Source organism: Hibiscus syriacus, unplaced genomic scaffold, assembly GCF_006381635.1.
Source record: "Hibiscus syriacus cultivar Baekdansim isolate YM2019G1 unplaced genomic scaffold, ASM638163v2 tig00014213_pilon, whole genome shotgun sequence".
Lineage (NCBI taxonomy): Eukaryota > Viridiplantae > Streptophyta > Magnoliopsida > Malvales > Malvaceae > Hibiscus > Hibiscus syriacus.
Window position 1 is genome coordinate 1,245,835 of NW_024062320.1, and position 69,449 is coordinate 1,315,283.

Consider the following 69,449-nt stretch of genomic DNA (forward strand, 5'->3'; position numbering starts at 1 on the left):
AGAGCATACACAACTTAACCCTTTAATTACATGCCAACTGCTATTTAAATAACAAAATGACCTACTGATTAAGTTGCTTCTGATCTGATGGTTGCAGGAGTAATATTGTCAAGCTGCTTCACCTGTCTCGTCTAATTCCTCGGATCCTACGTGTGAAACACTCACACGCTAAGTCATCGACTTAGTGAGGCAATAATAATAACAAGGCAATGTAATGTAATGAAAATGTCAGGATCATATGAGATGAGATGCAAACATGTACTTAATCAATGTAGTATACTTCATCAATATCCATACCTGTAAGCGTATGACTGTAACATTCATGAATCTGTATTTAATAAGTTTATTGGCCCATGATAGCATATTGAGAACCTAAGGTATCTGAGTAATGTGAGGTTGTGCACTATGTTGTCACCACAGCTCGTATAAATGCACCGAAGTGCCCCGTAGAATTGCACCGTAGTGCCATATAATGATGTCCATAAGGACCACATAGAATTCCTTAAGAATCATATACATATACTATGGATCAAGTATGTGTCTTTCAAGACTTCACACAGGTTCCAAAGAATATACATATGTCCTAAAGAACCGAATAGAATTGCACCGTAGTGCCATGTAATAATGTCCATAAGGACCGCATAGAATTCCTTAAGAATCATATACATATCTAGGGATCAAGTATGTGTCTTTCAAGACTTCACACAGGTTCCAAAGAATACATATGTCCTAAAGAACCGAATAGACCCTCTACTCTTGGCATGCCAACTATACCTATAGTTCTCATCTACATAACATGGGCTTATACATTTCCCGTAGTTCATATCGCGTAGACATAGTATTTCCATACCTTTATCACATAGGCATATCATTTACATACCTTTATCACATAGCTCATATAACTTTTTCTGCATATTCATGTCATGTAATACATATAATATGAATTCATGTCATGTAATACATTTAATATAAATTCATGTCATGTATCATCATAATATGGAATGTGATCATATGTCAAAATATGGAATCTAGACTTATCACAAGTCTAGAACTGAATATACTACTATATTCATGCTATGCATATGCACTCACCTATACTTCTTTGCCTTTTCCTCGATCGATTCTACTTGTAGATTGTTCCCGAACTCGAGTAGGCTCGGTATCTACATAAACATAATTTTCAAGATGATCATCAGATGTCTATGTCTTGAAATTAAGCTTTAATAGCTTACTAATTTAAAGAATTTATAGCTTAGTCTTGCTTTCTTTTCTTTCTTTTTTTCTCATGGGGGAATCGGTTCCCCCCTGGGGGTATCGATTCCCCTCAAGCATTCTGGAATTTCATATACGATGATGGGTATCGGTTCCCCCCTGGGGGTATCGATTCCCTCTAGCATTCTGGAAATTCATTTCGTTGAAGGGGTATCGGTTCCCCTTGAATGGGTACCGATTCCCCTAACCCAGAAATCCTATTTTGAGCCCGGAAATCATCTCATTTCAGCTCAAACATACATATTTCAATCCCTTTAATACTCTTAGCTCTCATACACTTACTTAACTAATTATTATCCATTCAATACCTCTAAAACTAAGAAAACTACTCATCCATATAGAATTGAAGAATCTTACTCCAATTTCAACTTGTTCTAATTTCAATTCTATTACTTCATACTTCTTAATTAGCTTATTGACAAGTCAAAAATCTGATTCAAACATCAAAAACTCATCCATATCAAAATTTCATCTAAAAACTCATTTTCCAAATCTATCTCTAAAACACTTATCTTGTTGTTTTAATGTCATATAAGCTTTCCTTTAGCTTATATAACATCCAAACTTTCATTTCCAATCTTAAAAATCAAAGAAACTACCAAGGTTCAGATTCTTACCTTTACTTGCAACCTCCACGTTGAGAGAAGGAAGAGAAGAAAATAAGGAAGAAGGAAGAAGAAATGGGAGGGTTCTGGAACCTAATGTCACACGTGGGTTCTCATATAACCCCATAACATTTTATTTTAATTAAAAATTCCTTACAAATGACCATTTGGTCCTTACCTCTCTCTCATATTTACTAACCATACTTTTAAACTATATAATTATTCTACTTTAATCACCAAATGTTGAAACTTTGCAAATTAATCACTCACCCGACATGGAGGATGTTACAAATCTCTCCCCCTTAAGAAAATTCGTCCTCGAATTTTCATTGCACGAACAAATGAGGGTATTGATGTCGCATATCTTCTTCACGCTCCCATGTTGCTTCTTCTACTTTGTGATTTCTCCACAACACTTTGACCAAAGGAATAATCTTGTTCCTCAATTGCTTAACTTCATGTGCTAAAATTTGAATCGGTTCTTCCTCATAAGTCAAGTCAGGACGAACCTCAATCTCTTCTGGTGTCACGATATGAGAAGGGTCAGATCTATATCTTCGAAGCATTGAAACGTGAAAAACATCATGTATCTTTTCAATTTCAGGTGGTAAAGCTAGCTGATATGCTACCGGTCCTACTCTCTTTACAATCTCATATGGTCCAATAAACCGAGGACTCAATTTTCCTTTTCGACCAAATCTCAACACCTTCTTCCATGGAGACACTTTTAAAAACACATTATCTCCAACTTGAAATTCAATTTCTTTCCTTTTAAGATCAGAATAGGACTTTTGCCGATCAGAGGCCACTTTGAGGTTATGCTGAATTTCTCGAACTTTCTGTTCTACCTCTTGAATTAAATCCGGACCAAGAACACTTCGGTCTTTGAGTTCATACCAATTTAATGGAGTACGACATTTTCTTCCATATAATGCTTCATAGGGGCCATCTTTATACTCGACTGATAACTATTGTTGTAAGCGAACTCTGCCAGCGGTAAATACTTTTCCCATGATCCTTTAAATTCCATTACGCATGCTCTCAGCATATCTTCCAATATCTGAATAGTTCTCTCTGATTGCCCATCAGTCTGAGGATGAAAAGCCGTACTAAAGTTTAAACGAGTCCCCAACGCTCCATGCAAAGATTTCCAGAATCTAGAAGTGAATCGAGGGTCTCGATCAGAGACTATGGAAACAGGTACTCCATGCAATCTAATAACTTCTCTAATATACAGTTCTGCATACTTTTCCATAGAGAAATCCGTTCTAACAGGGAGGAAATGCGCTGACTTAGTTAATCGATCAACAATTACCCAGATTGATTCTCTTTTGTTCGGAGTCAAGGGTAACCCCGAAACAAAATCCATCGTAACATTTTCCCATTTCCATTGAGGAATGAAAAGCGGTTGCAATAATCCTGATGGAACTTGATGCTCGGCTTTGACTTGTTGACATATCAAACACTTAGACACAAATTCTGTGATGCTTCGCTTCATCCCTGACCACCAAAATCGATCCTTCAAATCCATATACATCTTGGTTCCACCCGGGTGCATCGTCAATGGACTACAATGAGCCTCTGTCAATATTTCTTTCTTCAAATCCTCATTGTCGGGTATTACAATTCTTCCTTTACAATATAGATTTCCATCTGACTTAATCTCAAAGTCTTTAATCTCTTTGTTCTTTACTTGTTCAATTCTTTTCAAACACCTTTCATCTTTACTTTGCAATTCTCCTATTCGTTCCACCCATGCTGGTTTAAGGGTTAATTCCGCACAAAGACCACCGTCTCCCGTTAAAGATAATCTTGCATCCATAGCTCGTAAAGCTGCAAACGTCTTTCTACTCAGAGCATCTGCTACCACATTAGCCTTTCCGGGATGATAGTCAATTATCACATCATAATCCTTTAAGAACTCTACCCATCTACGTTGCCTCAAATTCAATTCTTTTTGAGTCATCAGGTACTTCAGGCTCTTATGATCCGTATATAAGTAACAACGCTCCCCATAAAGATAATGACGCCAAATCCTGAGAGCGAATACTACAGCAACCATTTCTAAATCATGAGTGGGGTAATTCCTTTCATGTGGTTTCAACTGTCTCGATGCGTATGCTACCACTTTTCCTTCTTGCATTAATACACACCCCAACCCGTTATGGGATGCGTCACTGTATACTACAAAATTCTTGCCTGATTCTGGTTGAACCAATATCGGAGTTTCCGTCAGAATTCTCTTTAAAGCTTCGAAGCTTTCTTTACATTCAGAAGTCCAAACAAATGGTACGTTCTTTCTCATTAGCTTTGTTAGAGGCAGCACAATCATCGAAAAATTCTTAACGAATCTTCGATAGTAACCGGCAAGTCCCAGAAAACTCCGAACTTCAGACACATTCTTAGGAACTTCCCAATCCATTATAGCTTTAACTTTCTGAGGGTCGACTCTAATCCCAACTGTCGAGATCACATGCCCCAGGAAAATTACTTCCTTTAACCAGAACTCACATTTGGACAATTTGGCATACAACGTTTTATCTCTTAAAATTTGCAAGACGATCCTCATATGTGTGCTATGCTCTTCATGGGATTTCGAGTACACCAGTATGTCATCAATAAAGACAACAAAAAGCTGGTCCAGATAGGGCTGAAAAATCCTGTTCATGAGATCCATGAAAGCAGCAGGTGCATTCGTTACTCCGAATGGCATTACTATGAATTCATAATGACCATATCTCGTTCTGAAATCTGTCTTCGGAATATCTTTCTACTGGATCTTCAATTGATGATAACCCGAACGTAGATCAATCTTCGAAAATACCGAAGCTCCTTTTAGTTGATCAAACAAGTCATCAATGCGCGGAAGGGGATACTTGTTCTTGATGGTCACTTTATTGAGCTGTCGATAGTCAATGCAAAGACGCATTGATCCATCCTTCTTTTTAACAAATAACACCGGAGCTCCCCAAGGCGATACACTTGGTCGGATAAATCCCTTCTCTAGCAACTCTTGTAATTGATTCTTTAACTCTTGCAATTCTTTCGGAGCCATTCGATAAGGTGCCATTGCAATCGGAGCTGTTCCAGGCATTATTTCAATTTGGAATTCTACCTCTCTATCCGGAGGTAATCCTGGCAATTCAGCAGGAAAAATATCAGGGAACTCTCGAACTATTGGAATTTCCTCTAACCTTTTCTCTTGAGCTCTGGAATCAATCACATTTGCAAGAAAACCCTGACATCCTTGTAGCAATAATTTCTTGGCAGACATCATTGATATTACATTTGCTAAAGGATTAAACTTTTCACTGCTCACACTTATCTCTATTCCTTCTGGACTTTTCAGAGTTACCTTTTTCAATCTGCAACTAACATCTCCATAATAACGGAATAACCAATCCATTCCCAGAATCACTTCAAACTCGTCGAAGGGTAATTCCATCAGATTAGCGGGGAATTCAATTCCCTGAACCTTTATGGGACACCCCTTACAGACTTTATTCACCCGGGCACTATGGCCTAACGGAGTCGTTACTATAATCTCATTACTCGTAGCTTCTAAGGGAATCCCCAAATCCTTTACTAACTTACTTGTAATATAAGAATAATTAGAACCCGGATCAATCAGTACCAATACTAATTTATCATACAACTGAAAAGTACCTGCTATAATATCAGGGTCATCACGGTCTTCACTTGTCTTTAGGTTGTATACTCGAGCAGTGGATCGAACTTCAGGTTGAGCAGAGAATTCAGACGGGTTCCTTCCTCTGCCTCTTCCTCGTCCTCTTTGTGAGGAAGAACCAGCTCTTCCAGATGGTGCTGGCTCACCAACAATCACTGGACAATCCCGGACAAAATGTCCGGCATCTCCACATCGAAAACAAGTCCCAGCTGCCATACGACAAGCTCCATAATGGTTTTTCCCACAATGCTGACACTGTCTCCCTTGACCCGGAGTAGATCTCCCAGCACCAGATTCCACTGACTGCGTCTGTCTAGGTCTTGCCTGACTTGCTCCCCTAGCAGACGATGCAACTGATTCTGATCTAGTTTGTGATCGAAATCCCGAGTCTCTTCCCCTTTTTGTTGGTACTGAGCTAGAAGAAGTAGTCGTCCTCTTTGATGTCTGAACTCTTGAGTCCCCAAATCGTTCATTCTGAGCCCTTTCAAGAGCTTTTGCACGATTGATCACCTCCTGGAACGAGGACAAGTTTAATACTATCAACATTTCTTTAAGTCTAGGGCGCAAGCCCTCCACGAACCATTCACAAGCATCTTTCTCAGTAGGCACAAGCTCAGCTGCAAACCTGCTCAGCTTATTAAACTCACATTCGTACTCATATACAGAGCGGCTCATCTGCTTCAAATTCATAAACTCCTGCTTCATTTGTCGGATAAACTGATCTCCAATATACTTGTTTTTAAATTCTTCTAAAAACAAAGACCAAGTCAACTGGTCGGTTGACATCCTCATGGTGACGTTCGTCCACCATATCCTCGCCTGACCCCTCAATAAAGACACAGCTCCATCTAATTTCTCCACTTCGGAACAGTGGAGACCATCTAACATGATTTTCAAATCGTTCAACCAAAGATCCGCTGACACTGGACCTTCCTCAGCTTCTCCCTTAAATTCGGGAGCTCCTAAACTTCTTAACTCTTTTGCTACATTCATTCTTGGAGTTAGTGGAGCAGGAGGTTGAAGACGCGTCAGAATAGCGTCTAACGTTCTGAAGAACGTATCTTGATCTTGTACAAGCACTCCTTGAGATGCCTGTTCTTCACCTTGCCTGGCCAGGGCAGGTGAATTACTGCTTTCAGCATGCCTATCTTCTCCCGCTTCACTTCGGGAGCTATTATGTCCGGACATCTAATAAGAATAACCACATTATTCTATTAGCAAAACAGCATACTCATACTATACCAGATCAGAAGTTCTCGCTATTTATTGGCATGTATTCCATTTAAAGACTCCATAGACTCTGGTTTATGCCTAGAATCGGCTAAACCATGGCTCTGATACCATTAAATGTAACACCCCCAACCCATACCCGACCCGGATATGAGTCAGAGATACTACATTGACTTTAAAACACAACTCTTAATAAATAATTGTAAAATATTTGAACTTGTATTAAGAAAATACAATAATATACATACTGTAATATAAGTTTACCAAAATATTCAGAGCATACACAACTTAACCCTTTAATTACATGCCAACTGCTATTTACATAACAAAATGACCTACTGATTAAGTTGCTTCTGATCTGATGGTTGCAGGAGTAATACTGTCAAGCTGCTTCACCTATCTCGTCTAATTCCTCGGATCCTACGTGTGAAACACTCACACGCTAAGTCATCGACTTAGTGAGGCAATAATAATAACAAGGCAATGTAATGTAATGAAAATGTCAGGATCATATGAGATGAGATGCAAACATGTACTTAATCAATGTAGTATACTTCATCAATATCCATACCTGTAAGCGTATGACTGTAACATTCATGAATCTGTATTTAATAAGTTTATTGGCCCATGATAGCATATTGAGAACCTAAGGTATCTGAGTAATGTGAGGTTGTGCACTATGTTGTCACCACAGCTCGTATAAATGCACCGAAGTGCCCCGTAGAATTGCACCGTAGTGCCATATAATGATGTCCATAAGGACCACATAGAATTCCTTAAGAATCATATACATATACTATGGATCAAGTATGTGTCTTTCAAGACTTCACACAGGTTCCAAAGAATATACATATGTCCTAAAGAACCGAATAGAATTGCACCGTAGTGCCATATAATAATGTCCATAAGGACCGCATAGAATTCCTTAAGAATCATATACATATACTAGGGATCAAGTATGTGTCTTTCAAGACTTCACACAGGTTCCAAAGAATATACATATGTCCTAAAGAACCGAATAGACCCTCTACTCTTGGCATGCCAACTATACCTATAGTTCTCATCTACATAACATGGGCTTATACATTTCCCGTAGTTCATATCGCGTAGACATAGTATTTCCATACCTTTATCACATAGGCATATCATTTACATACCTTTATCACATAGCTCATATAACTTTTTCTGCATATTCATGTCATGTAATACATATAATATGAATTCATGTCATGTAATACATTTAATATAAATTCATGTCATGTATCATCATAATATGGAATGTGATCATATGTCAAAATATGGAATCTAGACTTATCACAAGTCTAGAACTGAATATACTACTATATTCATGCTATGCATATGCACTCACCTATACTTCTTTGCCTTTTCCTCGATCGATTCTACTTGTAGATTGTTCCCGAACTCGAGTAGGCTCGGTATCTACATAAACATAATTTTCAAGATGATCATCAGATGTCTATGTCTTGAAATTAAGCTTTAATAGCTTACTAATTTAAAGAATTTATAGCTTAGTCTTGCTTTCTTTTCTTTCTTTTTTTCTCATGGGGGAATCGGTTCCCCCCCTGGGGGTATCGATTCCCCTCAAGCATTCTGGAATTTCATATACGATGATGGGGTATCGGTTCCCCCCTGGGGGTATCGATTCCCCTCTAGCATTCTGGAAATTCATTTCGTTGAAGGGGTATCGGTTCCCCTTGAATGGGTACCGATTCCCCTAACCCAGAAATCCTATTTTGAGCCCGGAAATCATCTCATTTCAGCTCAAACATACATATTTCAATCCCTTTAATACTCTTAGCTCTCATACACTTACTTAAACTAATTATTATCCATTCAATACCTCTAAAACTAAGAAAACTACTCATCCATATAGAATTGAAGAATCTTACTCCAATTTCAACTTGTTCTAATTTCAATTCTATTACTTCATACTTCTTAATTAGCTTATTGACAAGTCAAAAATCTGATTCAAACATCAAAAACTCATCCATATCAAAATTTCATCTAAAAACTCATTTTCCAAATCTATCTCTAAAACACTTATCTTGTTGTTTTAATGTCATATAAGCTTTCCTTTAGCTTATATAACATCCAAACTTTCATTTCCAATCTTAAAAATCAAAGAAACTACCAAGGTTCAGATTCTTACCTTTACTTGCAAGCTCCACGTTGAGAGAAGGAAGAGAAGAAAATAAGGAAGAAGGAAGAAGAAATGGGAGGGTTCTGGAACCTAATGTCACACGTGGGTTCTCATATAACCCCATAACATTTTATTTTAATTAAAAATTCCTTACAAATGACCATTTGGTCCTTACCTCCATCTCATATTTACTAACCATACTTTTAAACTATATAATTATTCTACTTTAATCACCAAATGTTGAAACTTTGCAAATTAATCACTCACCCGACATGGAGGATGTTACAAGTAGCGGGTAGTAATCAACTCAGTTCTTCAACCCCAATTTATAGTGCTCACAATGTACAACGTTGTTATCAACCTCAAAATTTAATGGTTCCACCATAATTTCATCACCAAGAAAATTTTGTTTCACCACATTCCAATACCAAACACAATCTAAAAACCCACAAAATTTTCCTAATCCAAATCTCAATCAACTTTCAGTACCAAATTTTGGTTTTCGTATTGACCAGTTAGACGATTATGAGCCAACAGAAAAAATTGTGAGTACTAGTCAGTATTTTAAATTTGATCTTGGTCAATACCCGGACTTTGATCTTGGTCAATGCTCTGATTTTGATGATGTTTCAAAAGAAGAAATAGACCCAGCGTGTAATGATTTTGATATTGTTCAATACCCGAATTTTGATGATGAAACAGCCACTGCCGAGGAAGATGTTGTTGATGATAATGAGGAGGAAGTTACGACTGTGAATGAACATGTTGAACATCCATTCTGTAATTCATATAACCCTGAAGAAGAAAAAGAATAAGTCCTAGAAGAAAATAAAAAGAAGAAAATGCCACTGGAGTATAACTGGAATATGCCATAATTACTTCAGATACCGGAAGAAGAGTTGGTAAAGATAGCAGTTGATTGTTACACAAAAGTTATTCTTATCAAGAAAGACGATTGTTTTGATACAAAGGAAGACTTGAAGATAGCTTTGTATACGAAATGTGTGGAAGATGGCTATCAACTAAAAGTTAACAAATCAAGCAAAGATCGTTTCGAAACAAAGTGTATGATTGAGAAAAACTGTACGTGGTGTATGATTACAAAGAGGATAAAAGATTGCGAAATGTTTCAAGTTAAGATTTTTATTGATAAACATACATGTTCAAGAACCCAAGTTTTTCCTCACCATAGACAGGCAAACAAAAAGGTGTTGGGTGGTTTTCTGACTGAGTTAATGTTTATGAATGGCAGAGTATATCGGGGACATGAAATTATTACTGACATGAATGCTCGGTTCAAGATTAATATCTCATATTCTCAAGCTTTATGCCTTGGAATTGTTGAGGGGGTCTCCAGAAGCATCGTTTGCCTAACTGCTGACTTATTGTCACAAGTTAAAGCTGAAAAATCATGGGTCGGTAACTCATATCAAAACAGATAGAGATGGACGCTTTGAGTTGCTGTTTATCGCCATTGGTGCTGCGGTTAGTAAATCAATATAATTTTTTTGACTCATTTTTGTTAGTTACATTCATTTCACATTTAAATGATTATATTTCTTGTGTATATGATTTTGTAGATTTGTTCGTTTATTACTTGCATGCGCCCAGTTATTATAGTTGACGGAGCACATTTGAAAGGTTGATACCTTGGAGTAAACTTATTAGCAGTAGCCATGGATGCTAATAATGGGATACTGCCAATAGCTTACGGGGTTGGCAAATCTGAAACCTTTGACTCATAGACATGGTTTATGGGGCATCTTAGGGATTGCATAGGTCCTATTAGCAATCTGACAATCATATCCGATAGGGCAAACTCAATTGACAACGCTGTTAGAAGGTGTTTCCCAGATGCTTTTCATAGACTTTGTGGTGTTCATTTGTACAGAATATTGGAACGTCGTGTTAGAAGGTGTTTCCCAGATGCTTTTCATAAACTTATCATATATTTTACTAAGTATTATTTATTTAAATTTATAAGAATATTGGAACGTCGTGTTACACCATGGACTGAAAAAAAGATCACTAAACGTGTTGTGAAGTCAACGTCATGGAGAGTTGAACCATGTTCAAACACTTTGTTCGAAGTATTGGATAATAACTTAAATGGGCTTGTCGATCTAAATGCAAAAATGTGTAGTTGTATGAAATGGAAAACATCTGGTTATCCGTGTGGCCATGTTATAAAAGTTTCTCTTCATCTAAACTAAGATGATTCAAGCGCATACGCTATGGATTGCTACACTACAGAAGTATATCGACAGACTTATGCCGAGATTGTCTACCCTATTCCACATCCTTCTAAGTGGGACATACCGGATGACTTACAAACAATTTTGCCACCAGTCATGGACAACAGGTTACATGGCCGACCAAAAAATCATGATCGTATACCGTCTAAGGGTGAAGAGAAGAGGATATCGACATGTAGTCGGTGCAAGGAAAGTGGTCATACAAGCTTGACCTGTGGATCACCAGTGTCATCACAATCATCTTTTCCTCTACCAAAATATGGATCCTCATCAAAATCCAAAGCTCATATGGTGCCAAGCAAAAGGAAATCAAAATCGCAATCAAAATCAAAATCCCAATCACAACCGGCTTCACCTTTTGGGATTATTTAACTTAGGTGATTTTTAAATGCAAACATTGTATTATGTGTATTTTATGTTAGACATTCATTAGTAACTTGAGTTTGAACATTGCTATGATCTGTTCAGTTGTTATCACTTATCAGATTGTTGTCTATTATCTTTTTGAAGGTGTTTTCCTTGAATTCACAACGCAAAAGTCAAATTCACGTTGCGATTTTTTGTTGCGAATGTTGCGAAAGTTAAATTCGCAACGCGAAAGTCAAATTCACAACGCGAAAGTCAAATTCGCAACGCGAAAGTCAAATTGCGAAAATCAAAATCACAACGCGAATTTGACTTTCGCATTGCGAATTTGACTATCGCAACGCAAAAATCGCAATGCAAATTTAACTTTCGCGTTACGAATTTGACTATCGCAACGAGAAAATCGCAACGCGAATTTGCTTTCGCGTTGCGAAAGTGTACCTTCAACAGTCTTTTTGCCTTCAACATAATGCATATTGAATTTAAACAAATCAACTTTTACAAATCAATGAAATAAGTAAAAAATAATTCTTATTTACAAATCAACTTTTACAAATCAACAAGCAAAAAATAATTCTTATTTCCTCAACAAATCAATGTAAAATTCAATTAAACAAGGAAAAAAAGTGTACCCCAGACAGTTGTTTATGCACAAATACATCAATTTCACACAGCTCACGTCAGGAATAACCTGCAGAAACCAAACATTTGCTCAAACAACACTTTCTACACATCTAAAACCAACAAACAGCAAATTATTTAATTCTAGGTACTTAACCAAACATTTTCAAACCAACAAAGAGTATATATGTTAACAACACTTGCTCAAACTTACCAATTGTTTATGCAAACTTTCAGCACGTGGATGCAGGTAGGCAACGTCTCGCATATATCGCTCGAGCCATAAAATACTGAAACCATAAGCCTATTGCACCTCTATCTCTATCTATGGGAGGTAGAAGGTGTTTACTTCCTTTCGTCAAACGCTTCAAGCACATGCATACAAGAGGACCACAATCCCCTTTGGCTCCCTCCGTTTTTTGTGGCGTGGTATCGTCTCTGATCATTGTAACTTTGAACTTTTTTGGCTTTTTGTTTCCAGAATTAGTCTAATAATCAATCGCGTCCAAGTATTTCACCAAATGAGCGCTCCATCCCTTACAAATAATATCTCTCAAATCAGATAATGGTATGTAATTCAACATGTTGTCATATACCATTGTCTTCAGAGATGGGAGCTGAAGCTTGACGAGAAGCCAATGACGACGTTTCAAAACAGGGATAAACACTTGTAATCATAAATAATTGCGCACATCAAATAAAATTTATGAAAACCTTTAAAATATTCAAAAAAAATAAATACTAACCTTATCGACCTCCCATCACGCAGGATAAAGTTTAGTTTTTCCATTACCCAACGTATATGAAGCATCTCTCGGATCCTTCAAGTGAGCTACGTGAAAAGATTTCGGCATAATAGTCCATCGAGTATTTCTTATTTTCCTCAATTTCCTTATTATTAGAAGACGTGACACCTATGCATCAATATGTTGTTTTATAAAAAAATACATATATTAGTGAATTTATTAATAATTTTAAAAATAATTAATCAAAATGCAATATAAGAAGAATATAAGACTTACCACCCCTTCGAGATAGTCATTATCTTCAACCCCTAATAAAATACCCTACCAAGACCGATCAAGAAACAAATGAATAACATCGTCGAGTTTGCATAGGTCAGAATAACACCCCTTGCTCCGCTCATGTAGATAAAAATCAAATGCGGTCTTAGCCCAAAAGGGTATTATCCGTAATTGTGTCCGGTAGTATTCCCCTCTCCTGATGAGGAATGGTATTGGCCGGTAACACATACGAAAGCCAACTCACATCCATCATATCAGGCACGGGAGGGGGGTTATCAATATGTCGACATATGACGCCATGTGAATCGGGCTCTTAAACGGCGGGCGGGACCTCTTGAACGATGACAGGGGCCTCTTGAACGGTGGGAGTGGCCTCTTCGATGATGAGAGGGGCCTCTTGAACGATAGGAGGCACCTCTTGAACGATGATAGGTGCATCGGGCTTCTTCTTACGGAGTCTTGGCACTAGTGGGGTGAACGGAGACGTAATGGCACGTGCACGACGTTTGATGCGTGAACCCCGTCGTGCAAGAAAAACCCGACGTAAAGCATCTACCTTATCGGGCCGCTGAAAATAAATTAATGCATAAATCAGTAAATAAATAAATAAATAATGTCAAAAAAAGGTTATTTGCATTTTTCGTATAGTATTAAACAAATTTACCTCATTGCGTAGAGTATAAACCTCATTCTGCAACGATGAAACAATCTCGCGTAGAGTGGCAACCTCATCACGTAAAGTAGATACCTCACCACGTAAAGTAGATACCTCACCACGTAGCGCGCCATTTGTATCGTGTAAAAAAATCTACCTCACCACATAAAGACCGAACCTCGTCACTCCATGCACCATTATCTTCACGTAAAGTACCGACCTCATGACGCAAAGCACCGAACTCATCACGTAACTCCCCTAACTCATCCCGTGGAGGTGGAGAACAGGGAGATAAATGTCGTGGCCTCTTTGTCGGTCGCCTATCATGAGGTGATGGTGGAGAAGAGGCTCGATGATGTGATGGAATAGGTGATGGTGGAGGTGGAGAAGATGCTCGATCAGGTGATGGCTCTGGGTGTCGAGCTGTAGAATCGGCCCGATCAGGTGATGGCTTTCGAAGTGGGGGGTGCTCATCATCCTTCCCATCAAAAAACCGCTTACTAGCTTGCCACCAATCAGTGGCAAGCTCAGCCTCTGTGGGTGTCAGCCTCTGTAATGGATAGTTGGCCTCCTAACAATATAAAAGCTCAAACAAAGTTAAATGTGTACTAGTAATAGCTTGTTTATATATGGTATTATTTGTGTGTTAACTTACATCATTCATCGTCGTATATGGGAGTAACTCTTCCCAGTCCAACATGTGGATCCTCTTCCAGGTAATAGCCCTAGGAATATCATTTGATTTTTTATCGCATATGTCTGCATGCTGGGGAAAGCCTCAAATATCCAAATCTACAAACAATATAATACACAAACATTAGTAATTGTTAAATAATTAATTATAATTTTGGAAACATTATATAGAAATTCTTACCTTAAAGGCCCAATTAAAGCCTATCAAAGTGTATTTAGAACCATCTCCCCACAAACTTTTTCGATCCTCAAAGGCAGACGACAACTTCTTCCAAGTAGCTTTCCATATATATGAACCCCACATAAACAGGTTCCATGCATTTAGGTTCTCTACCAATAATATTAGGTCCTCAGAGATAGGTTGTCTGCCCTCTTTACCTAAAAAGCCGGCATGCAAAAGTAATAAATGGCATACTCGGACAACATCAAGGTCATCCATCCGAGTAAAACCATCTTTAACAAATAATCTCTTCAATTCGTCGTCGTGTAAACTCGGCTTCAACTTTGCCAGCTCAGGAAAAACCCGAGATAACCATGATGGGCGGGAGATATGACTAGTGTACCGGGTTACATCATCGTGTCCGAAGCGTAGACCAGTGATTAAGAAAAACTCCTTCCGCCCAAAACAAGTATACGCCGGAGGAAAATGAAATCATATCTCTTCATCACCACGTCGTATCCTCTCGGTAGATCGTTAGTCATGGTCTGAAGAAACAAATGTGTCAACATAGCATCTCCACCCGGATGTTGTACTTTCAGCCATGGCCCGAAGTAAGTATCCTCAAACAATTTTCTTTGTAGAGGTGTAAGCGTCGACGCAGTTTTAGTGGCTATGCTTAATTTATTCCTTAAGGTCAATGCAGCCGAAAAAATTTTCTACAAAAACAATAAACATACAAAGTTAGATATACCAAAAACTATAAATTATACACTATAAACAAACATGATATTAAACAGTGAAAACAAAGCCAAATATGTTTTAAACTAGCACGGTATTCACTCAAGTCATTATTCCATCATAGTTCACAAAACATCAGATAACATTCCAGAAGTAAGCACTTGTATAAACATTTAAAAGGACAACATATAGGTTTAGTGCAGGTTCAAGGACAACATAAAGAGTAGTAGTTTATTCTTGAAACTTAAATTCGCAACACTGTGAAGTTAGTATTTGTCTTTGTTTTTTGGTTGAAGTAATGCAATTCATTCAAGTTTCAATTTGCAGAATAAGAGTAGTTTCTGAAACTTAAAATTGCAACGCGAAAATGAAAATCGCAACGCGAAAATGAAAATCGCAACTCGAACATGAAAATCGCAACACAAATATCGCAACGCGAACATGAAAATCGCAACGCGAAAATAAAAATCGCAACGCGAAACTAAAATCGCGTTGCGATTTTCATTTTCGTGTTGCAAATTTAAGTTTCAAAAACTATTCTTCTGCAAATTGAAACTTGAATAAATTGCATTTCTTCAACAAAAAGACAAAACAAAGACAAATACTAACTTCATAGGGCAGTATTGGCAGCAACCGAATGAATTAACTAAGCAATCTAAGTGAAATGGTTATAGATTATATATTGAAATTACCAGTAAATTTATCATCAATATCAGAAAAATCTAATAATAATACAACAATTTCAAAATAAAAATAAGAGATTAAACTAACCCTTGGTGGTTGATTTTCCATTTATGACCGTGAATGGTTGTGAGGGTTGCTCTGAGAGATGGAGATAGAAGGATTTCGTCGGAGATGGGGACGGATGTCACCGTAGAGAGTGAGAGATAGAGATGAGACTGAGTTGTGATTTAGGGTTTTAGGTTATGATTTGCGATAATACTATTTACATTTGTGTTTCTCAATTAATATTGTGTTTCAAATTCGAAAATAAAATTCGCGTTGCGAAAATAAACGCGCTTTGCGAATTTGACTTCTGTGTTGCGATTTACAAATTCGCGTTGCGAAATAGGAAACTGGGTTGCGAAATAGGAGTTCGCATTGCGAATTTGTTGGTCATTTTCGCAAATCCAAAAAAAAGTTGGTTAAAATCGTATATTATAAGGCATTTTCGGTCACTGAGGTTATTTTCTCTAAAAGTCAAATTACATGGAATTGATGAAATACCCACAAAGAAATGAAGGCAAAAAAACAATTCACAATTGTTTTCAGCAAATAGAATTTTTTTGTAAACCACTTCAATAAATTAATTTTTTGGGTAAAATTCTACAACACAAGAAAAAATCATTAAAAGCATCGAAGAAAAGAACTACCCTTAATGGGTGAAATTATCTTGCAAAAGAAACTCCATGGTTTGGTTGTTTGATGTTTGTAATTTGACGATGCAGAAGACTCTGATGAGAGAATCAACTGGATTAGGATGGAAATAATGAGGTTTTATGGAAATGATGTAATTACGGAAATAATAAGGTCAAATATATCATTTCACATCTTATTTTGCAATTAGCTCTCCCAAACCACTGGATTTTCCAACATTTTCATTTTCAACTTATTTTGTACAATCAGCTCTTTCAAAAAGGTATTCATCAAACACTAAAAATGGAGGGTTTGACTACATATAAGCTATTTATGTTCAAATAAGCTAAAAGTTCTTCAAAAAAATTGTTTACCAAACACCCCGTAGTTTTTTTCAAGTTGCTCGTGAATTTTTTGAGTTGAGTATCAAGTAACTCGCTTCGGCTCTTTAAGAACTCGAATCAAATTCATTCAATTCAAGTTTTAATTGAGCTTTGACAAAATCAAATAGTGAAGTTTTGTTGAGACATAAGACTTAATCAAGTTTCTTGACTTCAATGCCGAAGAATTCACTAAGAATTTTGAGAGAAAATTGATTATATAATTTTTGCATTAGATTGAAAATTTTCTTCTTTCAAGTTTCCAGTGACTGATATATCATCAATATAAATAATTAATTTAATTGTATCACATATCTTCAAAGTATGACCTTCATTTTAAATTGATTCTCCAACTTTTAAATGTTTTAATTTCATCCCTAAACTATTACTATAATTCAAATTCATCCTCAAACTTTTGAATATTTCAATTTTATCCCCAAACTATGATCTTCATTCTAATTTGGTCCCCAAACTTTCTAAATATTCCAATTTCATCAAAAACTATATGTATACACTAATCACATCCCTTGTTAATAAAATCATTAGGCCAAGTTATATTATTATATGTTTGAAAAAAAAAACAAAATTTAGGTTAAACTATGGTTGAAACTATTTACTTATTTGGATGAAATTGGGGGACAAAATTGGAATATTCAAAATTTTGGGGACTGATTTAGAAGGAGGGTCATAGTTTAGGGATGAAATTAGAATGATCAAAAGTTTAAAGACTAATTTAGAATGAGAATTATAGTTTAAGGATTACTTTAAATTTTTTAAAAGTTTAAGGATCAATTTAAAATAATAATTATAATTTAAGGATATATGATGCAGTTAACTCTAAATAATGAGATAAATTTTCGCTTCTCCTCGTTTATAACAGAAAAGAGAATATTTGACCTTTTATGACATTTCAATAATTCTTTCAATTTATTAAACTATTTTTTTTTTGTGCATAATCATTGATCAAGTTATATATATATTAACAAATTATAATGAAACATAAGTTTTGAATTTATTTTATCTGTAAGTTTCCCATTCATCATTTGATTTTTTTTTTATAATATTTTATTATTTTTCTAAACGGGCAATATCCTATTCATGTCTCCTCATATTTTATATTATTAAAATAAGGTTTGAAACAAGTAAATATATTTAATTGGTTGGTCAAGTTATTCATCTTTATTTTCTTATAATAGTTTCAATTATGAATTTTAGATTTATTATTAGCATTATCCTTATTTTCTCTGAAGTATTTTCTTTTCTTCCTAACTTTTTAAACTTCTTCAATATTCAAAAAATGATAGAGGGCAATAACTGCTACTACAACGGGAGATAAAGAACTCAATACTCGAACTGTATATACCACAATCCATTCAATGCTAGACCTAAAACCCATGTACAAAGAGCCTACACTCAAGATTCATTAGTTAATTAAGTGATATTATATTATTTTATTGGATAAAGTATACAAATGATCCCTTGACTATAGCGTATTGTTTTTATTGAGTCCCTTAACTATTAAAAGTTACAAAATGGACTTCCGATTATAGGGTGTTGCTTTATTAAGTCCCTTGACTATTTTAAGTTACAAAATGATCACCCAACTATTCATTATGTTCCGAACTTGTCCTTTTCCGTTAAAAAATTGGCGATAGTCTGAGTTGAATGTTAGCTTGCTAACTGAAATATGATAAAATCTGACCTTATAATCTCAAATGACTAGCATATCTCAGTAAGCAGGTTAACGTCAAACTCAGACGATCGTTAATTTTTTAATGAAAAATCATGCGTTTTGAAATAAATATCGGGTGACCATTTTGTAACTTTTAATAATCGATAGAATTAACAAAATAACATCTTATAATCAGTGGATCATTTTATAATTTTTAATCATTAGATGACTTAACAAAATAATATGTTATAGTCGGGGTATCATTTGTTTAATTTATCTTATTTTGTTTTATGTGGATTTAAACCCCGATATTTAACTCGAAACTATAATATAATTCTACCTCCCCTTATCCTATTACATATGGGAATAAGGGTCAGTTAATTTTTTTAATAATATAACTCTACTTAATTAAAAATAAAATCCTACACGCTACCCATTCCACATTCCAGCTAGTACGGTGCCAGTTTTCATGTTGTTGTTTTTGACCCAAAATCAATCCCAGGTTTGGTACTTTATAGTACCCAACCCGACAACAGTGGTCAATTATCTTAGAAGGAAATTCCTGAAATGTTTTAATTAAGTGAATTTGAGATTTATAGAGGTCTTTATATATTTTGTGGAGGGATGATACTTTTACGCTTGTCGAGCATGAATGAGTATGATTAATGATGAATATCAATAATTAATTTATAAAATTAGTTGACCCCAACGGGTGAGGGGAATATAAGGTAGTAGGCTGCCCCCAACGGGTTGAGAGCAGCTTTCGTAGAAGAACTCTGGCAGTCAGAATTATGAATTGTCCACCGTGGGACTCGATCTCACGACCACAAGGTTAAGAGCCTTGCGCTCTCAATAATTAATTTATAAAACGTTAAATTATAAAGTACTAAACGTATAATTATAAACTAGTTAACATTTTCAATGTAACTTAATTAAAATATAAATATTTATAAAACATTAGTTTTTATAATATTATTTTAATCATAATTAGATCACATATTAATTTGGGAAATCTATAAACCCTAATTTATTTTCATAGCTTTGAAACCACTACAGTCGCCACCGGTATCATCTTTCACCACCAGCGAACAAAAAAGACTAAATCGATGACAAAAGATGATACCTGTGGTGACGGCAGCGGTGACTTCAAAGCTATAAAAATAAATTAGGGTTTATAAATTTCCCAAATTAATATTTGATCTAATTATAATTAAAATAAAATTATGAAAACTAATGTTTTATAAATATTATATTTTAATTAAATTACATTTAGATTTTTAACTAATTTATAATTATATGTTTAGTACTTTACAATTTAACGTTTTATAAATTAATTTATTGGTATTCATCATTAACCATGTTCAACCACTTTCGACCAACGTTGTAGAATTTTTCTTTGTAGATTTATTAAAGATTTGAAATATTGAAATTTAAAAATAAATTTAGGAAAATCATTTAATTTTTTATTTAAAAGCTAAAAGGGTCTAATATGTAAGAGGGTCAAAGCTTGTAAGCCCTCAAAAGCTTACATTTTAAGTTATACCTTTGTTTCTAAAGTTATTATGAAGATTATAACATTTTCGGTTGTCAATAGAAAATGATAATAATAATGTAACATTTTAGATTACATCAAATCTAAAATATTATGTTTTTTTATTACATTATCGGTTTCACCTATTTTTACCGTTTTTAACATTAAGTTGTAGTTTTTTAAACTTTCCCTTGATCAATCTGTATAACATAAAAGGAAACATAAATCAGCAGGTAATGACGGCTCAACCTGACGTCCATACAATTTACCATTAATATATATATTATTTTTTTTAAAAAAATTAAAAGTATGAATCAAGTTATTTTAGTGGTTAAAGAGGTATTGAGTTTGAGCACCAATGTTTATATAAATTTTTGAACTTTTTTTATCAAATAATTTAGAATCTTTAAAGCATATATTATCTTATAATCATCTAAATTTAATAAAAAATTATTATTTATTAATTTTTAATAGTCAACATTTTAAAAATTCGATCATAATTATTTTAAATGTCATTTAACCCTTTTGTATGATGAATTTGAAGTTAATTCGGTCCTCCATTATTTTATCCGTCGCACCTTTGATGATCACGTGAACAAATTTATATTTTCCAGCATGTTCTCATTTTTCATAGTCGGTGTCGTTTTCTTTCAAGCCAAACAACTAGGGCTGGTCAATTCAGCTAACATTACAGATCTGATCTTTGCCCATATTTGTTTAGATTTTCCACTCTGTTTTGACTTACTAAACCTCCTTGTCCATCTGTTCTTTGTTGTTGTTATTGGTGATTTTCACACCCAAAGTCAAGGCAGAATAGGACCGTTGGTGGCATTTTTGACCCTTTGTTGCAGGTGGGCATTTGGTCCTTGTTCAACCCCCTAGGTCGGTGTCTTTGTTTTTTGAGCACTTGGGAAATGGCGACCTTGTATCACTCCACGAGGTTAAGGCACTACTGCGGCAGCTTGAGCCAATAAACGGATTTTGCCTTTTTCCCATTTCTCCATGGCCAAAATCAAGTCTATTTTTCAAAATCGGATAAACTACGCATTTAGTATCTAAACTATCAGTTTTGATCAATTTTAGTATCTAAACTTTCATTTTTTTTTTCAAAATCATATCTAACGTTTAGTTTTTATTTTATTTTTACACCCCGGCTGACGTGACATAACTTCGGTGGACGGACGAGCAATCAAAATGGTGGATCACGAGAAAATGATTAGTTGATCAACATAGTCTAGTTTCAAAGACCATTGGATGGTGGTACATGGAGATTGGAGGATGAAAAAATCGAAGAGTTTATCGTCGATTTGGAGAGATTGATGCGTTTTTCGGTGAAATAGAGACTGGAATCGAATTCAAGAGGTTGAAAAGATGCGAACTAAAAAGTTTGGGCTTTATCAACCGACAAACACCGCGGACGGCGATTGTAGATACGATGCCCGACGAGTTTATCCATTAAGTTTTTAACGGCAATGTACTAAAATGAAACAAAAACTAAACAATATGTATAATTTTAAAGAAAATAAAAATTTAGGTACTAAATACATAGTTTACCTTATAATTTATCTGATGAGATCATTTCCACCTCGACCAATTAATTGTTGGTGAAAAGATTCAACCTACGAGTAGTCATTATGACTTGATGATATAACCTATAATAAGTCAATGTGATCAGTCATTTACTATCTAATAGACAGATCTATTTTATTTATCAACCTTTAAGTAGTCATAATGGTTCTACACCTAACATCAATATTAAAAATTAATATATAAACTTCTATAATATATATAAATGAAATTTCATCTTCTTATTTTTCTTATTCTTTTTCTTCATTTGGATTCTCTCTTTTAAGATTTTCTTTTATATATTTATCAAGAACATTATCGATTAATTATCATATAATTACTTATTATAATTTTTTGTCTAAATCACAATGATTGAACCGTCTATAATCATCGTGGTTATTTTACCCTTCTCACGTGCCATGCATTTTTACTATTCCGTTCCAAGAAATATTCATTTATTTTTAAAATAATAATAAGAATATTATTTAGATAATAAATTTGGATGTACAACGTTATTTGAATACAAAATAGGCTTGAATAATAATATTTTAGAGTTTATTAAGTTCATTTTGAATTTCAGGGGAATAATAAATCTAATTTTAACCCATAAATTATTTAAATTCATAATATGTGAAAATGAAATATTACCCAAAACCCTACTAAAAACAAAATTAAAGAAGCTCTCAATGAGGTGGATATCAATCTTTGTCATGAGAACAACGTACTTAATTTTTGACACAAACCCATTAAATTTAATAAATTATTAAATGATTAGGCATGTTTAAAACAATAAAACATGACATATTTATATTTAATGTTTTAAGATATTTAATAAATAATTTGAGATAGGTACTTGTATTCACGTTATTAGTTGCATCAATTACTATGCAATTTGAATGAGAGGTGTTGCCATTATTATGCAAAATCCAAACCCTTCTCAGATCTTTGAGAACCCCCAACAATTGGCTTTTCAGTCTCTATAATAAATTATAGATTTAATTAATTTAATTTTAATTATTATTCTTATATTTTTCAATTTTAAAAATCCTAATTATAATTTAAATAGGTATATTAAATTAATTGAATCAAATCTTACTTTTATCTCTTTAATATTTGTTGATGAAAATTAAATTTTTATTTTTTAAATTACTTTTTATTAGTTTGAGATGATTATAAGGTGTATATGTTTAGAATTTTTTTAGTTTATTGACAATGAACGCACACATGTTACAAACACAGTTGCTGAAACCCAATGTATATAAGGAGAATAGCATTATCTTTTATCACTGAAATGGTTGAATAAATTTAAAATATAATATTAAAATTAATCAAATAATATAAAGTTGAATAAGAATTTAACCCTCACCCAAGTCTAAGTGAACTGTTAATACACTCAACCTTAGGGAGGGTCATGGCCGGGTTTTCGGTCCAATCGACTTAATCTAAAAATTATATTCTCTAGCTAATTCAAATTCAACCCGAAAAATATATATCTTTCACTCGACATGTACCCGCCCATCCTTTTGATATAAAATTCAAATCCGACCACATTTGAAATAATATATTTATAAAAAAATATTACTTTTATTCAATGAAAATAGATATTTAATTGAAAAAATAATATATAAAGAGGTGTTATTAAAAGTATCTCTAAATATATAAGATAAAATTACATATTTTTTAGGTCAAGTTGGGTTGGATATTTTTCATCTTAAATCTAAACTGGATCAGAACATAACCTCTAAAAAATCTGACCAAACCTAATAATGCCAAATTTTTTTAGAACATAAGATTAAATCGAATCGAATTAAAATCTGTCAAATTCATATCACGTGTGCATTCAATACTCAACCTGCATTCTTTCAAGTCCCATTTTTCTGACTCGACGCGTGAAACGAATTAAACAAGGAATAAACATTTACATTTATTAGAACGAGGAAAAGTTGACAAACAAGTAGACTTCCTTCCCTATTTTTTTACATTCCTTTTAGTTTTTAGGACACAAAAGTGAATCAAAGGCTCAGAAAACTCTGTTGTTGGTTTTTTCTGCAGATTCTCCTCTTCAAAGTAATTTCTGAAACCATACCTTCTATCTTCTGTAGCTTTCTTCACAATCCCCATATCTCTTCTTTTCTCTCATTCCCTTTTAAAACACACCCCTTTCCAAGTCCAATATTTTTCCTCTAACCAGTAACTGTCGACCCCAACAACCCCACTATGGATGTAAGTTGAAAAAAAAATCTTCGAATCTTGAATGGACCTGTTGTTTAAAGCTAATTCTCTGATGAGTTTTGTTCTTTTTTTATCAGGATTATTGTAAGAGAAGTGGGCAGATTCCAGCATTTGGAGAGTGGGACTATGCGAATGAGTTGCCTATTACTCATACTTCGAATGTGCTAGACAAGCTGGTTGATTCGGTTCAGCTCTTCGTCTGGTGAATCCAATCCTTATGTCCTCCCCACGACTTGTATCAAGTTGATTCAAGGAAACGTTCTTGTGATCTTCCTCCTTCTACAAAGGTCAGTTTGCTCTTCTTCAACCCTTTTTATGAAAGAAATTATGGGATTTCTTATTTTTGTACTACTGTTGTTCATATAGAAAAATTCTTACATAAAACATCTTTGTAAAGCACTAATCTGTCCTCAAGACCTTTGTGGGAATTTTTCCGGTCACCCCTTTAAAATTTAAATTTTTTATATATTTAAATATTTTTATTAAAAATATATTTTTATCACTTAAAATTTAATAAGTTCTCTTTTACCTAAACTTTTATAAATTCGTTTATCGTAATATAAAATTTATGCGTTCGTCACGGATAATAGGCGACGGAAAAAGAGAAAAAGAAGGGAGGGAGAGTCTGTGACGTGACCGAACCGCCAAGGAAATATCACAGTACGACAAGATATTGTAAGCAGCTTAAATACGACGACGTTGCTCCCAATCCCAAGAGAGTGCCTGTTGATGAAGATCTCTACAAAATCCCACCTGAGCTCCTTCGCTCTTCCAAGCTAGTAAGTCCCTGATTTTTCAAAGGGTAACCTGTCTATTTATTCATTCTTCTGTTGTGGTGGTTCTGTTTTAGTTGCGTAATGATTTCGTTTTTTTAAATATTATATTTTGATTATGTTTTAATCACTTGTCATTAAAAAATTAACAGTAATACTATCATACCACCATAAGATAATAACATGTCATTATTAGTAAAAATTGACTAAATTGCTCGTGTGGGGGTGTTGGAGAAAATAATTGACTCATATTAGGTCTCGTCGAATTACTTTTTGAGATGGTATAATCATTACAGTCACAGAAAAGACGTTAGGAATACAATGTGTCTTCCTCATTTTTCACGTTATTAAAATGCTAAAATTGCCAAGATTATTAAAGGAACAAAGCAGAAGTCGCACTGTAGTCGTCATGTCTTCCGGAAGACGTTTTGTATTCTCGGCGTCTTTCAATGAGCGTTGCAACAATCACACTATGTTAAAAAAATAATTTCAACGACAACTTATATGAGCAATTTTGCCGGTAAAAATTATAACGTTTAACAGTTATGTTTACAGTTGTATTATTTCTTACATGTTCTTTTAAAGACGTTGAAGTGGAAACTCAAAGGTTTAGGTTTTTCTCTTTGTAATGGGATGCAGGAGAAGATGTGGGGATTCTTTTCTTGCTTGGTGCCAGCTTGTGCAACATGAAGCTCTCAGAATTTGATCTTTATATAGAAAATAGAAAGATATGTAGTAGTCTTCATTTTTTGTTTCAACAAAAAACTCGTAGTCTTCATAATAAAAGAGAATATTAATCTTCTTAAAAGTTGTTTAAACAATTGCATTTGTAGAGTGTGTGTTATCAATAATTTTTGAACATATATTACTTTGTAATCACCTTAAACTAATCACTTTAAACTATTAAAAAATATAAGACAAGGTCCATTATAAAAAAAAGGTAAACTACACATTTAGTATCTTAACTATTACTTTTGTTCCAAAATTATATCTAGCGCTATATTTTTTGTCACCTACTGTTAAAAAATTAACGAAGATGTTGATGTGTCATCATAAGGTAATGCTACATCATCATTTATTTTTTTTAAATGTCACATTACTAGTTATGTTAATTTTTACCAGTGGATAACCAAAATAAAACCAAAACATAAAATTATATATAATTTTAAAAAAAAATTAATAATTAAGTGACTAAAACAAAACAAAAGTGATAATTAAGATGCTAAATATATAGGTTACCCAAAAATATAATACGGAGTATATGATTAAATAAAGAAGACTCGAATAATGAAGGGCTAATTTATTTAAAGAAAATAAAAATGAGCCCTTCCCATTCTGCCACCGCTCGTACTTTATAATTATAAATTACATCATTAGCTACAAAATTTAACGTTTATATATAAATTTATTAGGTGATCTCATAGTTGAAAAAAAAGTTATTTTATTTGAGGTTTTGAGTTTAAGCAGTTATATTTATAGGGATAGACTTACGCAGAGGCGATCGTCTCCTTAAAAATTTTAAATTTTATATATTTTAGACATTTTCTAATAAAATTCTATTTTCTCCTCCTAAAATTTTATAAGTTTGTTTTCCCTTTAATTTTTATAAGTTTACCATCCTTAACATAAAATTTGCATCCGTCCTAGGATATGTATACGTTACCAATTGATTAAGAAAATTCTAAATAGATACTAGCACGTAATCACCCTAAATTATTTATAAAAAACGTTTGAATCGTAATTAAATAATGCAGTATTTAATATTAACGTGAAAATTATTTTTTTAAATTTTTATCTTATATGAAATTGTCTTTTTATCTCATCTACGTGATGAAATTTATTTATTTTTTCATTTATTTTTAGTCATTGTTGAACAATCGTTTTTCTTTAACATATTGTACGGTTATTTTAAATACAAATGAATTCGTCTTATCGTTTTTTATTATTTTATCAGTTTAATTTTTATTTTTAAGGTTTGTGGTTTTGATGGGTTTAAGAGATTTAAGGTGTTCATCTAAAAAAGTTTATGATGAGAAGCATTCTTTTAAGAAGACGAATAATATATCTTAAAATTAATTTTCATTAAAAAGTCATCAGACGATGTCATAATTTAAAACGTTGAAGTTTAGATAAATTTTCATCGATTTTAAATAAATTTTATAAAAAATTAAATCTAAAAAAATAATGGAGATAAATGCATATATTTTGACATCAACTATGTAATCACATTAATCTCTCACGTCTTATCATCTTTGATGGAAAATATTGTTTATAGATTTTTTAGTGTAACCTTTTTATTTTAATAGCTCATGAGGATTACAAGATAATTTTTATTTATAATCTTTTTTGTTATTAATAATATATATAGCCTACAAATATAAATGTTTACAATATAAAATTTTTTAGTTTTACACATATTTATGACAGTTAGACGAGTGAAAATAGATAACTGAGGTTGACTCATTATTTTTTTCAGTGAATATCTTCTCATTTCCTACTGTTAATCTCACTCATCTAATAGTCCGTAGATATAATAATTTATAATAATAAAATTCGTATAATATTTATTTAATATATTTTTTCAAATAAAGTATATTAGATATCGTTGAGTTATATACAAATGATCATTTTCGTCAATAAAGTTTAAAAAATTATAAAATACTTATTAAATTTATTAAAAGATTATAAAATTATTAATAAATTTATCTAAATACTATAAAATAATTATATATATATTATCAAACTTTTATAATTTATTACAACATTATAGTGACTATTTTGTAATAATTCATTACATTTAATGACATTTTATAATTTTTAAAAAATTAATAGAAAAAATGGTTATTTGAGTATAGTTTAAAAAATCAGTTTATTTTATATTTCAGTTTTTTTTAGCAGTCTACAGACGTTAAAAAACAAACAGTCTTCTTCTTGCAGACTGCAGACTTTTGGTACACCTCTTCTGCTGCAGATGCCTGCAGATGTTGTCCGCAGACTGCAGACCTTTTACCTCTGCAAAAACAAACACCACCTAACAGTCCGGCGACAAGCGAGAACCGAGTAGACTAAAATTTTTGAATTTAAGAAAAGGTGGTGAAATTTAGATTTTGGACAAACTTGATTTGGAGTCGTCATCAACCTTTGAGATAGGTAACTCGAACACCCAAAACTATCATTTTTAATGAACTTTAAAAAAAACATTTAAAAGGTAAGAAATATGGTCTATGTTTCACCAAAGTTTCATTTTTAAGAGTTCGGGAATAAATTACGCATGGAGAAGTATAAACACCCCACAAAGTCCAAACTTGATACCCAAATGATTATATGTTGTCTAAATACTGGAATTGCAAACTCTGACATATTTAAGTTATGATCCTTTTGTTCATTCGAATTTAGTTTGAAATGAGTGAATTTCATTAAAATGGTTTTTGATTGAGAAAGAAGAATTGATTCACTCAAACTTGTTCAAAAGGATGTCCTTTCGATTCAAGAAAATCAACGAAGATCGTCATCTTTTAGAGTTAGGATGCTAACTTGTTAATTCTCCCCAAATCAAAACAACATTGCCTTCAAAATTATTAAAACTAAAAACACAATGACAAGTAATAAATGCAATGGATGCAACAATTAAAGAGAACGAATATGCTTTTGTAGAATAATTAATTTCTAATATATATATATATATATACTCAAAAAGATTATTATTATTATTAAAAGAGAAACTACATCATTTTGTACGAACAATCTTTGAAAATACACTTCCCTTTTAGTTGGGATACTTTTTCAAGCATTCCCCTCACAAAATAATGTTTCTTTAATTTCATTGATATATTTTTTAAAAAGAGTATAATATTATATTAATTTTCAAGAAATGCTCGGATAAAAAGAATGTTTTTTGTACGAACAATCATCGAAAATATACTTCCTTTATAGTTATGAGACTTTTCCACGGATTCCCCTCACGAAAGACATTGCCTAACTTTTTTTTGATATTAAAAATAAAATAAAAATAAAAATTATAAAATAAAAAAATAGGATATAAAAAAGGACTTTTGTGTGAAAAATCCTCGGAGACACATTTCCCTTATAGTTGGGAGATGTCTTAATAGATTTCCCTCACAATGAAATTTATCTTTCATATATGTGAAAAAATATTGTGATTTATAATAAAATAAAGTTCAAATAATAATATAAGTAACATAAAGATATGTGCATATAAAAGAGTAGTGACCATATTGAACAAATAAAAAATAGCAATGATTAAATAACAAAATCAATAGGCATTAACTAAAGATCAAATCGAACATAAACAGAAATATTTAGGACTAAACACACTATAAACCCATAAATATTCTTATTTCTTACTAGGGGCAGCAATAATAAAGCCAAACAAGTTCAATTTTGAGTCTAAAATACAAACCAAATATTTGCTCTCTAATAACATAAATAAGGGACTTACATGAATACTTTGTAAATTAACAGCCAAGATTAAAACACAACGTAAATATAATAAATAATAAATAAGGCTGAAATATAAACAATTAAAACATAGGCACCAGTAATAAATAAACCACAAGTAATATTGATGACTAGAATCGAATGAAATGCAAATTAGGATGCATAAATGGAAATACAGAAAATTAAGTGTTGGAAATTTAAAGGACCAAAATTAAAGGTTTGAAATTAAAGAGGCAGAAAAATAAAATGCTGGAAATTAAAGAGCTGGAATGATAATAGCATATATATTAGATTGCATGAAAATTAAAGTTATGAGGTTATTTTTAATGTTTTACCAGTACCATAAATAATATGGATCATACCCTGGGTGAGTCACCACAAAGTCGTGAATTAAATTCAAATAACAAAAGAAGTTAACGGGTTAGTGCGAACAATAAAAACTAAAAGAGTTAGCTCGAACAATAAAAATAAAAGAGTTAGCGGGTTAGTGTTAGAATTTTACACGGAACGTAAATAATGCAGATCATACCCCGGGACAGGTCACCGCAAAGTAATATAATTAATTTGAATGTTAGGAATAATTTAAAGGGAAGTCAGTGACTAAAATTTAAAAAATGAAAATAGAGTGCTAAAATTAAAACAAATAAAACATGAATATGACAAATCAGTGGCCAAATTGAAAAATAATTAAAATTACATGCTAAAATTAGAATAAATAAAAAATGCATAGATTCGATGACCATAATGCAAAAACGCGCAAAAAACAGATAGGTGTGAGCATGATTTTCCTATTTTCTTTAATATATATTCATCTTTTTAGCCATTTTATGTAAAAACTAAACCTAACCTCCATTTTCATTTCTTTTCTTTTCTCTCAAAGCCTCTCTTCTTCCTCTCCACCGAATAGCCCTTCTAAGTAGGGATGGCAAACGGGTACAATTTCGTGGATTCCGCACCGCACCCGCTCCAATTGGGGCGGGGATGGGTATAATTTTAGTAGGTAGTGGGCGGTGTGGATTTAGAAATTGATACCTGTCGCGGGTAGTGGGCGGGTAATGGGTTTGAGTCATTACCCGCCCCGCATCCGCATGCCCAGCTAAATATCCATTAAATTTTGGACCATTATAAATTTAGGTGTAATTTTAGAGACTAATTTATAAATTCTAAATTATATAAGATATATTTATAAATTCTAAATTATATAAGATATAACATATAATTTAACCAAATATTAGGGATATTTAGTCTTAATATGATCTCTTCTGTAGTCTTAATCTTGTTACTGCGCCGATATTTCCTGGTCTCCACTCTTCAGGTACGTTTCTTCTTTTTCTTTAATCTTTAATCTTTAGTCTCTGTGCCTCAAATCTACAAAAACCCAACTTTGATTCCTATATTTTGCTTGTTTCTCGAGCAGAAAAAATAAAGGAAAAAAAGGCGTTTCCTTTATGTTCCATTGTTTGCTTTATTTTCATTGGTTTTTCATATATCAAGAACCATTAATTACTTGCTCTCCAGATGTAACATCCTCCATGCCGGGTTAGTGATTAATTTGCAAAGTTTCAACATTTGGTGATTAAAGTAGAATAATTATATAGTTTAAAAATAAAGGTTAGTAAATATGAAATGAAGGTGAGGACCAAATGGTCATTTGTAAGGAAAAAATTATAATTAAAAAAAATGTTATGGGGTTATATTATAAACCACGTGGGGCATTAGGTTTCCAGAATCCTCTCATTTCTTCTTCCTTCTTTCTTATCTTCTTCTCTTCCTTCTCCAAACGTGGAGCTTGCAAGTAAAGGTAAGAATCTGAACCTTGGTAGTTTCTTTGATTTTTAAGATTGGAAATGAAAGTTGGATTATATAAGCTAAAGGAAAGCTTATATGACATTTAAGACAACAAGATAAGTGTTTTAGAGATAGATTTGGAAAATGAGTTTTTAGATGAAATTTTGATATGGATGAGTTTTGATGTTTGAATAAGATTTTGACTTGTCAATAAGTTAATTAAGAAGTATGAAGTAATAGAATTGAATTAGAACAAGTTGGAATTGGAGTAGATTCTTCAATTCTATATGGATGAGTAGTTTTCTTAGTTTTAGAGGTATTGAATGAATAATAATTAGTTAAGTAAGTGTATGAAAGCTAAGAGTATTAAAGGGAGTGAAATATGTATATTTGAGCTGAAAGGAAAGGATTTCGAGCTCAAAATAGGATTTTCGGGTAGGGGAATCGGTACCCATTCAAGGGGAACCGATACCCCCTCAACGAATATGAATTTCCAGAAGCTAGAGGGAATCGATACCCCCAGGGGGGGAATCGATTCCCATGAGAAAAAAAAGAAAGAAAAGAAAGAAAGACTAAGCTATAAATTCCTTAAATTAGTAAGCTATTAAAGCTTAATTTCAAGACATAGACATCTGATGATCATCTTGAAAATTATGTTTATGTAGATACCGAGCCTACTCGAGTTCGGGAACAATCTACAAGTAGGATCGATCGAGGAAAAGCCAAAGAAGTATAGGTGAGTATAGGCATAGCATGATTATAGAAATATCCTGCATTCTAGACTTGTGATAAGTCTAGATTTATATCTTGAACATGAGCATATTCTGTATTATGAGACATGACATGAGTTCATATAAAATTATATGACATGAATATGTGGGAAAATTATGAGCTATGTGAAAAGGTAAGAAATTACATGTCTACGCGATATAGACTACGTGAAATGTAAAAGCCCATGTTATGTAGATGAGAACTATAGGTATAGTTGGCATGCCAAGGGTAGAGGGTCTACGCGGTCCTTCAGGACATATGTATATTCTTTGGAACATGTGTGAGGTCTTGAAAGACACATACTTGATCCTTAGTATATGTATATGATTCTTAAGGAATTCTATGTGGTCCTTATGGACATCATTATATGGCACTACGGTGCAATTCTACGCGGTCCTTCGGGATATATATATTCTGTGGAACATGTGTGAAGTCTTGGAAAGACACATACTGATCCCTAGTATATGTATATGATCTTAAGGAATTATATGTGGTCCTTAGGGACATATTATATGGCACTACGGTGCAATTCTACGCGGCACTTCGGTGCATTTATACGAGCTGTGGTGACAGCATAGTGCACAACCTCACATTACTCAGATACCTTAGGTTCTCAATATGCTATCATGGGCCAATAAACTTATTCATACAAAGTTATGAATGTTAAAGTCATACGCTTACAGGTATGGATATTGATGATGTAGACTACATGATTAAGTACATGTTGCATCTCATTTCATATGATCATGACATGTTCATTACACTGCCTGGTTATTATTATTACATTGCCTCACTAAGTCGATGACTTAGCGTGTGAGTGTTTCACACGTAGGATCCGAGAACATAGACAAGACAGGTGAAGCAGCTTGACAGCATTACTCCTACAACCACCATATCAGAAGCAACTTAATCAGTAGGTCATTTTGTTATGTAAATGGCAGTTGGCATGTAATTAAAGGGTTAAGTGTGTATGCTCGAATATTTGGTAAACTTATTACAATATGTATATTATCGTATTTTCTTAATATAAGTCCAAATATTTTGCTATTATTTGTTAAGAGTTGTGTTTCAAAGTCAATGTAGTATCTCTGACTCATATCCGGGTCGGGTATGGGTTGGGGGTGTTACATTTAATGGTATCAGAGCTATGGTTTAGCCGATTCTAGGCATAAACCAGAGTCTATAGAGTCTTTAAATGGAATACATGCCAAAATAGTGAGAACTTTGATCTGGTATAGTATGAGTATGTTGTTTTGCTAATAGAACAATGTGTTTATTCTTATTAGATGTCCGGACATAATAGCTCCCGAAGTGAAGCGGGAGAAGAATAGGCATGCTGAAAGCAGTAATTCGCCTGCCCTGGCCAGGCAGGGTGAAGAACAGGCATCTCAAGGAGTGCATGTGCAAGATCAAGATACGTTCTTCAGAACGTTAGACGCTATTCTGACGCGTCTTCAACCTCCTGCTCCACTAACTCAAAGAATTAATGTAGCAAAAGAGTTGAGAGGGTTAGGAGCTCCCGAATTTAAGGGAAAAGCTGAGGAAGGTCCAGTGTCAGCGGATCTTTGGTTGAATGATTTGAAAATCATGTTAGATGGTCTCCACTGTTCCGAAGTGGAGAAATTAGATGGAGTTGTATCTTTATTGGGGGGTCAGGCGAGGATATGGTGGACGAACGTCACCATGAGGATGTCAACCGATCAGTTGACTTGGTCTTTGTTTTTAGAAGAATTTAAAAACAAGTATTGGAGATCAGTTTATCGGACAATGAAGCAGGAGTTATGAATTTGAAGCAGATGAACCGCTCTGTATATGAGTACGAATGTGAGTTTAATAAGCTGAGCAGGTTTGCAGCTGAGCTTGTGCCTACTGAAAAAGATGCTTGCGAATGGTTCGTGGAGGGCTTGCGCCCTAGACTTAAAGAAATGTTAATAGTATTAAACCTGTCCTCGTTCCAGGAGGTGATCAATCGTGCAAAAGCTCTTGAAAGGGCTCAGAATGAATGATTTGGGGACTCAAGAGTTCAGACATCAAAGAGGATGACTACTTCTTCTAGCTCAGTACCAACAAAAAGGGGAAGAGACTCGGGATTTCGATCACAAACTAGATCAGAATCAGTTGCATCGTCTGCTAGGGGAGCAAGTAAGGCGAGACCTAGACAGACGCAGTCAGTGGAATCTGGTGCTGGGAGATCTACTCCGAGTCAAGGGAGACAGTGTCAGCACTGTGGGAAAAACCATTATGGGGCTTGTCGTATGGCTGCTGGGACTTGTTTTCGATGCGGAGATGCCGGACATTTTATCCGGGATTGCCCTTTGATTGTTGGTGAGCCTGCACCATCTGGAAGAGTTGGTTCTTCCTCACAAAGAGGACGAGGAAGAGGCAGAGGAAGGAACCCGTCTGAATTCTCTGCTCAACCTGAAGTTCGATCCATGCTCGGGTATACAATCTAAAGACAAGTGAAGACCGTGATGACCCTGATATTATAGCAGGTACTTTTCAGTTGTTTGATAAATTAGTATTGGTACTGATTGATACGGGTTCTAATTATTCTTATATTACAAGTAAGTTAGTAAAGGAGTTGGGGATTCCCTTAGAAGCTACGAGTAATGAGATTATAGTAACAACTCCGTTAGGCTATAGTGCCCGGGTGAATAAAGTCTGTAAGGGGTGTCCCATAAAGGTTCAGGGAATTGAATTCCTGCTAATTGATGGAATTACCCTTTGACGAGTTTGAAGTGATTCTGGGAATGGATTGGTTGTTCCGTTATTATGGAGATTAGTTGCAGATTGAAAAAGGTAACTCTGAAAAGTCCAGAAGGAAACAGAGATAAGTGTGAGCAGTGAAAAGTTAATCCTTAGCAAATGTAATATCAGTGATGTCTGCCAAGAATTATTGTTACAAGGATGTCAGGGTTTTCTTGCAAATGTGATTGATTCAAGAGCTCAAGAGAAAAGGTTAGAGGAGATTTCAATAGTTCGAGAATTCCCTAAAGTTTTCCCGGCTGAGTTGCCAGGATTACCTCCGGATAGAGAGGTAGAATTCCAAATTGAAATAATGTCGGGAACAGCTCCGATTGCAATGGCACATTATCGAATGGCTCCGAAAGAATTGCAAGAGTTAAAGAATCAATTACAAGAGTTGCTAGAGAAGGGATTTATCCGACCAAGTGTATCACCTTGGGGAGCTCCGGTGTTATTTGTTAAAAAGAATGATGGATCAATGCGTCTTTGCATTGACTATCGACAGCTCAATAAGGTGACCATCAAGAACAAGTATCCCCTTCCGCGCATTGATGACTTGTTTGATCAACTAAAAGGAGCTTCGGTATTTTCGAAGATCGATCTACGTTCGGGTTATCATAAATTGAAGATCCAGGAGAAAGATATTCCGAAGACAGCTTTCAGAACGAGATATGGTCATTATGAATTCGTAATGCCATTCGGAGTAACGAATGCACCTGCTGCTTTCATGGATCTCATGAACAGGATTTTTCAGCCCTATTGGACCAGTTTGTGTTGTCTTTATTGATGACATACTGGTTACTCGAAGTCCATTGAAGAGCACAGAAACATTTGAGCCTAGTTTTGCAAAGTCTCAGGGATAAAAATCTCTATGCGAAATTGTCTAAATGTGAATTTTGGCTAGACGAAGTAATTTCTTAGGGCATGTGATCTCGGCAGTTGGGATTAGAGTAGACCCTCAGAAGGTTAAAGCTATAATGGATTGGGAAGTTCCTAAGAATTTGTCTGAAGTTCGGAGTTTTCTTGGACTTGCCGGTTACTATCGAAGATTCGTTAAGAATTTTTCGATGATTGTGCTGCCTCTAACAAAGCTAATGAGAAAGAGTACCATTTGTTTGGACTTCTGAATGTCAAGAAAGTTTCGAAGCTTTAAAGAGAATTCTGACGGAAAATCGATATTGGTTCAACCGGAATCTGGCAAGAATTTTGTAGTATACAGTGACGCATCCCATAACGGGTTGGGGTGTGTATTAATGCAAGAAGGAAAAGTGGTAGCGTACGCATCGAGACAGTTGAAACACATGAAAGGAATTACCCCACTCATGATTTAGAAATGGCTGCTGTAGTATTCGCTCTCAGGATTTGGCGTCATTATCTTTATGGGGAGCGTTGTTACTTATATACGGATCATAAGAGCCTGAAGTATCTGATGACTCAAAAAGAATTGAATTTGAGGCAACGTAGATGGGTAGAGTTCTTAAAGGATTATGATGTGATAATTGACTATCATCCCGGAAAGGCTAATGTGGTAGCAGATGCTCTGAGTAGAAAGACGTTTGCAGCTTTACGAGCTATGGATGTAAGATTATCTTTAACGGGAGACGGTGGTCTTTGTGCAAAATTGACCCTTAAACCAGCATGGTTAGAACGAATAGGAGAATTGCAAGGTAAAGATGAAATGTGTTTGAAAAGAATTGAACAAGTAAAGAACAAAGAGATTAAAGACTTTGAGATTAAGTCAGATGGAAATCTATATTGTAAAGGAAGAATTGTAATACCCGACAATGACGACTTGAAGAAAGAAATATTAACAGAGGCTCATTGCAGTCCGTTAACGATGCACCCGGGTGGAACCAAGATGTATATGGATTTGAAGAATCGATTTTGGTGGTCAGGGATGAAGCGAAGCGTCACCGAATTTGTGTCTAAGTGTTTGATATGTCAACAAGTCAAGCGAGCATCAAGTTCCATCAGGATTATTGCAACCGCTTTTCATTCCTCAATGGAAATGGGAAAATGTTACGATGGATTTTGTTTTGGGGTTACCCTTGACCCCAAACAAAAGAGAATCAATCTGGGTAATTGTTGATCGATTAACTAAGTCAGCGTATTTCCTTCCGGTGAGAACGGATTTCTCTATGGAAAAGTATGCAGAGCTGTATATTAGAGAAGTTATTAGATTGAATGGAGTACCTGTTTCCATAGTCTCTGATCGAGACCCTCGATTCACTTCTAGATTCTGGAAATCTTTGCATGGAGCGTTGGGAACTCGTTTAAACTTTAGTACGGCTTTTCATCCTCAGACTGATGGGCAATCAGAGAGAACTATTCAGATATTAGAAGATATGTTGAGATTTGGTCGAAAAGGAAAATTGAGTCCTCGGTTTATTGGACCATATGAGATTGTAAAGAGAGTAGGACCGGTAGCATATCAGCTAGCTTTACCACCTGAGATGGAAAAGATACATGATGTATTTCACGTTTCAATGCTTCGAAGATATCGATCAGATCCCTCCCATATCGTAAATCCAGAAGAGATCGAGGTACAACCGGATATGACTTATGAGGAAGAACCGATTCAAATTTTAGCTCATGAGGTTAAGCAATTGAGGAACAAGACTATTCCTTTGGTCAAAGTGTTGTGGAGAAACCACAAAGTAGAAGAAGCAACGTGGGAGCGTGAGGAGGATATGAGGAATCAGTATCCACATCTCTTTTCTTATTGAAAATTCGAGGACGAATTTTCTTAAGGGAAGGAGATTTGTAACATCCTCCATGCCGGGTTAGTGATTAATTTGCAAAGTTTCAACATTTGGTGATTAAAGTAGAATAATTATATAGTTTAAAAATAAAGGTTAGTAAATATGAAATGAATGTGAGGACCAAATGGTCATTTGTAAGGAAAAAATTATAATTAAAAAAAATGTTATGGGGTTATATTATAAACCACGTGGGGCATTAGGTTTCCAGAATCCTCTCATTTCTTCTTCCTTCTTTCTTATCTTCTTCTCTTCCTTCTCCAAACGTGGAGCTTGCAAGTAAAGGTAAGAATCTGAACCTTGGTAGTTTCTTTGATTTTTAAGATTGGAAATGAAAGTTTGGATATTATATAAGCTAAAGGAAAGCTTATATGACATTAAGACAACAAGATAAGTGTTTTAGAGATAGATTTGGAAAATGAGTTTTTAGATGAAATTTTGATATGGATGAGTTTTTGATGTTTGAATAAGATTTTTGACTTGTCAATAAGTTAATTAAGAAGTATGAAGTAATAGAATTGAAATTAGAACAAGTTGGAATTGGAGTAAGATTCTTCAATTCTATATGGATGAGTAGTTTTCTTAGTTTTAGAGGTATTGAATGAATAATAATTAGTTTAAGTAAGTGTATGAAAGCTAAGAGTATTAAAGGGAGTGAAATATGTATATTTTGAGCTGAAAGGAAAGGATTTTCGAGCTCAAAATAGGATTTTTGGGCTAGGGGAATCGGTACCCATTCAAGGGGAACCGATACCCCCTCAACGAATATGAATTTCCAGAATGCTAGAGGGGAATCGATACCTCCAGGGGGGGGAACCGATTCCCCATGAGAAAAAAAAAAGAAAGAAAAGAAAGAAAGACTAAGCTATAAATTCCTTAAATTAGTAAGCTATTAAAGCTTAATTTCAAGACATAGACATCTGATGATCATCTTGAAAATTATGTTTATGTAGATACCGAGCCTACTCGAGTTCGGGAACAATCTACAAGTAGGATCGATCGAGGAAAAGCCAAAGAAGTATAGGTGAGTGCATATGCATAGCATGATTATAGAAATATCCTGCATTCTAGACTTGTGATAAGTCTAGATTTTATATCTTGATACATGAGCATATTCTGTATTATGAGACATGACATGAGTTCATATAAAATGCATTATATGACATGAATATGTGGGAAAATTATGAGCTATGTGAAAAGGTAAGAAATTACATGTCTACGCGATATAGACTAAGTGAAATGTAAAAGCCCATGTTATGTAGATGAGAACTATAGGTATAGTTGGCATGCCAAAGGTAGAGGGTCTACGCGGTCCTTCGGGACATATGTATATTCTTTGGAACATGTGTGAGGTCTTGAAAGACACATACTTGATCCTTAGTATATGTATATGATTCTTAAGGAATTCTATGTGGTCCTTATGGACATCATTATATGGCACTACGGTGCAATTCTACGCGGTCCTTCGGGATATATATATATTCTGTGGAACATGTGTGAAGTCTTGGAAAGACACATACTTGATCCCTAGTATATGTATATGATTCTTAAGGAATTATATGTGGTCCTTAGGGACATCATTATATGGCACTACGGTGCAATTCTACGAGGCACTTCGGTGCATTTATACGAGCTGTGGTGACAGCATAGTGCACAACCTCACATTACTCAGATACCTTAGGTTCTCAATATGCTATCATGGGCCAATAAACTTATTCATACAAAGTCATGAATGTTAAAGTCATACGCTTACAGGTATGGATATTGATGATGTAGACTACATTGATTAAGTACATGTTTGCATCTCATTTCATATGATCATGACATGTTCATTACACTGCCTGGTTATTATTATTACATTGCCTCACTAAGTCGATGACTTAGCGTGTGAGTGTTTTCACACGTAGGATCCGAGAACATAGACGAGACAGGTGAAGCAGCTTGACAGCATTACTCCTGCAACCACCAGATCAGAAGCAACTTAATCAGTAGGTCATTTTGTTATGTAAATGGCAGTTGGCATGTAATTAAAGGGTTAAGTTGTGTATGCTCTGAATATTTTGGTAAACTTATATTACAATATGTATATTATCGTATTTTCTTAATATAAGTCCAAATATTTTGCTATTATTTGTTAAGAGTTGTGTTTCAAAGTCAATGTAGTATCTCTGACTCATATTCGGGTCGGGTATGGGTTGGGGGTGTTACACCAGATGGCTATGTTTCTGCTTTGTAATTCTTCTCTTTATATCTGGCCTATTTCTAATAGCACTTTACACTGGTAAAGTGCATATTAAGTTAATTTCCTTGAACAGGGGCCTTCCAGTCAAAGCTTGTCTGGAACTTTATCTCCATTGATTGGGAACCTTAGTGAGCTACAGTCAGTGTAAGTTAATTTCCTTTGTTGATTAAGTTGCATATAAATTTAGCTAATCTTTTCATGTACTTTTGGGCTTTCCTTTTTTGTGACTCAAATTTCCTGCATTTTTGTTAAGTAATTACTTATTTGTTCTTTTTTCATGAGTAGGATGCTTCAGAATAATGCTATTTCGGGTCCGATTCCAGCTATGATTGGGAAGTTAAAGAAGCTGCAGACTCTTGATTTCTCCAGCAATACTTTCAGTGGAGAAATACCGACTTCCTTCGGAGACTTGAAAAACCTCAACTATTTGTAAGTGTTCATATTTTTTTACTGCTTTTTCATCATATTCATCTCCCTGTCGAGTTTCTTTCTAGTAGCTCTGTTTCTTATATGTATTTTCCCTTGTTCTTGTTGGACGTATCAGACGGTTAAACAATAATAGCCTTACTAGACCCTGCCCAGATTCTTTGTCACAAATTGGAGGTCTTACTCTTGTATATGTATCTGAACTCGTTTATCTTTTATTTTGATGTCTTGGAATTTGCAAATGCTATTTGTAATGCCTTAAGTTTACCTTGTTAATGTTCTTTATGTTGTTTTACTCGCCCGTCGTCTATAAAAAAGTGTTTTTATAGGGATCTGTCTTACGATTTTAAAGCTCTAGCTATCTTGCTTTTGTTAGTGTTAATTAGAGTATTTTGGCATCATTTGATGATTTGGTCTGAATTTGGTTAGGATGTTTGTCGAATCTATACTATTTTGTTTGGTATGAAGTAGGAAGAGCTACGTGACCAGCTCAAATGTTGAACGTGGAAGTACAAAAGAACCAGTAAGATCATAAAATTTGAAAGGGAAAAACAAAGGATAATTATATGTTTCAACTTACTATATATATATATATTTAAAAAGCCTTATTTCTAAAAATAGTTACTTATTTTTCCGTTTGTTTTATTATATTTCTTAATGGACATGTTTTTTTATGTTTATTGCTTATGTATAACTTAAGTTTGCTTTCAGGCGGGTCTAGACGGGTACGTCGCTAGTGGGTAGTGGGGATGGATTTGAGAATGTACCCGCGTGGGCGAGTGGATTTGAAAATTTGTACCCATCATGGGTGGTGGGCGGGTGGTAGATTGAAAAATATTAGGTGGTATGGGGATGGGGGTATCCGCATCCGACCCGCCCGTTTTCCATCCCTACTTCTAAGGCCTAAAGAAACCGATCGGCCACCGTACATCGGCGGCGTTTGCTCTTCGGCCACCACCATCGGTGGCCATTCGACACCAGACTCTACCCAAAAGGACACCATCGGTGGCATTTGGGCTTTGTTTTGGATTTGTAATGTACCCAGGCCTGTCAATATATGAAAACAAATGTTAGCACTCATTCAAATTTAGCATATTATATATATTTATAATAACCATTTGTTAACCGAAACTTATATAAATATATATCCTAAAAATAAATATGAATAACAAGCCCAAAACATAATATAATGTAATAAAAATAACTAACTCCTAAACATATATTTTTAATTAAGTATATCATAAATAAAAACAAATTGATAAAATGAAGATGAAATGATGAGTTTTAATGGTAAAATATATATATATATATATTGTTTTATCGTGAGTTAAAAAAAATATTTGTTTATGAGTTATAAATTATGGTACAAATTAGTTTCAGTTTTATCAACTTTATCTAATTATAATATATATATATAATTATTTTCATATTCCTTTTTACATTATAATGTTATTTAATAAATTAAATGCGGTCTAACATTATAAAATATATTTTAAAGAATGTATTTTGTGAGTAAAATATTAATAGAAGTATAAAGGAGTCCAGGGATTGATGGGGGGAAATTTGCAAACAATTGCAATCATAATACCAAATTAAGTACAACACAAAATTAATAGACTAAATTGGAAGATATTACATTTTTATTAAAAAGAAAAAAGAAGAAACAAAGTTATATAGGTATTCATAGTGATAAAGGAACCTGTAGTTCATATTGATTAAAAATAAACTTAAAATGAAAGATAATTAATGAAATCAAGTAAAATTAAAAGGACTAAACTGAAAAACAAAATTGTAATTATAAAGAGGAATTTAAAGATACATATATGTTCTACAATGATTTAGAAATATGTTCAAATTTAATAAAAATAATAATTTAAAATGAAGTTGAAATTGAAAAAAATGAAGAAATTAAATACCAAGTCGCAAAATTATTAGAATACCCAGTTGGATCATTGATTTTTCAAATGACTTAAAACTTTCAGTTTTTCAACTACCTCAAAATTTTTAAATTTTAACTCTATTCAAACTCAAAAACTGACCTTATAGTTTAAGTTGACTTAAATAATTCGACATAAAAAAAATTAATTTTTCGAATTTTACTCATTCTTGACTAAGGGTGTTTATCGAGTGAGTCGATCACGAGTTAGGTAATACTTGACTCGTGCTCATTAAAAACTTTTGTTGCTCGACTCGTTGCTTGTTAAATTTATCATAATCTTTTGATAAGGTAATTAAGATTCAATATTTTAGGTGTAATAAATTAATTATTATTATTTAATATTTTTATATTTTTTTATAATTTTTTAGGAAATTAATAAATTAATAGTGATTTTTTTTTGAATTAATCACTGTATCCAACTATTGACCGACTAACAACTATTGACCGACTAATCCCAGATCGTGTATTGCAGAGATGAGAGCGACCCTCCCAACATAATTTACTCTATTCGTAAATGTCAGGATTCGAATATCTGACCTTGCTTAAGGGACATATTACCTCATCCCACTAGACTAACTTATTGTTGGATAATAATTTTTTTATTATTTATTAGTAAATTAGTAATTATTATTTAAACTTAATTTTTTTATTGCGAGAATCTTTTAAAGTACTTACTAAAAAATTATAAAAATATATAATAAAAAAATTAATAAACTACTCGCGAACTAATCAAACTAACTTGACCTTACTAGACTTAACTCATTAAAGTTTCGATTAGAGCTCAATTTCATATCAACCCAAATCAAGTATTAACCCAAATCAATTGAGTTCAAACAACTCCGAGAAACTCAACTCATTAAAACCCTTATCTCTAACCAAAGCTTGTGAAAGACGAGACAAGAACTGTAATTATGTTTGGGAGGTGTCAAAGCCTGTCCCCAGCCACATAATTGAACCGACATCCGATTCATGAAAAATGTATGATAGAAGCGTAAACATATCCAAGTAAAATCATATTGCCATCCCCAAGAAATATAAATATCACAAACATATATCTCATTTCCATTGCGATTAATCAACTCTAAACAATCTTTTATCCCTACAAACTGCTACTTTCGTCCTATTATATATATATATATATATATACTCTTCATTCTTTATCTACAATCCCCGTTTTGTTCCTATCTATCATAAGGGAAATCAAAGTCCTTTTCAGTGACTTTGAAGTGCTGCGGCTGCTGCCCTGAGCAATACAGATTCCACATCTTGAAGTATGCCCTCTCGAGATTCCGCACCTGCCGTCGTTTATAACTCAGATTGTCAAGCATTTATAATGATAGATACGCAAAGAATAATAATCTGCAGCGTTAGCTAAGCTTTACCCAGCGTGCTGTGTCGAATAGAGGGCAAGTTAAACGAGCAGCCTTGAGTTTATTGGTAAGAGCCTGAAGCTTCTGTCTGTTTACCGCCAACGTGACAGCCCTTTCTTCGTATTCCTTCATACTGTAAAAAGCAAAACTCAACCACGAAGTAATATTGATAGAACATAGTATCGCCGCATACAAACAAATACGAATATACATAATCTCCAAGGGCAATGTTAAACACCTACCTGCCCACAATCATCTCCTCCCCAAAACCAGTAGCCAGACAAAGTGAACCAGCAACCTCGTAGCCATTTTCTCGAGAGGTAGCGTCACCATAGGTAAACCAGCCCATAACACATCTGTGCCGGTAGTGTGTGCGTTGCATAAAGGGCTATAAAGAAGAGTAATGCAACCATCATTAGGGAGCTGCAGATAAAATAACGGCGTTAAAGATAGAGAGAGAAGGGAAGACAATTCTTACGTGTCGAGACACAGATCAGCTAAAGCACTGCGCCTGATATGTTCATGTTTCATTGCAACATCTGTGAAAATTATTTGCTCAGGCTGTACCCCTTGTGCAACAGCATCTGAAATGAAGATAAACATCAACAACAACAAAATACTTGAAATATTAGAAGGCTTTGTTCTTAAAAGAAAACATAAATGCAGAACCTACATGCTCGCAACTTTGTTTCTCCGGCAGCTGGGAATCTGAGGAGCCAAAGTGCACTATTTGGTACTCGCTTAAGAATATTACACCTGAATGGTAAAAGAAGCATGTAAGTTCAACGACAAAATACGGAAATTACATTCATTTAACCCAGGGATCACCAGAGCATATTACCAAGTATTAAAGATTTCAGGATCCATTTATACAATTGGTTGAAACATGCAAAAATAAATTTATCTTTAGGAAGGCCATAATCAGAACGCTTGTGCTGACAATTTGGATCCAACACATCTCGATTTTTCTGCAAATATTAAAAATTATAAAATCAGGTCTTTACTGTCATAAGAATACTGCAATGAATAGATTATGTATTACATCACTGTTAAAGAAACACCCAAAAAAAAACTGACCTGCTTATAATCATTCACAAAATAGCAATGAGGGAGATGGACAAGTTTCTCGGAATAAATATGCTCATAGCGCAAAGGTGAAACAAACTGAAAACAAAGAAATCACAGGTTAGACAAAGAACGTATGAATCATTGGAGACTTACTTTACTTCAAGCACCAATTTTTACCTCATCCGTGACCAAGTAATCAATGTAATCTGCCCCAGTAGTCCCAGGGAATCCCATATATGAAACCTGTATAGGTGCCGGCTGCATGGCAAAATTTCATTCTTCGCACCCTGTATTATTAAGCAGAAATTATTTCATATCAGAATTTCATAAAGTGGACAATTCAGAAACATAAAAATATAAGACTTTTTAGCACATTATGTTACTAATAAGACAACAACCCAAAAAAATTACAAAGAAAAGAAATTTAGACTTATTTTTTTAATTATCATATCATAGTATCATCGCCCAATATAGCAAGCCTCTAAAAATAAAATTAGGTTCCTCAAAGAAAGAGAAAATTGAACATAACAACCTTAGTATAACCATTCAGGTTGATAAGAATTTGTATTCCGTCGTTGTTGATCATTCTGGCAATCACATCTGATGTCATGGAAGATACATCTATAAAATGCTCAGCGTCAGATTGGATACGCTGTCTCCATTCAGTGCCATCATTTTGACTCAAGGCATAGCAAAATACCTGCAAACACATCACGTTTCTGTGTTGATTGTGGCCAGAAACTTTTAGCATAGCAAGACTACCTCTCCCCCCACCCCAAAAAAAAAGTAAAGAGAACAACCTCTACATTCTCTCTATTGTGCATGCCAAACACTGATCCCATGAGGTGTGACAAGGGGTGATTGCCGAAGTCACTGCTCACATAACCAACCTTTAGCCTCTGATTTCCATCATCATTCTTAATAGGAATTGGAGCAGGATGGTTAAAAGGAGGAAGAGCAAAACGAGATGCAATCAAGGAGGAATGAGCAGCATATTTACGGCTGCAAGGGAAGAAATGTTACCGTAAAACTCTAGATCACCACAGCAAAAATATACACGGAAATATGAAAAGATGTTTTTATACCTTATTTCAAGTGCAAGCATAGGATCAATGGGATATGCTATAGCATGGAAAGGTTGCACACTAGGAAGAACAGACATCTGAGATAAAGGAATTTTGTGGTTAATTGCATTGGGGAAAAAAGATAGAAATGAATAACATGCATATCAATACTCACGCTAATCTGCCTTCGAATAATGCCCTCAACTTCAGTAAACATTTTATCACGATCCTCCCAGCTGCACAAACTCTGAAAATATAAAATCAAATTAGATAGTTGATCCCAATTCAATATGTTTCTCTGCAAAAAGGAAGTTCATCCACCGAGTTTAGAAGTATACAATCAGAATATGGTAACCTATAAAAGGTTGAATGCCAAGCTACAACTACATAAAATGTTAAACCATGCATGTAAATGTAGCTTTTGCCTAGGTTTGAATTCAATAGTGCACTAAAATTCAAGCCATTATACCTGTAATGTATGTAGGAGGTTACATGTAGTTTCAGGAAAATCTGGTCGAAGAAGCAATGCCTGCTTATAGCTTGTGACAGCAGCCACCACATGCCCACTGTATTCAAATTTACAAGTAAACAAACAAAGAATCGCTAAATTGCAAGTAAAATGCATTTCTTTAACCCCGAAACAAAGAATCTTAAATGTCATAAAATTTACTCTAACATGAGTAGGATGCATCAAATTCGTTTTTCCTTATTTTGGGATGAAAATCACACAATTTTTTCCATATTTTGAGCTATAATGGTTAATCAATTAAAGACTACACAAAGTAGATTTTAAGAGTTACTGATATTCAAAAAGTGCAATCAACTATACAAGGATGATGATTCATATTGAAGTTATATTGATATTTATCACTTAGTGCAGGGAATGCAAAAAATTAAAATTAAAAAAACCATCAACAAGCAAGGAATGTGAATGTAAACCAATAAGGATCATTATTCATTAGCAAAGGGCAGGGTCAGAAAGCTAAAGGATATTGCAATATGCTCAGAAAATAATTCAAGACAAAATTTTAATTTAAGCAAACAAACTCCTTTTTTCCCATGTGGACATAACAAGATGCCACGTTAAAAATGGGTGGGTGCCAAGGAATGTGACCATTAAAAGAAATCACGGAAACAAAGAAAATTACCTATCTTTATAAGCAGAAGCCAGATTTGCATGGGCCTCAGCCATATTTGGCCTGATATTAATAGCACAAATATAATCTTGAATTGCTTCACTCACTCTACCGATCTCCTTGTAAGTATTACCCCTATTTACAAGTCCGTCAGCTGCCAACGGATCAATCCGCAAGACCTCATTGTAACAAGATATAGCTTCCATGTAATCTCCCTACAGTATAAATAAAATACTCCATAAATATAGAGGCAAAAGAAAGAGGGACTGTTCAACATCCATTTAGTGTGAAAAGAGAACAGAATATCAAATACCCTAGAACAACCTGTTGCTTATAGATTACTGCAAGGTTATTGAATGGAGCAGATAACCCTGTTGTGATAGCCAATGTAGCCTTATAGTAAAAAGCAGCAGCAGCAACCATGTTCCTGAGAATTCCAAAAAACCTTGGTAAGAATCTCATTCACTAAAAACTCATTAAAAGCTGAATCTTCATCTTCAGGATATCATACCATTCCATATATATGTTCCCAAGGTTGGTAAGTGCTTGAGGATGGTTGGGTTGCAGTGTGAGACATTGCTTCGCCAGCAAAGAAAAATGGTGAGCTCTCAATAACAGTTGATGAGAAAATAAAACTTAAACGGTCAGAAAAAACTTACATTATAGCATTGAATTGCCTCGTCAACACGACCCACATCTTTCAATGCATTTCCCTTCAAGACAATAATTAAAAGCAAATTCAAGTTAGCAAACAAAAATTGTAAAAGAATTACTTCAATCTGACACAAATTCATAAAACAAACCAAATTATTGTAAGCTTCCACAAATCTTTGATCATACGCAATAGCTTGCTTATAATGGAGGATTGCCAAATCCAGCTGCCCTCTCTCATAGTATGTACTAGCTAGATTCCCTGCACCAGAGTCGCAAAACTTGGTACCCCGATGACATAAATTAAGAATATCTTTGACATATAATAAAGGTTCAGATATCCCTAACACAAAAATAGGTAGACAAGTTTTGGGTCAGTGTAAGATCATAAATTACACTTTATCATGTTGGCTGAGACTCAAACTTCCAAAGATGCAGTGACTTTGAGGTTAATATGTAAGAGAGGGAGGGAGAGAGAGAGAGAACAAGAAATCAAAAGATGAGAAGAGAAACTACCGCAGAAAACAAATCATAGTTTCAAAGAAAAATAAAATAAGTCTTATCAACTTTAGTCGTTTACCTAAACTGTTGAACGGACGAAATAAAACAAACACATACACACATATCAGCAATCAAGCAGCCTACTGAAATTCAAATGACGATTTTGACCCATATAAAGAGAAAATATAGTTGATTCACGAGGTTAAACAGCACTTACCCAAAGCTATTGGATTGTTCGGCCTAGTCTTAACAGCTTGCTGATAATAGACAATAGCTTCCTGAGGCATTGCCAAAGCCTGAAAAAGGCAAAAAGGATATCTTATTTTTCTCCAATACAAAAGCACCAGTCCAATCACTTGCAGCAACCCAACATTACAAGCACGAGGCAAGAAGGCTTACCTTATAAATGTTCCCAAGATTTAGATAGGCATCAGGAAAAATGGGTTTGTGTTTAACAGCTTCCTGTCATTTGAAATTTAAAAATATTAATCAATATAACTGCGTATAAAATAGTTTCTTGAATTGAAAACAAGAGGGCAGAAAGGGGTAGATATATCTCATAGAATTTGTCAAAAAAGTAAAGCACATGAAACAATGTGCAAGCAAGCAGAACAATGAAAATTACAGCATTTGAAAAAGAAGGAAAAAACATCAAAAGAAATGATGGAAACAGGATTTAGCATACCTTGTAATATTGAAGGGCTCGATTTAAGTCGCCTGAATCCATGAAAAGACCAGCAAGATTTGACCATGCAATTGCAAACGTTGGCTGTATCCGTAAAGCCTCAAGATAGCAGCTGTATGCCTGCACAAAATGTTAGATTCTGACAATTCGAGTCTTTGAAGATGGAAGTTACAACAAGAGCAACCATCATCTGAGCCCCTGGAATGTAGAAAACAACTCGATATCCGTACAGAACTGTGATATCAAGACACAATTCCACACACATGAATTACTTCAATCAGTAATTTACCTGATAAAGACGGTAGAAAATCTAGATATAGGAAGGATGATTTCCACTACCATTCTGTTCAGGCAGGATGGTAAGAATCGAGGCCAGGTTTAATCCAGCAATGAGCATACGCACTCATGCTGGGCAAAAGATTAGACCACTTCATCCAAAAGACGGATAGAATGAGATCCAACCAAAATTCTAATTGCAGATGTTCAAAATTGGTGTTGCCAAGGGCATGAATGCATCAGTTTAATTATTCAGCCCAGGAATTCACATATACGCAACTACTTATGTTGTTGGCTATCAAACAGTAGAAACAATTAAACCTTGACACTTACTTCTTGCACCAGCCCTTGTACCTTCATTAGATTTCCAAGGTTACTATGAGCATCAACCTGTAAGGCAATCAAAAGATGTTTGTCAGAATATCTTATTGAAGCGTGCAGTGCCTCAGTTGTTAAGAAAGTGAAGTTAACAAAAAAAAGGACATGATAATTTGAAAATTAGAACATTTAACTGGATTAAATAACATATAACCAGATCAAAATATACCAAATGAGGATTTAATTGCAGAGCCTGACGGCAACACTGAGCAGCCTCATTAAATCTCCTCTTTCGCATGTAAGCACTAGCTAAATTTGACCATGCATCAGCAAAATTAGGCCGAAGCTGCACCGATACAAGTTCAAACAAAGATCAGCAAACTACAAAATATTTCACTAGAAAAGGTGGTAGACAATACTCTATTAACAAAAACGAAGTTGTTTAAACATATACAAACCTCGATTGCAATCGTATAGTACCGAATGGCAACATCAGTGTCGCCTTTTTCCTACATATTAGGGCAAAAAATAAACCTTTATCAGTTCTTCAAAAACCCTTACTTTTTAAAATTCAACTTTACTTCAGCTGTAAAAGATTGATGTAAAGATTAATAAGTACCTTCCAAGCATTTGCCATGTTCCCATAACACTCAGCAAAGCGAGGCTCAATTCGAAGGGCTTCTTCATTTTTGGCAATGCACATGTCATAATCATGCAACTGAAGGATAGACGATAGGATCATAAAACTACAAAATCAGGATTCTATAGGAAAAAAAGAAGAAAAAAAGAGGACCAAAAGGAAAAAAAGAGGACCAAAAGGAAAATATTTTAACCTGATAATAAATAGCTCCCAAAAGAAGTAAATTATCAGTACGAAGCGGGTTTTGGTCATAAACAACATTGCTACGATCCAATGCTTGTTTGTAGTTTCCAGATTTGTACAATTGATGAGCTAGAGCCAACTGCACATCTTCATTAACTGCACCAAGAACAAATCAACAGCCTCAGAAGCAATTGAAAAAAAAAAAGCATCGTGCTGATCAAAATTACAACCGGTTTATAATCTATGGTAGAAATTACATAATAAACTCTTCTAAAAGACCTAAAAGCATGACTTTTATTTTAATTTTGAACAGTTACAACATACGTAGGTATAATGACGATGATACAACAAAAACCCTAAAATTTTAAATTTGTGCAAAGGCGAATCTAACTGAAAATACATAATAATCTTAACCAGAAAGTTAAGATACGAAATTCAAAAACCAATTTTTTTTAGGGAAGGGAAAAAAAACAGAAATCTCAAAAATACTGAATATTGATTTAAAAACAACGAAGAAGCCGAACCTTCAAGTGAATCACGTCCATTGTGAGGCACGATACCAATGGAAGAAGCAGGCTCCTGCTTGACCCCATAAAAGGCAGCTTTTCCGGGAACCACCGAGGAAGCGTCGGAAATAACATCAGTACGATTGACGACAACGCTTCCGTAGGAGAAAGCCCTAGAAATCCCGACTCCGTTGCGCAACGACAACATCTCCGATCCCCCTCCCTCTACAAAACCCAATCATCAAAAACGGCAAAAACAAAAAAGAGCGATGAAAATCGATAAGATCGAACGGGTGAGAAGGAAGCGCGAGGAATAGTAAATGAAGTAGATCAAACGTTATCCTTCCTTCCTTCCTCTCTCTCTCTCTCTTGTCGAGCTCTTGTTTCTTCTTCAGAGAAAAAGATAGCATTAAAATAACATAAAGAAAGAGAGGACAAATCAGAGGCATACAATTAGGGGAGAGAAGAGATCCGTTAGGTTATACGGGAAGAACCAGAGATAGAAAGAAGATTCGTTTGGTACTGACACGTATCTCTGTGTTTGGGGGCTCCGCAGATTGTCTTTTAACTTTTGCTTGCCCTTCCGCCAGCACCACTCTTATATCAACACCAACGAAATCCTATTCTCATATGACATCACCGCTCTTATATAATTACTATATTTCTAATCCTACTAATATAATTTAAAATATATTATTATTTAAAATAATTTTTTCTTTAATATAATTAAATAATTTGATTTTTTTTCAAATGATTAAAATAAATGTTTAAACTTAATCTAAAAACGATTTGTATTTAAAGAAATTTTGTTAAAAATATATGTCTAACATTTTTTCAGTTATATTTTTAGGTCCTATCATTATATTTTTAAATTTTTTTATTAATAAAAAAATTATTTTAAAAAAATAAAAAAAAATCTTAATTCATTTATAAAAAACTCTAAATTTTTAATGAAATTAAAACTCTAAAAAATTAAAATATCTCATTTCAACCTCCATTACTAACTATCGCCGGTCACTATCGTCGCTGAACAGTTGTGTTTTGATCGAAATTGCACTGTGATTTGAATGGTGATGGCAGTGTGACTTATAGACGTCGGGATCCGCCGAAATCGATGAAAAACAACAACGGTGACTTTAAAAACTGATGAAAGACTAACTAGGATTTGATCGGGAGTTAATGTCGGTGCTGATGAAGGTGGCGGTGACTGTCACAGCTGGTTGGCCGACGACTATGGAAGGGGGAAGGAGAGGGGACAGTAGTTGTTTGGTTTTGGTTATGTTTTTTTAATAATAAAAAATTATTTTTTAAATAAATTCTCAAAATTATTATAACGTGACACATGTTACTTAACAGTTAAATTTAACAATCGTTATGGTTTATACACTTAAAAGTGTTCCGATAAAAACGTAAAACACTTATTTTTAACGAAAAATTCTTTAAACACTAAAATGTTTTTCGAGTCATAATTTATACATTTTTTTTTTTTTTGCCTTTTTCAAATGTTACCTTCATCATCATATTATTTAAGAAACTAATAAAAATGTTAACATCGTAACATCCACTTTTAAAAGTTAAAATGTCAATATAATAATTCAATGGTAACATTACATTTACATTAAGAAAAAAACTTATTTGTGATGAAGTAAGTATAGTTTTATGGGACATTGTGGGGAGTTAATATTTTCATTTAAGTTGAATGAGAGTATTATTTTTTTGTGCCGTTTAGTTCGCTGGAATTCCTTGAAATTAGGGGAATTGAAATCCAATTTCATTATTTTCTCATATTTGGTTCAAGTTTTCAAAGGGGAATTAGAATCTAATTCCATCAAATGAGGGAAAGTAAATTTCATCTATAACATGATGGAATTGAAATCCTTTAGATGAGGGAATGTGAAATTTGATCATACAACCCTCATCAATCTTTTGGTATTCGGGTCGGATGTTTTTAAAAAAAATCGGGATTGGGTTAGATTTTTTAAAAAAATTTCGGGGTTGGGTCGGGTTTTTAAAAGTTTGATATTCGGGTCGGGTCGGGTTTTTTTTAAGTGTGATATTTGGGTCGGGTTCGGGTTTAGGGTGAAAAATACTCGACCCGACCCGGAAAAAATATATATTTTTACCTTATATATTTAGAAATGATTACAATAATATCCCTCTATATATAATTTTTTCAATTAAGTCACTGTTTTTATTTAATAAAAATATTTTTTTTTTAATTTCGGGTCGGGTTTCTAATTCATATATTTGGGTCGGGTCCGGTCAGGTCTCGGGTGGAGGTTCCCTTGTTCTCGGGTCGGGTCGGGTGGACCAAAAACCCGACCCATGGCCATCCCTAATTGGGATGATTTTAACTTATGATATTTATTAGTATGATTTTTATAATTTATTGAAATGAATAATCAATCAATAAAATGAAAATTTAATATTTTTTAAATTTTTATAATATATTACTACATATAAGTTATAAAACAAACTAAAATTAAACAAAATAACAAGAAGGGTAATTTTGTCATTTTACATTACTGAAATCAAATTCATCTAACATGACCGCGAACCAAACAGAATATGGAATTGGATTCCAATTCAATTTTCTGCCAACCAAACAAGTTTCAGATTCATATTTCAATTCTTATAGATTCCAATCCCTTCACAGATTCCAATTCCCTCAAAAATATTTCAGCGAACTAAATGTCACCTTAGTGATTCAATCATTCTTTAGAAAGATTTATGGTAACACTGTGCCCGACAATCTCGAAACTATTGTGACAAAAGCCCTTCAACGGCTTGATATCATGATCCAATAAACTCCAATTAAATTGTTTTTTATTAATCTGGGTAAATATAATATAATATGATATATGTTTAAAGATAATTTTTAATCATTTGATATTAAACGTTTGTACATTTTATATTCATAATGTTTGAACCCAAGACTCCAAGAAACAACAATAATTTATTTACCACTGAGGTCACTTGGTTCGTGCAACTCCAATTAAAATAATAAATATCAAAAGATAATTTTTTAAATAATGAAATAATAATATTGTACAAGTATTATTTTTTAGAAAAAAATATTACTTAATCATCACAATTTCATGCATATTAATTGTTATTCTTTATTTTCATAGTTTCAGTGTGAATTATTTATAAAAATATTACATTACTTAAATGTAAATGGACCTAACTTCCAAATAGAAAATAGGAAAACTGAATTGACCAAATAATTAATAAAGTATATATATAAATAGTTCTAATGCAAAGCAACGGCCTATTAGCTCAGTTGGTTAGAGCGTCGTGCTAATAACGCGAAGGTCGCAGGTTCGAAACCTGCATGGGCCAAAATATTTTGGTTTCCTTAACGGCGTCGTTTCATATATCTTTCAACAAATTTTTTCAAACGGCGTCGCTTCCTTATTTTAAAGGTCCATTTAAGTCGGGATCACATTTTTTTTTTGAAAGTCATCACATTTTATCCCATTTACTATATATTTTGGAAAACTTTTAGTAATGAAAGATTGAAATTTTATGTGTATGTTTGACAGAGGTAATCATAATTCCTTAAAAAAACTATTTCATTATATATAATATAATATAATATAATTAATTAAAGTTCTATTAGAACAGTGATTAATTAAAATTTTCACGTCATATAAGGGTTTTTTCTGTTTTACCTTTGGTTCTTTTCTTTATCTTTGATTGATAGGCGACGATATAAATAATATTTAAATCTTTTTTTAAAAAAAGTGACCAAAAGCTTTTTAATATTCTTACTGTTAGAGTATAGTAAATAATGTTAATAGTCAAGTGACTAAGTTCAAACATTTTGAATGATTAAAATATTATTGATAAATATTTATAAATAATATGTTAAAGATAAATAATACATTAAGTTTTATATTTTTTTACGGTTTCTTTATGTTATTATTAGTAAAAATGTATATTTTTAAAAAATAAATTACTTAAAAACGTTGTAGCATTACTTAAATGAAATAGTAAACTATGTGAATAGTTCTTTTTATTTGTGGTCTGATCGACTTTAGACACCAATTTAAAAAATTGAAGAGAAATAATCTATAACATTATCGATCCATTCTATTTTAGCCTACCGTTGTTAATGTACTTTAACCCATTAACAGAAGTCTTATGTGGCACTTAAAAAAAATCATGTGCTTCTTCTTCTTATTATTATTATTAAACCACCCACACGACCATTTCAATTACAAAACCACCCACTTGAATTAATGTTTCACCACAGCAAAGTTATCTCTCATTTTATTGTTATTGTTGTTGTTATTATCATTATATGCTCCTTCCAATGTTAAAATTCCCATGTCGCAACTTTGGTTCTTGGCCCTTCTCCGACGAACATTGCTACAACTTTTTCTGTCGAAACTTCTCCGGTGGTGGTGCCGGACAATGAAGGATTAGGATGAATCCGACGAGAGGTTCCTTGAAAAGAAAAGAGTCTCGATTTCATCTTCACTGCTAAGCCACCACCACCACCCAACGTGATGATTATTATCACTTCCTTGAGAAGATGAGCTGAAAAAACGTGACACCAGTCAAAGTATTCTCACTTTTGAGATGAACCCTTTTATTCTTCTTCTTCCTCGTTTTGTGTCTAGTGATGTTTTTCTTTTTCTCGTAGAATCCAAATTCTTTACAATCAGAGAAAAGATTCAATGGCGATAAAAGGGTTATTACCGGTAGGACATTTCCGGACATCAAAATCAAGGGCTAAACCTGAACCCTAAATAACAAAAGGAGGGTCACAAGCAAACGTTTCACATTGTAGGATACTCTTTCTCGGTGTATTCATGACACGGTTATGATTAATGGCGTTTTGGGTTGAATCATGACGTTTTGGTTTAAAAATGGAAGGGAAAGGTCGAGCCTTTGGCGACAATGGTGACGATAGAGGGTTGAACAATGGCCATAAGATTAAAATCTACCAAAGTTAAAAAACTGTAAACGAAAGGCTTTTAGTTATATATATTAAGTATATTTTTTCATGGAAGATGACAATGTTGATATGAAACAACACAGTGAAGAAGAAAACCAAAAAAAGAAAATGAAAAAGGTAGAAGTGCTTAACAAACAAGGAAAAGTGGAAGAGATTGCCAGCTAACGATTTAGAATGGATAGAATTTTCATATTTGAGGAGAGTTAGGCAAGTCAAGAAAGAAGATTTTGGGTGGTGAAGTAGTAGTTTTTAATATTTGTGATTAGTAGATATGTGGATGAACTGATTAGATTTATGAGAAAAAAATAGTTGTTTTGCTGAATATATTAGTTCAAAATTTTTAGGGTAGTGAAGAAGAAGAAAACACGTGGATTTTGAATTTTATTTTACGTTTTTAATTGTTACTTCAGATTTTTGTTAAGGGGTTAACAGAAGTTAACGGTGGAGGGACTTAAATTGAACGAACCGATAATATTAGGGACTTAAACCGGATGGATCGATAACGTTAGGATCATTTCCCCTTAAATTTTAAATTGGTGACCAAAGTATGTCAGACCAAAAATGAAAGGGACTATTCGCATAGTTTACCCTAAATGAAAATTGACCTATCTTTTAAACATGAAATAGAAAAATCGATGGCCGAGATAATTAAAATACTATAAAAAGTTAATAACTTAAAACTAGACACTGGCCTATTAGCTCAGTTGGTTAGAGCGTCGTCGCGGGTTCGTAACTGCATAGGACATTCCTTCTTCTATTTTCTTAAACGGCGGCGTTTCCTTTATTTTATCTTTCAACCCATTTTTTGAAAACGGCGTCGCTTCCTTATTTCATAGATCCATTTTTAAGGCGGGCTCTCGTAGAGTTGCTGCACGCAATTGAAGTTTCATCTTTTTTATATCATTTATTTATTTGGAAAACCTTTTAGTCACGAATGGGGTAATATTAATTCCCATAAATTATTATTTCATTATATATAATATATTAAATTTATATCATAATAAAAGTAATTAATATAGAATTAAACCGATATATAATATAAAATAGTAATTAAAGTTAAATAATAAAAGAATAATCTTATATAAAATATATAAATGACCATATTTAAAAAATGAAACTTAACCAAATAAAAAGTAAAAAGTAAATTTTTAAATAAAATATTCAATATACTAGATTACTATTTTATGTACTTATATGTGTCGTGGTATAATTATGTACATTTTCCTTGAACTCTACAAACTAACACTTATTTACATTAGTGTTGTATTTTTTATAGTATGAAATAATTACAGGTAGGATCTATTGATAATTTTTTTAACCTATTAATAATGCACATAAATTTTGTGGATGTAGTTGTTCGAACTTAAAACTTCTAGAGAGAACTTAGATCACTTAATGGATTTTGTTTAAGAGTTATGTTAAATTAAGGTTAGAACTTTTTCATTATAACAAAACAAATACGAAGAACCTATTTACATTATCTACAAAATATAATAAAAAAGGAGAAAATTTTGGTATGATCTTGGTGGCATACCATGTGAAAGTGCATTATCTTCAACATCAGTGTTGCTTACTGTTGTTACTCAATACTTATCAATATTGTTGGAATTGTCATCAATGGATGGTACAAAGTAGGGTTGGTGAAAGTGGCATGTCTCCATGTATGATGGTAAGTTGACCTGTTTTACGATTCTTTTTTTCTCAAGGAAATTGCATTATTTCTAGTATTTGTTATTAACTGTATCAAGTTTTTAAATCCATCAAGTGATTTCGATGGTAAAAAGATATTATTCTCCTTAGAGGTTCTGAGTTTGATAAACTACGTTTGTGGTGTGTGTTGTTAATAAGTCAAGCAAGTTCTGAACATATACTACCTTGAAATCATTCAAGAGTATTAAAAAAACTATATCAAGTTTTTAAACCCATCAAGTGGTTTCGATGATAAAAAAGAATATTGTTCTTCTTAGAGGTATTGAGTTCGAGTAACTACGTTTATGGTGTGTGTTGTTAATAGGTTAAGAAAATTATGAACATATACTACCTTATAATAACTCAACACTATTAAAATAAACTATATCAAGTTTTTTCTTTTATATTTTCTTTTAACTAATTCTTGAACGTATTTATTTTATCAACTTTCTTAACCTTAATTTGGTTCGTTAACCAAATATGACATCTAATAGTTTTGAATTTGAGTTCTAATATTAAAGTTTGTTTCTATTGTTTTATTTTATATTATTATTTGATATACATGTTATGTAAAATATATTTTACACAATATCTCTATTTTAATCATAAATCTTAAATCTTAAAATATAAACCCTAAATTACAAACATTCAATATTTAATCAGAGATAAACGGAGGGTGTGGGGTTTCCCTGAAAATTTTAAATTATCATATAATTTATGCATTTTATTGATAATCTAATTTTACACCTCTTAAAATTTTAATGTAAGTTCTTGAGTCCGTACCCCTAGCACAGGGACGAAGCTAGGGATGTTCAAATTAATCTGTTAACCGTAGTCATTAACCGATGTAACTGCTACATTTTATAGATTAATTAACCAAACCGCTAAAATATCAGTTAATGGTTACGGTTAATGAATTTTGATAAATAATTAACCATCAGTTAACATTAATAAACTATAATTAATTAATTAATTTAGAGAATATAATTAGAAATAAATCAAAAGGATTTATACTATTTTTTAGTTATCATGTTTATCTTATATAGTAGCACATTAAATCAAACATATATGGAATAAATACACGGTTTTAAATTATAAAATATAAATATATACGTAAGATCTTAAAATGTAAAAATGAATATACATCATAATATATATTTCTATAAAATAAAATATATTTACAAATAAATAAGATTTTTACAAATATATATCCTTTTGTCGTCGTAAATTTTATGAAATTTTAAAAATTCTAAGTTGTGTTATGTTTGAAAATATTGTAATAGGTTAACCATAGGTTATCCTATAACCGAACCGTTAACGATTAACTGTTTTTTAATGGTTAGGTTATGGTTAACAAAATTTAATATCCACTATAACGATTAACCGACTATTTAGACTTAATGGTACGGTTAACCGACTATAAACACCCCTAGACGGAGCTAGAAAAAATATTTTGGAGTGTCAAATTTAGAAATTGTATGAAGACTTTTTTTAAAGTAGAAGAAAATGAATAATGAGTGTCAAATTATGTGCAAGAGTGACAATATTATTTTAAAAATATTTTTATATTAAATTTATAAAGAATTGTTTCTAAAAACAATTTAATATATCATATTACACCCCTCATTATATGCCGACTCCTCCGGTGCCCTAACATAAAATCATGTTCTAAACCCTAAAACTTAAATTCCTAAATCATAAACTTATATAAACTAAATATTGTGTATCATATTTTTTTTATGTATTATTAGTGCTAATTCTCATTTATAATTGTAAAGAACAGTTGCAACTAATGAAGCAACTGAAACCAGAAACAACAAATAATATAAGTAATTTTGTATACAATTTGGGATCAATCTTACATTTAGAGAGCAATTCACTATAATCTTACATACTGGTGCCTAGCAAAGCAATTTTCAAGACTGATATCATGTGAGAGAGAGTAGTCTGATCTTGTTGATTCCATCGTGCATCGAGCATTCCGGGCGACAATGACTGATTTCTATCGTAATTTCTCACCCATGTTACGAGATCCCAGCCTTGTTATAGCGGTTGAACTGGTGTTCCGCCGGTCAGTAACTCCAGTAGGACGACTCTGTAGCTATAGATGTCACATTTTTCTGTCACTTTCATGGTATATGCATATTGAAAACTTCAAACAAATGTTTTGAAACTAAAGGGTTAAACAGAGATGAATTCACCTGGAGCACTGTAGTTTTAAGAACCTGCAATGGCAGACATTCACTTGGATTGTGGCATGTCAATGACCTTCGCTAATCCGAAGTCACCGACACGAGCTTCGAACTTTTGATCCAACAGGGAGGGCAATAATAATGTCGTCAACAGCATTTTGCAATTAGAAATCTCTAGTAGTATCTCTAGTGACTGGCACGTGACCGATGGGTTGTGTTCCAGCAGAACTGGCTATGCGGGGGGCACCAACGGCGGATGGTCCGAAGAACTACAATGTGCTGCATCTTTGTACAATCTACAACTTGTTAAGATGCTAAATGAACTCAACAAAATGTGATGGTTGGGACATAGATTCGTAACATCGCAGATAGCATGCTGTGGACAAGGACCTTACTACGGACTCGGTCTGTGCACTAAGCTGTCGAACCTGTGTCGGAACAGAGCTCAGTGTGCGTTTCGGGATCCATTCCATCCATCAGAGAAGGCTAACAGATTGATAGTGGAACAAATAATGAATCGGAACCTGTGTCGGAACAGAGCTCAGTATGTGTGGGATGCGATGCATCTGTAATGAATTAAAAGATAAACATTATGGAAACTACACCGTTCGGAAATGGGCTGAAAGATAAAATGAAGGGAAGGACGCCGTCTGGACAAAATTAATAGATATAATGGCCCATGCAGGTTTCGAACCTGCGACCTTCGCGTTATTAGCACGACGCTCTAACCAACTGAGCTAATAGGCCACCGACATTACGCTTAAACTATTTTATAATTATACTATATGTTTCTATCGCCCATTCGATTTGTCTTTTTTCTATTTGAAAGTGTCGTAACCGTCTTTCGGTTGGGCCCCGGAATTGGGCTTCGACTTAGGAAAATGTGGATTGGAGTCGCCACCGATCATTTATTTTATGAAAAATGGGTTGACCGGACACCTCATTTCTTACCTGATCTGCGTCGTACCAAAGATGTGTCGGATCCGGGAGTCGGTTACGGTCAAGGAAGGATTAGCACCCTTGAACCACCCTTTCGGTACTATGTAATTTCCAGTTGTCTTTAATTAAGAAAAAATATAAGTTTAAATTACAAGGTAAGACTCTAGTCCTAATTACTTACCGTAGATTGATTTGAAAGTTGTACCCTTTAAAAGTGAACGTATTAGATTGAAGAAAACAAATAACATAAAGAAGATAAAATAAAGGGGAAAAAGAATAAAACGAGATAAAAAAAAAACAAAGACAATATACATAAATAAATGGATAAATAAATAAACAAATATGAGTAAATAAATCAAAGATAAAGAAAAATAAAGAAAAATAAATAAATAGATAACTAAATAAATAAGATGAGGAAAAAAATAATATGTACATATAGTACAATTTTAAAAAAAATATATATATATAGGTAATATCATATAGGAAAAATAATTAAATAAAAGAAAATAATAACAACTATATATGACAATAATAATAAAATAAAAATATGTGTACAAAACAAATAAAATACGATATATATATATATATATTAGAAAATAACATAGAAATAATTTAAAAAATAATATATATTTATTAATAATGGGTATATAGGTAAAATATATAAAAGATACGTATATGTACAACAAATTAAGTACTATGAAATAAATAAAAATAATAGTATAAGTATCAAGTTGAATTGAAATATACACATATACGATTATAGGGTATTATACTAGAAATAAGAAATGATTATAAGCATAATTGGTAATTCATGTATATTAATAATGTTGTACCAATAAAATGTAAAAGAATACACGTATATCAGCATAAATAATACAAAATAATATACGATAATAATACAAGGATTTAAACGTAATAATTATATATATATATATATATATGGTGTCTAAATTGAAAATAGAATGAAATTCAAGGCCAGATTTGATAGGAATTCGAATTACACTTAGAATCAAAGGGGCAAATTATAACTTTATAAAAACAGAGGCATCAAATGCACGGTTTAACCGTTTTAAAGAAAATATCTGGATTGTTAAAATAAAATTAAAACAAATGAAAACTCATTCTCCTCTTCTCGCCAAAACGAGCCCTCCCCTTTTGCCTAAATGCTCTCGCCTGTTCTTCAGAAATGAAGAACAGGGTCGTGGTTCTTCATGAACCCAGAAAACGCCACCCTACGCCGCCTCGCCGTCGCCGTTGAATGGCGCGGCCGTCGTTCATTGGCGGCAAAATCATCTCTTCTATTTTTTTTTTTGAAATCTCGAAAACTTTTTGAAATCCCTTTCTGAAAACAAAGATTGTTTTTCGAAAATCGATTAGGAAAAAAAAAACCTAGATCTAAAAAAGTTTTGAAAGAAAAAAAAAAAATCGAATGGCCTCCCTTTCGTTCCTCGACCGAAACGTTTTTTTGTTATTTGTGTGGTTTTGAAGTCAAATCTCAAGCAAACACTCAACAGTGAAAGACGAGTGAACAGAGGTAAAAGATGCTACCTTCTTTTATTCCTTTTCGAAAGTGTTACAAAAGGCTTCGAAACTGCTGATTTCTCTCAATATTTCGTATGACTTTCTTTCCAAGTTCCGTCGTGATTTCTTTTTTTTCTTTAAAAGCTTCTAATTACATGGCTTTATAGTGATAACCTAGGCTATTTTTAGAGTTTTAATCCGAGTAAAACTCGGTGTTTGTGGTCACAATCCATGACTCTGACTTGGTTGTTTGTCTTGGGTGTTCTATGTGGTCACGATGCCGAGAAAAACCGGATGTGGGAGACGTGCTGCGCGAGGGAGCTTCGACGGGTATTGCGGCGCTGGGGCGAGAGTCTTGCTAGGGTTTTCTGGGCAACCCTTGGATACCATTTGCTGTGGACCGTTGGATCTCATCTAGATCCAACGGTCACCATTGTTGGCGGCTGGATGAGAGGTTGAGAGATTAGGGTTTACACAAACCCTAATCCATACTTTGGGCAGCTGGTCACTTGGGTCATGTGGGATTTGGGCCATTACTGTTGGGCCTACAGGAGAGAAAAGAATGTAAATAAACCATAATATATATTATAACTTATAACATATATAATTATATATACGTATGTATTATGATGGACGAATTTAAGTGTCTTCAGTTGCCCTCTTTGCTCCTTATCGTGTAATGAAAATAGAGCAAGATTAAAAGACACAAATTTCGTCCACAACTATTCTTGATCATGAAATGATTCCCTTGTCGTGAGGTTGAGTCAAAACTGGAAGATTCTGAGTATGAGTCATTCGTTGTGAAGTTTGGCTTCGAGTTAGATATCCTCCGTCGTGGAGTTGAAATCTACTCTCGAGCAAATTGTGTTGTTTCGAGTCCAATATCCTTCGTTGTGAAGTTGAAATTGGCTCTGAAATTGAGAAATGTTTGTTGACAACCAGCGGTCCCCGTTCGTGAAGTTGAACTTGCGTTGTCTGGAGTCCAAATCCTCGTTGTGAAGCAGAAATTGGCTCTGAAATTGAGAAATGTTCGTTGACAACCAGTGGTCCCTTCGTCGTGAAGTTGAACTTGCGTTGTCTGGAGTCCAATATCCTTCGTTATGAAGTTGAAATGGCTCTGAAATTGAGAAATGTTTGTTGACAACCAGCGGTCCCTCGTGAAGTTGAACTTACGTTGTCTGGAGTCCAATATCCTTCGTTGTGAAGTTGAAATTGGCTCTGAAATTGAGAAATGTTTGTTGACACCAGCGGTCCCTTCGTCGTGAAGTTGAACTTACGTTGTCTGGAGTCCAATATCCTTCGTGTGAAGTTGAAATTGCTCTGGGTAAAACGTTGTCTGGAGTCCAATCCTTCGTTGTGAAGTTGAAATTGGCTCTGAAATTGAGAATGTTTGTTGACAACCAGCGGTCCCTTCGTCGTGAAGTTGAACTTACGTTGTCTGGAGTCCAATATCCTTCGTTGTGAAGTTGAAATTGGCTCTGGGTAAAACCTGCAAAGATATGCATATATGTGATGTTATGGATGTCATGCTCTAGGTATGCCTAAAATGCATATGCAACATATGTTATTCTGAGCTCTGGAGAGTAATCTCGATCTCCGGTGGCCTGTCGTTGTTGACTCTTGAGCTTGAAGTTTCGATCTCTGATCTTAAATTCTTCAATGTTTGATGATTTTTTTTTGAAGATGCTCCTCAACCATCTCAAGCATGTGCATGAGCCTTGATCGGTTCTGGGTACCTGTACTTTTCAATGAATCTTTGTACAGCAATATGCGATTATCTTTCATAAAATAATAAACCATTAGGTTTAAATCTAATTCAAGATGCTCAAAAGGTATTGGAGGAAAGATGGTCTTATTCATAAGGGAGGAGAAGAACAAATAATACATGGCAAACATTCTAGAAAACGAATACACATGATGTGTAAATGAATGTCTTAGATCTCGATAACGTGGGCACTTCTGAGTTGAAAAGCCGTTTGGTGACTTTGAGTGCAGCCTTTGCCAAAGGATCTTTGAAAATGCGACAACGTTGGGAGGGTGCAACATTTCTCCGATTTGTTGGGTTCGTAGAGATTCATGTGCCGGATGTTTCCACCGTTGATATCCAAATTGCCCTTTCCGGGTTTTCAACTTGGACCCATCCTTAGTTGCAAGACGCCCTTTGCGGATTTTCATCTTGAACCCACCTTATTTTCTCTTCTTTTTTCCTCTTTTTCTTTTTTCAATTTAGGGTGCCCTTTCGGGTTTTCACCCGTTTTTTTTTTTTTTTTTTTTTTTTTTTTTTAACTTAGGACGCCCTCTCGGGTTTTCATCCTAAGCGAAGTATTTCTTGACTGCGTCCGAGTTAATGGATGTGGCAGCTCAGGTCCGTCCATTTCAGCCAGGATAAGGGCTCCTCCGGAGAAAGCCTTCTTCACGACATAAGGTCCTTCCCAATTTGGCGTCCACTTTCCTCGGAAATCTTTCTGGACTGGCCAAATTCTTTTTAGCACTAGATCCCCTTCACGGAATATTCTTGGGCGCACCTTTTTGTCGTGTGCTCGGATCATTCGTTTCTGATAGATTTGACCATGATGAATGGCTTTCAGTCTTTTTTCATCTATCAGATTAAGCTGATCATATCTGGATTGTGCCCACTCTGCATCATCTAGTTTGACTTCTGACAAGACCCTGAGAGACGGAATCTCGACTTCAATGGGTAGCACTGCTTCCATTCCATAGGCTAGTGAAAATGGAGTTGCCCCAGTCGATGTACGTACCGAGGTTCGATAAGCGAACAAAGCAAAAGGCAACTTCTCATGCCAGTCTTTGTAGGTTTCAGTTGTTTCTCCACTATCTTCTTAATATTTTGTTTGCTGCTTCTACTGCTCCGTTCATCTTGGTCTGTAAGCAGTGGAATTGTGATGTTTTTTATGTTGAACTGTTCGCAGGCAGCACTCATCATCTTGTTGTTCAAGTTTGTTGCGTTATCGGTGATAATCCTTTCAGGTAGACCATACCGACATATAATTTCTTTCTTCAGAAGCTTGCAAATAGGATTGAGTGACACTGGCGTATGACGCAGCCTCTAACCCATTTCGTGAAATAATCAATTGCTACGAGAATGAAACGGTGACCATTCGAAGCTTCGGATGGATTTGCCCGATAACGTCCATGCCCCACACAGAAAAAGGCCATGGTGACGTCATTACATGAAGTGGATGGGGTGGAACATTTATCTGTCTCCATAAATCTGACATTTATGACATCTCCTAGCATAGTTGATGCAATCACTTTCCAGTGTGGACCAAAAATACCGCATCTCATTATTTGTCTTGACAACATATGCCCATTTGCATGTGCTCCACAAACCCCATCATGTACTTCTTCCACTATCATTTTTGCCTCTTCAGCATCGACGCATCTTAATAGAACTTGGTTATGGCTTTTCTTGTATAAAACCTCTCCGTCAATGACGTATCCAGCTGCCAACCTTCTAAGGGTTCTCTTATCGATTTCGGTGGCTTTCTCTGGATAACTCCGATGCTTGATATACTGCAGAATGTCGAAGTACAAGGCTTAGTATCTTTCACTTCTTCAATTGGTAACAATGAGCTGGGTACTCATACGATTGCATGTTGATTGGCATCATTTAGACTCTCCACCAACCCTGAATGCGGCTGCCAATGTAGCTAAAGCGTCAGCCATCTGATTTTCTTCTCTAGGCACGTAGTGGAAGGTGACTTCGTCGAACTCTTCGAGCAGATCCAACACTAGTTTTCGATACTCTAACAGCTTGATATCCTTAGTTTCCCACTCTCCTCGGAGCTGATAGATTACTAAGGCTGAGTCTCCATACACCCGTAAAGTCTTTATATTTTGCCCCAGTGCAGCCCGAATTCCCAAGACACAAGCTTCGTATTCTGCCATGTTATTGGTACAATCAAAGTTCAGTCTGCTCGTAAATGGGTAGTGACTCCCTTCTGGGGAGACTAGAATTGCCCCGCCATGTCCTAGTGCATTTGATGCCCCATCGAAGTGCATTTTCCAGGAACCGTCTGTTGAAATGCTTGCTTCCTCTAAAGATATGGCCATTAAGTCCTCGTCTGGGAAATCAAAGTCCAGCGGCTCATAGCTCTCATCAATTCTGCTTGCCAAAAATCGGATATGGCGCTGCCTTTTACCGCTTTTTGGCTCACGTATTCGATGTCAAATTCAGACAAAAGCATTGCCATCGGGCTAACCTTCCGGATAGAGCAGGTACGCCCATCATGTATTTTAGTGGGTCTAACTTGGAAATCAGCCAAGTGGTGTGATACAACAGTATTGTCGAAGTCTTTTTGTAGCCCATACCAGGGCACAACAAACCTTCTCAATAGGGATATCGGACCTCGCAATCGGTGAACTTCTTGCTTAAGTAGTAGATGGCTCTTTCCTTCTTCCAGACTCATCGTGTTGACCCAGAACACACCCCATGGAGTTCTCGAATATGGAGAGATACAAAAACAGAGGTTTTCCTGGGATAGGGGACATCAGGACAGGAGTGTGAGACAAGTACTCTTTTACTTTCTCAAATACAGTCTGACAGCTTTTATCCCATGCTCCAGGGCTATTCTTTCGGAGGAGACGAAAGATGGGTCACATTGTCGGTTAACTGAGAGATGAACCGAGCTATGTAGTTTAGTCTGCCCAGAAAACCTCGGACTTCTTTTTGGGTTCGTGGTGGAGGTAGATTCTGGATAGCCTTAACCTTATCAGGATCGACCTGTATGCCTCTCCTGCTGACTATAAGCCTAGTAGTTTTCCAGATGTTACCCCGAAGGTACACTTGCTAGGGTTTAGTCTCAGTTGGAACTTTCTCAATCTCTGGAAGAGCTTCCTCAGATTCTTGACATGTTCACTCTCGGTCTGTGCCTTGACAATCATGTCGTCGACATAAACCTCGATTTCTTTGTGCATCATGTCGTGGAACAGGGTCACCATAGCTCTCTGATATGTTGCCCCAGCATTCTTTAATCCGAAAGGCATCACTTTGTAACAGAAAGTTCCCCACATTGTGACGAAAGTGGTCTTCTCCATGTCTTCGGGATGCATCTTGATCTGATTGTACCCCGAAAATCCATCCATGAATGAAAAGTAGGCGTTCCCGGCCGTGTTGTCCACCAGAGTGTCTATGTGTGGCAGAGGAAAGTTGTCCTTGGGACTGGCCTTATTAAGGTCCCGGTAATCGACACACATGCGTACTTTCCGTCCTTCTTCGGCACAGGCACTATGTGGCCACCCACTCAGGGTATTTGGCCACTTGGAGAAAACCGGCATCAAATTGCTTCTTGACCTCTTCCTTGATCTTAAGGAGCATTTCTGGTCGCATTCTTCTCAGTTTTTGCTGCACAGGTTTGAATTCTGGTTTGATTGGCAGTTTGTGAACTACCATATCTGTGTCTAGTCCCGGCATGTCTTGATACGACAAAGCAAACATCTTCGTACTCCTGAAGTAAGGCTATCAGGTTTTTTCTTCTTCAGTCGAAAGAGTTGTGCCGATTTTAACCTCCTTTCGATCTTCCTCAGTGCCCAAATTTAATATCGATCGCCTCCTCATGTGGCAGTATTGCTTTTCTTCTTTTTCTACCATCTCACAATTCGGTAGGCAAGTTGTATTCTTCTTCATTATCGCATTCTTCAAATTCCCCAAGGACAAATGGTTGATTCAAAATCCACCTCCGGATCAGGGTCATTAGTGCCCACATTATCGTTATCTGGGAACCTGAAAGGAGGAAGATGTGTATGTGTGAGAGGATACTATCCCACACGGAATGGTCAAGAACTAACTTTGAGAGTAACTGGAAATGAAATACTGAAGGAGATAGATAATGAATAAAAGAAACTTTGTTTTGCCATGGAAAAGAAAATGCATCCTTTATTAAACTTAAACAAAACATTTATTCACCCTTACAAAAGATCCTATTGCCCCGGGTATAGGCAAATAGGGATAGTTCGAATATTACTCTGAAAGTTCTTGTAAACCAGGTAGTTCTTCCACCGACCAACTGCTAGGCACGAATCCATGTGGCAGAGGGCATATCCTGGATCTATCTTTGTGTCAAAATTCTGTCACGGCATTAACGTTCAGATCTTTCAGAGCGTTGTAACTCGGACATGGTGGTCTCAAACATAACCACCTGACTTGAATGTTCTGAAGAGCGGCGGGAATGTCTAGGTTTCCATTGGAGTTCGTTTCCAGTCAATCTGGCTAACCTTTTTTTCTCCTGGTTCTTTTGAATTTCCTTTCTCCTTAATGATAACCGGGCTGAAAACCGAGCCCAAATTGGTCTAATTTTGGGATAGGACGGACAGGGTTGATCATTCCTTGCAAATATTTCCCAAAACCTCTCCCGGTTCTTGCGCCTCGGCCTAGGGTTTGCTTGATCTCCCATCCTTGTACATTTGGAGAGTCGAGGTCTTGGGATTCTTTTTCCTTCTGCCACGAATGTGCTTCACAAACTCCAAGGAGCGGAACGAACATTCTACCGCTTCCTCGTCTACCTCGATGTATGGAGCCTCCGTGGTCACGCTGCCACGATATCTTCCTCAGCATTGATAATTACCAAGGCCCCGTCAATGACAAATTTAACTTTCTGGTGCAACGTGGAGGGTACTGCACCTGCTTGATGAATCCACGGCCTACCAAAAGACAGCTATAGGACGGTATGATATCCATCACAAGGAACTAACATCATAGGTGGCTGGTCCGATGGTCAATGGTACCTCGTCTTTCCGATTACCTCTCTTTTGGTCCCATCAAATGCTCGGACCACATTCTGACAAGCTCTCATATGAGAGGTATCTATTGGTAGCCTCTTCAATGTAATCAAAGGCATCACGTTCAGGATGAACCATTATCGATTAAGACACTTGGTAAATCGTGCCCCTACAGTAGGTAGTAATGTGTAACGCCTTCGTTCGGCCTCTTCCTCCTGATGGAATCTCATCATCTGAAAATGAGATGAGATTATCAGCTTGAATATTGTTTACCAGTCGATCCATCTTGCTGACTGGTATTCTTGTGGCACGAACGTTTGATTAAGGACATTCAACAACGCTTCTCGGTGTGCTTCCGAGCTTAAAAATAGTGCTAGCATTGAAGTACGTGTAGGTAAGTTGTGGAGCTGTTCTACAATGTTGTACTCGCTGTGCTTCAAGATCTTGAGAACTCTTAGCTTCTTCCTCCTTTATAGGTTCATTGACAACTAGCACATCTTCTTTGAATGGCTCCAGTGGTCTTTGCCCCACTTTACTATTACCTCCTCCGGAAGTACTCACCTGACATTCGTACTTCCATGGCACTTGCCGATTGTCCTTATATTGAAAGGCCGCGGTTTGGAGATTACCACCTTGGCTGGTGTTGTCACTGTTATACTGCTTAGGGGTAATTATCAAAGGACTACCCTACCAAATTTTCTATCTGATGATTCTCCGGTGGCACAACATCTTCTTCCCAAGAATCTTGAATTTCTTCGTAAATTCCAACTCCTTTCGATCCATCATGAGCTGGGACTAACAATCTGAACTCTGGGCAATCTTGCACTTTATGCCCTTCTTTGTTGTGGTAACAACAATGGTTACCATCTTCGTTTTCTATCGTATCTGAATATGGTGAA

At 34.6% G+C, this 69,449-nt stretch overlaps 1 long non-coding RNA gene, 2 other non-coding genes and 2 pseudogenes across 3 annotated transcripts; 2 read left to right on the top strand and 3 right to left on the bottom strand.

Moving 5' to 3' along the window:
• Positions 1–23,972: 23,972 nt before the first annotated feature.
• On the top strand, positions 23,973–25,680 carry LOC120206964. The gene is made up of 4 exons (XR_005524158.1): positions 23,973–24,197; positions 24,284–24,493; positions 24,797–24,985; positions 25,619–25,680. It is a non-coding gene; the product is annotated as an uncharacterized LOC120206964 (long non-coding RNA).
• Positions 25,681–43,245: 17,565 nt separating this feature from the next.
• Positions 43,246–51,061, bottom strand: LOC120206995 (annotated as a pseudogene).
• Positions 51,062–53,773: 2,712 nt separating this feature from the next.
• Positions 53,774–53,847, top strand: TRNAI-AAU. The gene has a single exon. It is a non-coding gene; the product is annotated as a tRNA-Ile (tRNA).
• An 899-nt stretch (positions 53,848–54,746) lies between these two features.
• LOC120206963 lies at positions 54,747–55,456 on the bottom strand (annotated as a pseudogene).
• Positions 55,457–60,025: 4,569 nt separating this feature from the next.
• TRNAI-AAU lies at positions 60,026–60,099 on the bottom strand. Its single transcript has one exon. It is a non-coding gene; the product is annotated as a tRNA-Ile (tRNA).
• Positions 60,100–69,449: the final 9,350 nt, after the last annotated feature.